The sequence below is a fragment of the Phyllobates terribilis genome, unplaced genomic scaffold, assembly GCF_046119375.1.
Source record: "Phyllobates terribilis strain yellow unplaced genomic scaffold, ASM4611937v1 Scaffold_1__5_contigs__length_1240528914, whole genome shotgun sequence".
In the NCBI taxonomy this organism is placed as follows: domain Eukaryota; kingdom Metazoa; phylum Chordata; class Amphibia; order Anura; family Dendrobatidae; genus Phyllobates; species Phyllobates terribilis.
Window position 1 is genome coordinate 604,106,107 of NW_027362761.1, and position 69,693 is coordinate 604,175,799.

Here is a 69,693-nt window from a genome sequence, read left to right on the forward strand (position 1 = left end):
GCTCTAATCGTGTGTATAATCTTAGAAGAACAGGCTGGAGAAATGAAGGGCAATATAGGAACAGGATGGATAGTCAGTTCTACAGCAATCAGCCTTCTACATTGAAACTTAAGGTGATTAATCCTCCCGATACTGTTCTTACAGACTCTCAAATGGAGGTATTGAGTTTGGGCCTTACCTCCCCCCCCCCCCCCCCCGTTTCCCCCTTTGATCTTTTTGCAGTGGTGAAAGATCTTCACCTTTTTGCTCATAAACTCATTTTAAAGAAGCTTCATGAAAAATCTGAAAGAGGTATAAGATGGACTGAACAGGAGCTCAATGCAATTTCAATAGTCGAGGAACTTTAGTGAAGAAACAGATGATTCAGAGAAAAGGGGTAAGTATATCAGTCCCCAAAAAATTCCCCTCGCTCAATATTTATCAAAATATTGAGTTATTTGTAAAATTAGTGACTAAAGAACTGGAGAAAATTCCAAGTAGGATTTCTAATGACAACCTCTCTCCCGAACTCAGGAAAGCCCTTAAAGAAATTACACAAAATGATACTATAGCCATCAAAAAGGCAGACAAAGGGGGAAATGTGGTCGTATGACCAGTGTCTAAATATGAAAAAGAAGCTTTTAGACAGTTAAAAAATGCAGTATGCTACAAAAGACTAACGTTTAACCCCACTTCAGCTTCTAGGGATGAACTAGATGGCATCATAGAAAGGGCCCATGATAATGGAATCATTTCCAAAGTACTGAGAATCAACCTGATACCTGAATACCCTACGACGGCATGTATATATTTTCTACCTAAGATACATAAGAATCAAACTACACCACCAGGCAGACCCATCGTATCAGGTAATGGGAACCTCTGCGAAGGGATTAGCAAATATCTTCATTTTCATCTTAAACCATTGGTGTATGATCTGCCGTCTCATGTGAAGGAAACGGGGGATATTCTAAGAAAAGTTAATGGTATTCCTATGGATGATGACATGTGGTTGGTTACTATGGACGTAGAGTCTCTATATTCGTCTATAGTGCATACTGATGGAATTAGAGCAGTTGAGATGTTCTTAGCCATGACGGACTATGACGATCAGTTTACTCAGTTCCTACTATGTCTCCTTGATTTTGCTTTACAACAATTTTTTTTTATTTTTAAGGAGCCATTTTATCTGCAGAAACAGGGTACTGCAATGGGGGCTCCATTTGCTCCCTCATACGCTAATCTTTTTTTAGAGGCATGGGAAAAGAAAATTTTCTTTACAAACCCCATTGCCTTTATTGGGAAAGTTCTGTCATGGTCAAGGTACATCGACGATATCCTGATGATTTGGCAGGGGACTCTATCTGAGCTCTCAATGTTTGTGGATATTCTTAATGACAATAAACTAAATATTAAATTGACATACCGCTAAAGCCAGAGATCAATAGACTTTCTTGATACCTTGATTTATAAGGGGGATGATGGATGCCTGCAGACCAACATGTTCTGGAAAGAAACGGCAGTGAACTCTATTCTACATGCTTCATCCTCTCATCCAAAACCACTCATTAATGGTATACCAACAGGACAATTTTTAAGAGCGCGAAGAATATGTTCCACTGATCAAGCCTTCTATTCCCAAGCCAAAGAAATCTCAATGATATTCTATGAAAGAGGGTTCTCCAAACACAGCATAAAGAGGGGCTATAAAAAAGCCCTGCTAAATAAAAGAACGGACCTTTTGAGATCAAGAGCCAAATCGCCACAAGAGTCTAAGGTGAGATTTATCTCAACCTATCAAGAGAAATGGTGGGATTTTTAAAAATGCTTGGCAAAAATATTGGCAGATTTTGAGAGTTGATGATACCCTTGCGAAATACACCTTTGATCATCCCTCTATAACGTATAGAAGGGCTACTAATCTGAAAGATCAGCTTACACATAGCTACCATGCAGGGCCTAGGCCTGATACATCCTTTGGTTCAAAAGGCCCATCATGGGGCTTCTATCCGTGTAACAAATGCATTGCCTGTCCTAATATGGTAAAGGCTGTGGAATTTAATTCAAGTGGTGGAAAACGTAGGTTTAAGATTACTCCACATATCACGTGTGACACCTATGGAGTAGTCTACCTCGCTCAATGTCCATGCCAAAAAATGTATGTGGGCCTAACCTCCAGACCTCTAAAAATTAGAGTGCGGGTGTCACACTGTCACAGAATACTGGAGGTAGGGGGCCTAAGCTGACCCTAAGCTGGGGCCCTGACTAATCCCTCATCCTGGAGGTACTGTTAAAGGTACAGAGGTCCAGGCCGCCAGCGTAACCCCTACCTCCTGAGGATCCCTGCACCACAGTAATCTAGTCCTGAGAAGGACCCCGATCACAACAATAGGGAACCAGCAATAATATGCCCACACACAGTATTTAGACGAACGAGACAGTACAAGGGAAAAACCAAAAACCACCTTGCATACAACTTCAACAAAACTACAACAGAGGGAACACCAACGGGAAAGGAGATAAATGATAAAGCGAGGAAAGGGAAATAACACTTTCAAATACACTTATCTCAGCAACTCCAAACACCACGATCCGCTCTGTAAGTCTGAATGAAAAGCTTTCACCGACACCTCACAAACAGACCTGCAGGAATATAAAGGAGTCTCACTAACGAAGCATTGATTGCAGCTGGGCGAGGCTGGACCTCAGCTAGCCCAGAGAGAGAGAGAATTAACTCCTTCACTGCCGAGAAAACACAAAGCACCAACAAGTCAGCTGCGAGAAGTCAGGCTGTGTACTCGTGACGATCTTCGTGGCAACACACCCGTGACAGTACCCCCCCTTCTACGAGGGGCCTCCGGACCCTCAGGGCCAGGTTTATCCGGGTGAGTCGTGTGGAAGGCCCGAACTAATCGGTCTGCGTTAATATCCGACGCAGGAACCCACATCCTCTCCTCAGGACCATACCCCTTCCAATGAACCAAGTACTGAAGGGACCGGCGATTAAAGCGTGAATCAATGACCCTCGATACCTGGAACTCCAAGTTACCATTGACAACCACAGGAGGGGGAGGTAAAGGTGACGGTACCACCGGCGCCACATACCTCTTAAGCAATGATCTGTGAAACACGTTGTGAATTTTAAACGTAGGGGGGAGGTCAAGACGGAATGCCACCGGATTAATAACAGAACTGATTCTGTACGGCCCGATGAACCTGGGACCCAGTTTCCAGGAGGGAACCTTAAGTTTAATATTCCTGGTAGACAACCATACCTGATCGTTCACACTTAGGTCCGGACCAGACACTCTCCTCCTATCAGCCATACGTTTGTATCGGTTCCCCATAGTATTCAGATTCTTCAGCACCCCTCTCCATACTGAAGCGAGAGATGAGGAAAATCGTTCCTCCTCCGGAACCCCCGAAGAGCCCCCCCTACTGAAAGTACAAAACTGGGGGTGAAAACCATATGCCCCAAAAAACGGGGACTTACCAGTGGACTCGCTTCGCCTATTATTGAGAGCAAACTCTGCCAGAGGTAGGAAAGAAGCCCAGTCCTCCTGGTTCTCTGACACAAAACACCGAAGATATGTCTCCAAGCTCTGGTTCATACGTTCCGTCTGACCATTGGTCTGAGGATGAAAAGCCGACGAGAATGACAAATGCATCCCCCGCCGTGCACAAAACGCCTTCCAGAACTTGGACACAAACTGAGACCCCCGATCAGACACCACCTCGGAGGGTACCCCGTGAAGCCTCACAATCTCCCCAATGAACACCTGCGCAAGAGTTTTAGCATTAGGGAGAGCCGGAAGAGCGATAAAATGTGCCATCTTGCTGAACCTGTCCACTACAACGAGTATGACCGTTTTACCCGAAGACGGAGGGAGGTCCGTAATAAAGTCCATAGACAGATGAGTCCAAGGACGCTCCGGGATCTTCAAAGGTAAGAGGGCCCCAGACGGACGGGTATGTGAGGTCTTAGAGCGCGCACAAACCCCACAGGACGCGACAAAAGTTACCACCTCTTTATGTAAGTTAGGCCACCAAAACCGACGCGAGAGGAGATCCACAGTTGCTTTACTCCCCGGGTGTCCTGCAAAAACTGAGTTATGGTGTGCCTCGATCACCTTTTGTCGCAACTGATCTGGAACGAACAGTCTCCCCGGAGGTCCAACAGGGGCGTCCCCCTGAGCCTCCAATATCTCCTCCTCCAGCTCAGAGCATACTGCCGAAACCACCACCCCCTCCTGAAGAACAGGAATCGGGTCGTCCGTATTCCCGGCCCCAGGGAAACTACGAGATAAGGCATCCGCCTTTACATTTTTAGACCCAGGACGATATGTAACGACGAAATTAAACCTGGTAAAAAACAATGACCACCTAGCTTGTCTGGGATTCAGACGTTTAGCGGACTCCAGATATAGCAGGTTCTTGTGATCGGTGATGACGGTGACCGGATGAATTGCCCCCTCCAAAAAATGGCGCCACTCCTCAAAAGCTAACTTAATGGCCAGGAGTTCCCTATTGCCGACATCGTAATTCCTCTCAGCGGACGACAATTTTTTAGAGAAAAAGGCGCACGGATGCCACTTACCAGGGGACGAACCCTGTGACAATACTGCTCCCACCCCTACCTCGGAAGCGTCTACCTCTACAAAGAATGGCTGAGACGCATCAGGTTGAATGAGTATGGGTGCCGAGGCAAAACATTTTTTCAAGGAGGAGAATGCTTGACAAGCCTTGTCAGACCACCTAGAAAAATCCGTCCCCTTTTTAGTCATGTCTGTGAGAGGCTTAACCACGGACGAGAAATTACGAATGAACTTCCGGTAATAGTTAGCAAACCCCAGGAAACGTTGTAGTGCCTTAAGATTCTCCGGCCGATCCCACTCAAGAACTGCCCGCACTTTCCCAGGGTCCATACGAAAACCGGACGCAGAAACCAGGAAGCCTAAAAACTGGAGTTCCTGTACGGCGAACACACACTTTTCCCACTTGGCATACAGTTTATTATCCCGCAAGATCTGTAACACCTGTCTAACGTGCTCCTGATGAGACACCAGATCCGGCGAGTAAATTAAGATATCATCCAGATATATGACAACAAACTGTCCCACCAGGTGGCGAAAAATATCATTAACAAAGTGTTGAAACACCGCCGGGGCATTAGTCAGACCGAATGGCATGACAAGGTTCTCATAATGCCCCTCCGGAGTGTTAAAAGCCGTCTTCCACTCATCCCCCTCCTTCATCCTAATCAAATTGTACGCCCCCCTGAGATCCAACTTAGAGAACCATTTGGCGCCCACGATCTGATTAAAGAGATCGGGAATAAGTGGGAGCGGATACGGATCTCGGACCGTAATCCGATTAAGTTCACGGAAATCCAGGCAAGGGCGTAGGCCTCCATCTTTCTTCTTAACAAAGAAGAACCCCGCGGCCACCGGTGAAGATGAAGGTCTAATATGCCCCTTAGCCAGACTTTCAGAAATATAATCCTTCATGGCCTGCCTCTCAGGACCAGAAAGGTTATACAACCTAGCTTTAGGTAACTTGGCCTCAGGGAGCAGTTTTACAGAACAGTCATACTCGCGATGAGGAGGTAGTTCCTGACACCCATTCTCCGAGAATACATCCTCAAAGTCTGCCAGAAATGGAGGTAAGACCCAAGGAGTAACCGCACCGATGACCGTGTTCATGCAGTTTTTATTACAGAATTTACTCCATTGGCTTATCTCTCTGGTTTGCCAATTAATAACAGGGTTATGCTTAGCTAACCAAGGAAGGCCCAACACTATAGGAGTGGGAAGACCCTCCAACACGTAGCAAGACAACAGTTCTTTATGTATTGCCCCCACTTGAAGTTTTACGCCATGCACAGCTTGCAAAAAACTTCCCTGACCGAGAGGTCTGGCATCGATCGAGAATATGGGGATGGGTTTAGCCAACTCACTCAATCGCATACCTTGAACCCGGGCAAACCGAGCATCAACCAGATTAGCCCCGGCCCCACTATCCAGAAGAACAGATATCCTCTCAGTTCTCGTACCCACCACCACCTCCGCCGGTACGAGAAACTGAGACGAACCTAGGGACGAAATACCTACTCCCAGATTGCCGTCCACCACACAACCTGGGATCAACAGTTTTTTCGACGACTCTTTACTCAGCAAGGGGCGGGATGGACACCCCCCAATAAAATGTCCCTTTTTCCCGCAGAGGAAACACCTTCCTGTCTTATGGCGCACCACCGGTCCCCTTCCCCGAAATGATGTCCCTCCTAATTGCATAGGCTCCTCCGGACTGACCAGGGGAACCACCATATGAGGGGACCTTGTAAGAGGTGGAGACATTACAGGGGGTAGAGTTATCCCGCACCTCTCCCGAAGCCGTCTGTCAACGCGAATAGCAAGGGCCATAGCGGCTTCCAGTGACGCGGGAGAGTCATACTGTGCCAACACATCCTGTAATTTGTCGGATAAACCATGACAAAACTGGCTCCTAAGAGCCGGGTCATTCCACTGGGTGTCCGTGGCCCACCTACGGAACTCCGAACAGAATTCCTCCGCCGGACGATCTCCCTGCTGAATCCTACGTAACTTAGACTCAGCAAGGGAGATCCGATCTGGGTCATCATACACGAGTCCCAAAGCAGCGAAAAACCTATCCACTGACTGGAGAACTGGGGAGCTAGGGGGAAGAGAGAACGCCCAAGATTGTGGGTCCCCTTGTAGGAGCGAGATGACAATTCCCACCCTTTGTTCTTCACTGCCCGATGACCGAGGCCGCAGCCGAAAGTACAATTTGCATGCCTCCCGGAAAACAAAAAACTTGTCCCGCCCCCCAGTGAACCTGTCAGGGAGAGCTACTTTAGGTTCTGGTCCGGCTTGCTCCAGAGGATGCAAAACCTTGGACCTAACGTCCGCCAGCCCCATGGACAAACTCTGCAACTGCTGAGCTAGACCGGCTACTGGATCCATGGTAGCTGGAGAAAAACTAAGATGGTCGGTGAAAATGTCACACTGTCACAGAATACTGGAGGTAGGGGGCCTAAGCTGACCCTAAGCTGGGGCCCTGACTAATCCCTCATCCTGGAGGTACTGTTAAAGGTACAGAGGTCCAGGCCGCCAGCGTAACCCCTACCTCCTGAGGATCCCTGCACCACAGTAATCTAGTCCTGAGAAGGACCCCGATCACAACAATAGGGAACCAGCAATAATATGCCCACACACAGTATTTAGACGAACGAGACAGTACAAGGGAAAAACCAAAAACCACCTTGCATACAACTTCAACAAAACTACAACAGAGGGAACACCAACGGGAAAGGAGATAAATGATAAAGCGAGGAAAGGGAAATAACACTTTCAAATACACTTATCTCAGCAACTCCAAACACCACGATCCGCTCTGTAAGTCTGAATGAAAAGCTTTCACCGACACCTCACAAACAGACCTGCAGGAATATAAAGGAGTCTCACTAACGAAGCATTGATTGCAGCTGGGCGAGGCTGGACCTCAGCTAGCCCAGAGAGAGAGAGAATTAACTCCTTCACTGCCGAGAAAACACAAAGCACCAACAAGTCAGCTGCGAGAAGTCAGGCTGTGTACTCGTGACGATCTTCGTGGCAACACACCCGTGACAGCGGGAACATGTTAGGGATATCCTCAATGCCAGTGAGGTCGAAGACATCCGATCATTGAAACCAATTCCGGGGCACTTCAGACAAGCCGATGGATGCAATGCCGGACTTTTGAACGCCCATGGTATTGACAAAGTACCAATATCCAGTAGAGGTGGTAATTGGAAGAAAAATCTAGCCCAGTTAGAGGCCAGATGGATTTTTAGTATTAATTCAGTACAGCCTTTGGGCTTAAATGAAGTTTTGAGCTTTGTCCCCTTTTTGTAATATTTGTATTGTTGATATTCGGGTTTTATGTTTTTTTTTATTTTTGTTTTTAATCCCTGCTTCTCTTAGTTTTTTGTAGAGGTATGAAGGTAGATACTTACGGGACATCTTGGGTTTTCGATGGTGACGGGGTGGCTGGTGAGGACGGTCTTCATCCTACAAGAGTGGCCTGGAATAAAATAATATTTGTGGATTACTTGGGACTTTATTTATATCATTTTTCTTTTATTAATCATGGAATGTACTGTGGTATATCATGTAATTATGCGCAATATCTGTTATATATGCTGATAGATATAAAATATATATTATTTATATTGGCACGATGTACTTTGTGGATTTATGTATGTATTGTCCTTATTTGTATATTTTTTTAAGCACTCAGTTTATATATGATTTCGTCTCTGTGCTGCTTTATTCCCTCTCTAAGATCCCCCTGATGAATTAATGTGTATATTTCTTGAATTTTTCTTTTTATACATATATATTTATATCTAATGGGTGTTCCCTCTCTTGTACTGTGCTGGAGCTCGCCGCTGTTATTCTTAGTGCACTGTGCCTGTATGTCTCCGGTCTTGACGCGTCAGACTGGGCGTTCATAGACGTGGAGTAGTTCTTGGAGACTGTTGCCATGGACGGGCGTCCCCGCTGCCAGCACGCCGCGCCCTGGTCCTGATGCTTCGGATTATGGGCATGTGTGGGCGGCCTGGAATGACATCTGGTGGTGACGCGGTTTCTGGATCTCCGGCACCGCGATCCAATACAAACATGCCCTTAATTTATGTGCATGTGTATATATAGTACCCCCTCCTACCTCACAGTTTATACTTATCCCCCGTGAAAGAGACTACGTGCGAAACGTGCGCGTTGGGGCTGCTACATCTTACCAGGTCATGTCTTATGTGTTTCTATGTTTGATTACTTATATCTGAAAATGTCTACTTATGCTGTGACCTGACACTTATGCACCATGAATTAGGAACTAGAACTGTGCACTATTAATTATTACTATCTAGTGTCACCTCACTACTTACAATTAGAGACTAATACATTTAGCTGATGTAATTGTACTTTACCAGTACGTCCATCATAACGGCACGACAGGAGTTAAATCCTCTGTTCCTCTAGGGACAGGAAACACATGAGAGGTTAAAAGCCACCCCACCCCCCCCCCCTCAGTGTTTTTCCTCTTCCTAGCAGGACAGGACACTATGGAGAGGTTCTCTCTGAAGCTTAAAGATACCTGAGAGCCAGGGGGATCAGGGGGGTCTGAACTCTCCCCTTCCTTCAGTCCAGAGGCTCCATGCTGATACCCCACTGAGCGGGGGTCCCTCAGCCAGAAACCGCCATCATGCCGCTGTATCCCCCGAACAGGGGGCTGAGCGTTGTGCTGCCCGCCGGCGTTGTCCTGACGGGCCGGAGGCTGCGTGCGCTCCACGGAGGAGGGCTGTATACTTGGGCCTAGACTTCCGGCCAGGAGATGCAGGGGGGCGGAGTCAGGTAAGTGGACATCCGCTTTAGGCCGGCGTGCATTCCAGGGTGGAACGCACGCCACGTGGGCCTGTCCTTCCGGAGCGAGGCGGGAGGCGGGACTTCCGGCGGGCAGACCGCACAGGTGCCCTGAGACAGTGGTGGGCCTTCAGGGCACGTTCTGAATGGCGACAGAATTAAGGATGCATCCCTTCAGAAGCAGCGGTTGTCGTTGGGGGCGTGGCCTACTCACCTGGATCAGGTAAGACCCTATAAAAGGGTACACCTCAGGCACACACACTCTGACACCATGGAATCCAATCCTACATGGTCAGAAGCCCCTTCAGAGTCCCTGGGCAGTGTGAGTACAGTCTTGTCTTGATAATTGAACCCTGTAATCCAGGACAGGTCTTTTATTAGCAAATCTCCTTTCAATCCGGAGGACATCAAACTTTGGGAGGAAATCCCTAAGGTAGATGTCCCAATAGCGAAAGTGGCTAAAAAAACGTCCATCCCCTTTGAAGATTCATCTTGCCTCAATTTTGCAATGGATAGGAAGGCGGAGAGCATGCTCAAGAGGAGTTGGGAAGTCTCAGCAGCCATAATTAAATCTAATATCGCTGCCACTTCAGTGGCAAGATCCATGTGCCTTTGGTTGGATGAGCTGTCAGATCAAATTAGGTCTGACTCCCCTGTAGAAATGCTATCAGACTCTTCCTATGTTAAAGCTGGCGACGCAATTCATGGCTGATGCCTCGGCCGAATCGGTCAGATTCTCAGCTAGATGTAGTGTACTATCTAATACCGCTAGACGGGCAATATGGCTAAAAACATGGTCGAGTGATAGCCACTCAAAAAATAAGCTATGTTCAATTCCTTTTTCAGGTACCCGCGTCTTTGGTCCAGTGGTGGACGAGATCCTAGAGAGAGCGTCCGACAAGAAAAAAAGAGTTTCCCGAGGATAGGGTTAAGAGATACCGGCCCTTTCGTGGAACCCGTTGCTCCCTTAAACGTGATTACAGGGGTAAGGGTAAGACAGGCAGATGGTCTTACAGGAAGGGAGGAAAGGACAGAGCAGATCAGTTCTCCTCTGGGGCCCCAGCTAGACTATGACGCCATTGGAGTGGGGGGCAGGCTTCATTTCTTTCGGGACAAGTGGGCGTCCATTACAAAAAATTAATGGATCCTGCGTTCCTTAGGGGAAGTTAACAAAATTGACTTTTCCCATACTCCCCCTCGTCGTTTCCAAATCACTCGTCCTCGCTCCCCCGTAGATCTCAGAAGTTTATGGCAGGATATATTAGTGCTTCAATCCCTACATGTGATAAAACAGGTTCCCCCTTCAGAGCAGGGTTTAGGCCATTATTCCTCCCTCTTCTCGGTGTTAAAACCCTCAGGCAAACGCCGTACCGTTATAAACCTCAAGCCCCTAAACCAGTGGGTGGAATACAAAAGGTTCAAAATGGAGACTATAAAAACCAGCATTCCATTGATAGAGAAGGAATCGGTAATGTGCACCCTAGACCTCAAGGATGCATATTACCATGTTCCAATTCACCCAAGTCACCAGCAATACCTACGGTTCGCTCTAGAGCAAGAGGACACAGTGCACCACTTTCAATTCACTTGCCTACCATTCGGTCTGTCCTCGGCCCCCCGAATATTTACAAAGGTTATGACAGAAGTAGCTGCCTTCTTAAGAACACAGGGGATTGTAATCATCCCTTACCTGGACGATATACTGTTGGTGGCCGAGTCAGAGTCTCTTCTCAGTCAACAAGATCACACGATCAAAACCCTGGAATATTTGGGAAAAGTCAAGCCTCCAACCAAGTACCACAAAGGTATTCTTAGGGGTACTTTTAGATTCCAGTCTTCAGAAGTCCTCCTTGACTCAGGAGAAAAGGGAAAAAATAAAACTGGAGATTTACAACTTCTAGAAGCGAAAGACCACCTCAATCAGGATCGATTTCTGCAATGGTCTTGAACGGGCCTGTGCCCATTTCACGCTGGTAATGCATGAAGTCATTAAGCCTAAGATCCGCATGGCATATCTGTCAGTTTGGAACAGACGACCGTCAGGATTAGACAAAAAAATGAGACTGTCAAGGCAGCTAAAAAACTCCCTTTCCTGGTGGACAGACCCTTCAAACTTAGAAAACTCAGTAGACTGGATCCTTCTTCCTTCAATCCAAATCCATACGGATGCCAGCCAAAAGGGCTGGGGAGCAAGCATAGGAAGCAGATATCTACAAGGGATGTGGCCCAAAGAGATACAGCACAGGTCGTCAAATTTCAGGGAGCTAATGGCAGTCTGGGCAACTCTTCAAAGATGTCAACATTTGCTCTGAGGTCCAAGAGGAAAATGGTTACAATCCTTGGCGGCAAGAATTTTCCACTGGGCGGAGAGAAATGTTCTTTCAATATCGGCTATTCATCTAAGGGGGTCCGAAAACATGATAGCAGATTTTGTCAGCAGAGCAAGAGTTATTCCCTCAGACTGGGAACTAAATCCAAATGTTTTTCATCAAATCATTCAACGATGGGGCACCCCTTTCATAGACCTGTTCGCAACCATAAAAAACAGGAAGCTGGAGCGCTTTTTCTCCTTGGACCCGGCCGACAGCCCAGAAGGAATAGATGCCCTTTCTCAATCATGGGGAACAAAACTGGTGTACTCCTTTCCTCCAGTCCCTCTCATCTCAAGAGTACTAAGGAAAATCCAAAAGGAGAGGGGAGCTCTTATCCTGATAGCGCCTTACTGTCCCAAAAAAGGCTGGTTTCCTCTGCTACACCGGATGTCGGTGGATCTCCCATTCAGACTCCCAGCCAGGGAAGATCTTCTATCGCAGGATCCCTTATTACATCCGAACATCCAATTCCTCCAGCTGACAGCATGGAACCTGAGAGCCAGATCCTAGCATCTAAGGGCCTTTCTCATTGAGTGATTACAACTCTCCAAGCCTGTAGGAAACCAGTAACGTCAGCCATCTATTCTAGAATCTGGAGACAGTTCTGTGGCTTTGCAGGTGAGTCTGTGGGAAATTCTTCTCGCCCCAATATTCCAAAGATACTGGATTTCCTCCAACAGGGGTTTGATAAGGGTCTGAGACCAACAACGTTAAAGGATCATATCTCTGCCCTAAGAACTTTCTTGGACTACTCCTTGATAGACCACCCATGGATATCAACGTTCATAAAAGCAACTTCTCGTTTGAGACCTACGATAAGGAGTCTGGTACCGCCGTGGGATCTGAACGTTGTGTTGAGAGCTTTATGTAAGTCTCCCTTTGAACCCCTGGAAGAAACATCAGTAGACCTGCTTTCTATGAAATCAGCCTTTCTTGTGGCAGTTACTACAGCGAAGCGGGTAGATGAGATCCAGGCTCTCTCAGTTCTGGACCCATACCTTAAGATCCTGGAGGACACATTGGTTCTTAAACTGGATCCCTCCTTTCATCCTAAGGTGGTGTCCAGTACTAACCTGAATCAAGAAATAATACTGCCATATTTCTGCCAGTTTCCCAAAAATGAAAAGGAAAAATCCTTCCATACCTTGGATGTCAGGAGGGCAGTTATTCGGTATATAGAAGTCACAGCCCCCTGGAGGAAGGAATCAAACCTGTTTCTTCAATTCTCGGGTGTGAATAAAGGCAAGAAAGCTTCTAAGCCGACTCAAGCAAGGTGGCTAACAAGGACTATCACCCTCGCATATGAATCAGAGGGGAAGGATCCACCAATTTCCCTTACAGCTCATTCCACTCAAGCAATCTCCGCTTCTTGAGCGGAGAAAGCGGGAGCATCAGTAGGCCAAATTTGCCAGGCAGCAACCTGGTCTAATATATCCACATTTAGTAAACATTATAAATTAGATGTATTGTCCAGTCAACAATTAGCCTATGGCCGTAAAGTCCTTCAGGCAGTAGTTCCACCCTAAATGTTCCATTTTTGATTTGGTATGTGTCCTGTCGTGCCGTTATGATAGAAATACTGGTAAAATAGGAATTATTCCTACCGTTAATTACGTTTCCAGGAGTCCATCATAACGGCACCATATTTCCCTCCCCTGCTCTTGATACTAATGTGAATGTAACATTGGCATATGTACAGTGATGGCCAAAAGTATTGGCACCCCTGCAATTCTGTCAGATAATACTCAGTTTCTTCCTGAAAATGATTGCAATCACAAATTCTTTGGTATTATTATCTTCATTTAATTTGCTTGCATGGAAAAAACACAAAAGAGAATGAAGCAAAAATCAAATCATTGATCATTTCACACAAGACTCAAAAATGGGCCAGACAAAAGTATTGGCACCCTCAGCCTACTACTTGGTTGCACAACCTTTAGCCAAAATAACTGCGAACAACCGCTTCCGGTAACCATCAATGAGTTTCTTACAATGCTCTGCTGGAATTGTAGACCATTCTTCTTTGGCAAACTGCTCCAGGTCCCTGATATTTGAAGGGTGCCTTCTCCAAACTGCCATTTTGAGATCTCTCCACAGGTGTTCTATGGGATTCAGGTCTGGACTCATTGCTGGACACCTTAGAAGTCTCCAGTGCTTTCTCTCAAACCATTTTATAGTGCTTTTGGAAGTGTGTTTTAGGTCATTGTCCTGTTGGAAGACCCATGACCTCTGAGGGAGACCCAGCTTTCTCACACTGGGCCCTACATTATGCTGCAAAATTTGTTGGTAGTCTTCAGACTTCAGAATGCCATGCACACGGTCAAGCAGTCCAGTGCCAGAGGCAGCAAAGCAACCCCAAAACATCAGGGAACCTCCGCCATGTTTGACTGTAGGGACCGTGTTCTTTTTTTAGAATGCCTCTTTTTTTCCTGTACACTCTATGTTGATGCTTTTTGCCAAAAAGCTCTACTTTTGTCTCATCCGACCAGAGAACATTCTTCCAAAACGTTTTAGGCTTTCTCAGGTAAGTTTTGGCAAACTCCAACCTGGCTTTTTTATGTCTCGGGGTAAGAAGTGGGGTCTTCCTGGGTATCCTACCATACAGTCCCTTTTCATTCAGATGCCGACGGATAGTACGGGTTGACACTGTTGTACCCTCGGACTGCAGGGCAGCTTGAACTTGTTTGGATGTTAGTCGAAGTTCTTTATCCACCATCTGCACAATCTTGCATTGAAATCTCTTGTCAATTTTTCTTTTCCGTCCACATCTAGGGAGGTTAGCCACAGTGCCATGGGTTTTAAACTTCTTGATGACACTGCGCACGGAAGACACAGGAACATTCAGGTCTTTGGAGATGGACTTGTAGCCTTGAGATTGCTCATGCTTCCTCACAATTTGGTTTCTCAAGTCCTCAGACAGTTCTTTGATCTTCTTTCTTTTCTCCATGCTCAATGTGGTACACACAAGGACACAGGTTGAGTCAACTTTAATCCATGTTAACTGGCTGCAAGTGTGATTTAGTTATTGCCAACACCTGTTAGGTGCCACAGGTAAGTTACAGGTGCTGTTAATTACATGAATTAGAGAAGCATCACATGATTTTTCAAACAGTGCCAATACTTTTGTCCACCCCCTTTTTTAGGTTTGGTGTGGAATTGTATCCAATTTGGCTTTACGACAATTCTTTTTGTGTTTTTTCATTGAAGACAAAGTAAATGAAGAGAATAATACCAAAGAATTTGTGATTGCAATCATTTTCAGGAAGAAACTGAGTATTATCTGACAGAATTGCAGGGGTGCCAATACTTTTGGCCACCACTGTATATAATAAAATAGAGTTGCATCCATCCTTCTTTAATGATTAGTACAAACACTGAGGGTCTGATTGGGGGGGGGGGGGGCTTTTAACCTCTCATGTGTTTCCTGTCCCTAGAGGAACAGAGGACTTAACTCCTGTCGCGCCGTTATGATGGACTCGTGGAAACGTAATTAACGGTAGGAATAATTCAAATTTTTTCACTAAGCACTTTATCTAGTGATATTTTTGCATATAGCATTTTTCTAATATTTTTATTTTTTTCTCCCCCCCCCCCCCCCCCATGACGGCACCACGGAGAGAGGCGATCCGCCCTTCAAGGACAGGAAACCTAGAGATAAAAAGAGCGTTACCTCTCTCCCACAGTTGGTTTCCTGTCCTTGATGGGGACCTACTCTGTTCTAAGAAGATCATGGAATGACATACCAGGCCCGGCCAGACCAGCTCAGGCAGCGGAGGTTCCCCGTCAGTGTCATGAAGCGCCACCACTGACGTCAGTGGGCCTCCAAAGTGGCAGGGAGACAAGGTGCAGAAGAAGGCTGGAGCCGCTGCGTTCCCCGGTGTTGTCGGGTGCCCAGGGCGCTGAGTAGGCCTGGGACTTCCGGGTCCCATTGCGCAAAAGCGAGCAGCGGTGCACCACTGGGGTGTCGGCGTGACTGGGTGCGCACACCGGATGTGACGTGTACCGTGGTGCATCTCTGGGAGCGGCGCGTCTGAACGCGCGCGGAATCCCTGGACACATTGCGCCCAGCCTGGAAAAAAGCGCCCCCCACAAGGGAGAGGTGGGCGCCCATATTCCCCAAGGGGGGGGGGGGGTGCGGCACACAAAGGCCCTACGGCTGGCTGATGAGAAATTCAAGCCAGGTGAGGAGGGGTGGAGCCCTATAGGGGTTTAAATACTGGGGTTAAGCACCGGGAAAGTGCTTCCTTAGCACACTCTCGTACTAGCTATGAGCGAGCAGAAGCTACAGGAGGTGCAGTCCCTGTACCCCCACTCACCACCACCGCCGCAACAAGGGAAGCGTGCAAAAGGACCAGGACCCCTTCAGTGACCCTTCTCACCAGCACGGCCAAGGGAACGGTGGAAGCGGGCGTTCCGATAGGTCTTCGCAACGCAGCAAGGACTCCAGTGGGGCGTCAACCTCGAGGAAAAACCCATCTACAGGAACGGGTTCCTCTTCAAATCCGGTACTCCCTCTTACACCAGGATGGTAAGTGATCTTCGTGAAAGCTCACTTTATAATTTGGGCCCCCTTCTTTTTCTTCTCTCATCAGGGAAGGAAGCATACGGGCAAGTCCAAACACCGCACCTGTGCGCTTTGCGCAGAGGATCTGCCCACCACGTGGGAGAAAAGACTATGTAGCTCTTGTATTGAACAGACAATTTGCGAGGAGACCCCTAAGTTCGCCTCAGAGCTCAGATCCTTTATTAAATCCCAGGTAGAAAATACCTTCAAGTTCCTGCAATAGGGGGGAAGAAACGGGAGAAAACCAGGAATCTGTCCCCGGTATCAGGATCTAGCAGTTCGGACGGGGAGGGGGTAGACTCAGATTCGTTTTTCTTATCTTCGTCCTCATCATCTTCCGGGGGTGGAGGGGGACGTAGCTGTTTCCCTATAGAGGGTACGGACAATTTAATTAAAGCAGTTAGGTCCACCATGGGGTTGGTAGATCCTCGCCCCAAGAGATCGGTCCAGGACATGATGTTCAGTGGCCTGGAACAAAAGAAAAGATCTTTCCCTCTCAATGATAAAGTCCACTCCCTGATTAAAAGAGAATGGAAAAAGCTGGAAAGAAAGGGCCTGTTGTCCCACAAGAGGAAATACCCCTTTGAGGACCCGGTATGTTCATTCTGGGGAAAAGCGCCAAAATTAGTTGTGGCAATAGCTAAAGCCTCTAAAAAATTTTCCCTGCCGTTTGAGGACATGGGGGTACTAAAGGACCCAATGGATAAAAAAGAGGATACCTTCCTAAAAGGGGCTTGGGAGGCCGCAGGGGGAGGGTTAAAACCAACCAGAGGCACAACTTAAAAACAAAACATCCAGGGATAACATACTAGACTCCATCCCAGTAATAAAGTGCGCAGCAGCATTTTTGGCTGATGCGTCAGCCGACTCGGTTAGGCTGGCAGCCAGAGCTGCGGCCTTCTCTAATGCAGCCAGATGGGCCCTCTGGCTTAAATGCTGGCCGAGTGACCACCAAACAAAATCAAAACTGTGTTCCATTCCTTGAGAGGGTGAGTTCCTCTTTTGGACCTACTCTTGATGATATCCTGGACAAGGCTGGGGATAACAAGAAACGTTTCCCTGTCCTATCTAGTACTTCATACAGGAAGTCCTTTCGGAGCAGAAAATTTATACGCAGGAAACACCCCAAAGACCAGGAGAGGTGGGAGGATAGGAAAAAAAAACTAAAGGATTTATATTTAACAGACCCCCCAGTGACAATAGAAAACCCGCCCAATGAGGGTCAGCCCCAGGTGGGGGGGGGGGGCTTATTCATTTCCTCCCAGTCTGGAAAAAGATATCAAACAGCTCCTGGATTTTAGACCTGATAAAAACAGGTCTAAAATTTCAGTTTCACTCCATTCCTGGACGGAACTTTGTCATAACACCCAAGAGGTCATCAGAAGTAGAACAACCAGCACTAGAACAAAAAATTCTAGGTCTAATAGAAAGAGCAGTCCTTCAAGAAGTCCCTGCCCAGGAGAAAGGCGAAGGATTCTACTTCCCTCTGTTCCTAAGAAAAAAAACGGATGGGACTTTCAGGACAATTGTAAACCTGAAAAAATTGAACAAATTTCTGAAGGTTCAAACCTTCAAGATGGAGTCAATAAATTGTCAGTAAAACGGTTGATCCCAGACTGTTTTATGGCTGTCCTGGATCCGAAAGACGCCTACACAGAAATTACCAGAAATTCCTAAGGGTAGCAATATCGATAAAGGGAATAGTCAAACACTACCAGTATACGGCTCTCCCATGCGGTCTAGCTATAGCCCCAAGGGTTTTCACAAAGATAGTGGCGGAGGTAATGGCCCATCTAAGGGAGCAAAACATTCTGATTACCCCATACCTGGATGATTTGCTGATAATAAGCAACTCTTTCAATCATTGCAAGGACTAACTGGCAAGGGACATGGATTCCTTGACGAATTTAGGCTGGCTTCTGAACCTAAAAAAGTCCAAGCTGGAGCCGGACCAAGTGCAAGAGTATCTAGGCATTTTATTAGATTCGAGGAATCAGTAGTGCCGTCTCCCGGCAGGAAAAATTCAGAAAATTATAGCTTGGATATCTCAAGTAAAGGACCACTCCTCTATGACTCTGCGAAAAGCAATGTCCCTTCTAGGTTCCATGACTGCCTGTATTCTGGGGGTCCATTGGGCACAGGTACATACCAGGGACTTAAAATGGGAAATCTTGAGGGCAGAAAAATTGCTAAAAGGGCACTTAGAAGGTCAGCTAACCTGAGGTGTTCCATGGACGATCTCAGTCTCGCAGGTCCTGACTACAGATGCAAGCCCCAGGGGGTGGGGGGCTCACCTAAAAGACCAAATAGCTCAAGGGGTCTGGACAAAGGACTTAAAAGGCGTATCCTCTAACATGAAGGAACTTCTAGTAATACACTTTGCCCTCTCAAAATTTCTAAACACTCTACAGGGACACCATGTAAGAGTGTTCTCGGACAACAGGGTAGTAGTAGCATACTTAAATGACCAGGGGGGGACCCGGTCCCATTCTCTACTACAAGTAACAAAATCCATCCTCCAGTTAGCCGAGAACAATTTGGGGTCACTGTCTGCACTACACATAAAAGGAACAGAAAATCTCACAGCAGACTTCCTGAGCCGAACCCAGCTGAGACAGGGCGAATGGGAGCTGAATCAGTTAGTGTTCAATCAACTCACGGAAATGTGGGCATACCCTTCCACTGACCTATTCGCCACCTGGCAGAACAAAAAAGTAGACATATTCTGCTCGATAAACCCCAAGGGGAACCTAGAAGCACTAGATGCATTTGCAATCCCATGGAACCACCAGCTAGCCTATGCCTTTCCCCTGATCGCACTGATTCCGGCAGTTCCGAGGAAAGTCAGGGAAGACAGGGCAAACGTAATTTTGAAAGCCCCCTTCTGGCCAAAGAGACCCTGGTTTTCCTAGCTGAGGATAATGTCCAACTCCGACCCCTGGGTTCTTCCGGAAATTCCGGATCTCCTTCTCCAGGGACCAGTCCTCCATCCTCAGGTAGCAAATCTACACATGACAGCCTGGATTTTGAGATGGCTCTCTTAAGGGATTGAGGTTTTTCCCCAAATTTGATCTCCACTCTACTACAGAGTAGGAAACCCGTAACCACCAAACTTTATGGTAAAACCTGGAAAAAATTCCTTTCATATTCAGGTTGTAAGGTACAAGGGGAGGTCCCCATTACTTCCATCTTAGAGTTCCTACAAAGGGGGTTAGAACGGGGACTGGTCACAAGCACACTGAAAGTTCAAGTTGTGGCATTAGGAGCCCTATACAACTGCAACCTGGCCAGAAATAGGTGGATATCTAGATTCATCAAGGCATCATCCAGGTCTAGGCCCATCCCCTCCCGGAATACTCCTCCTTGGGACTTAAACTAGTCCTTACAGCCCTAACCAAACATCCCTTTGAACCTTTAGCGGATGCATCTATAAAAACCCTATCTCTTTAGACATCACTCTTAGTAGCTCTCACATCGGCACGAAGAGTTAGCGACTTACAAGCTCTATCAGCAGAGCCCCCCTTCACGCAAATCCTAGAGGACAGGGTGACACTTCGGACTGACCCAGCATACATTCCTAAGGTGGTATCACACTTTCATAGATCGCAGGAGGTCACCCTCCCTTCCTTTTGCCCTAGTCCTAAGAACAGGGAGGAAAAAGACCTACACACTTTAGACATCAGAAGATGCATTATCCAATACTCATAGGCCACACGGGAGTGTAGTAAGGATAGGTCTCTCTTTGTGTGCTTCCAGGGACCTCGGAAGGGACAAAAAGCTTCCAAGGGCACACTGGCAAGATGGATAAGAGACGCCATCTCCCTGGCATACTCGTCAAGAGGGGAAACCGGGACGGAGAATCTAAAAGTTCACTCGACAAGGGCAGTAGCAGCCTCCTGGGCGGAAAAAGCCGGCGCTTCAATAAAACAGATATGTAGAGCTGCAACCTGGTCTTCCCCCTCTACATTCTTTAAACACTACCGACTAGTTCTAACCTCTTCTTCAGACCTTACTTTTAGTAGAAGGGTACTGGAAGCGGTGGTTCCTCCCTAAAAGCCACTTCTCTGCAATTCTCTCCGTGGTGCCGTTATGGGGGAAGGAGAAAGACGTAGTTACTTACCGGTAATGGGATTTCTCAGAGCCCATGACGGCACCCGTACTTTCCCTCCCTTCACGCATGGGTGTACACACTTATTTGTTACTTATATGTAGTCACGAGGTGTGCCTGGTAAGCTCCTTAAAAATGTTACATTTTGTGTTACTAACCTGGAGGTCCTCTCTTTGCTCTGTAAACAACTGATGCGGAAGAGAGGTAACCGCCCTTTTTACCTGTAGGGTTTCTGTCCTTGAAGGGCGGATCCGCTCTCTACGTGGTGCCGTCATGGGCTCTGAGAAATCCCGTTACCGGTAAGACACTACGTCTTTTATTTACAAAAAAAAATTTTCTATTGAATAATTGGTGTGTCAATATATTTATTTTCTTATACAGTTATATGAAAAAGTTTGGGCACCCCTATTAATCTTAAGCTTAATGTTTTTTAAAAATTGGTGTTTTTGCAACAGCTATTTCAGTTTGATATATGTAATAACTGTTGGACACAGTAATGTTTCTGCCTTGAAATGAGGTTTATTGTACTAACAGAAAATGTGCAATCTGCATTCAAACAAAATTTGACAGGTGCATAAGTATGGGCACCTCACCAGAAAAGTGACATTAATATTTAGTAGATCCTCCTTTTGCAAAAATAACAACCTTTAGTCGCTTCCTCTAGCTTTTAATGAGTTCCTGGATCCTGGATGAAGGTATTTTTGACCATTCCTCTTTGCAAAACAATTCCAGTTCAGTTAAGTTTGATGGTCGTCGAGCATGGACAGCCCTCTTCAATTGATCCCACAGATGTATGTTCAATGATATTCAGGTCTGGGGACTGGGATGGCCATTCCAGAACATTGTAATTGTTTCTCTGCATGAATGCCTGAGTAGATTTGCAGCGGTGTTTTGGATCATTGTCTTGCTGAAAGATCCATCCCCTGTGTAACCTCAACTTTGTCACTGATTCTTGAACATTATTGTCAAGAATCTGCTGATACTGAGTGGAATCCATGCGTCCCTCAAGTTTAACAAGATTCCCGGTGCCGGCATTGGCCACACAGCCCCAAAGCATGATGGAACCTCCACCAAATTTTACTGTGGGTAACAAGTGTTTTTCTTGGAATGCTGTGTTTTTTTGCCGCCATGCATAACGCCTTTTAGTATGACCAAACAACTCAATCTTGGTTTCATCAGTCCACAGAACCTTCTTCCAAAAAGAAATTGGCTTCTCCAAATGTGCTTCTGCATACCTTAGCCGACTCTGTTTGTGGCGTGCTTGCAGAAACGGCTTCTTTCGCATCACTCTCCCATACAGCTTCTCCTTGTGCAAAGTGCATTGTATAGTTGACCGATGCACAGTGACACCATCTGTAGCAAGTTGATGCTGCAGCTCTCTGGAGGTGGTCTGAGGATTGTCCTTGACTGATCTCACCATTCTTCTTCTCTGCCTTTCTGATGTTTTTCTTGGCCTGCCACTTCTGGCCTTAACAAGAACTGTCCCTGTGTTCTTCCATTTCCTTACTATGTTTCTCACAGTGGAAACTCACAGGTTAAATCTCTGAGACCGCTTTTTGTATCCTTCCCCTGAACAACTATGTTGAATAATCTTTGTTTTCAGATCATTTGACAGTTGTTTTGAGGAGCCCATGATGCCACTCTTCAGAGGAGATTCAAACAGGAGAACAACTTGCAAGTGGCCACTTTAAGTAGCTTTTCTCATGATTGCATTCACCTGGCTATGAAGTTCAAAGCTCAATGAGGTTACAAAACCAAAAAAGTGCTTTAGTAAGTCAGTAAAAAGTAGGTAGGAGTATTTAAAACAAGAAAATGATAAGGGTGCCCATACTTATGCACCTGTCAAGTTTTGTTTGAATGCAGATTGCACATTTTCTGTTAGTACAATAAACCTCATTTCAAGGCAGAAACATTACTGTGTCCAACAGTTATTACATATATCAAACTGAAATAGCTGTTGCAAACACACCAATTTTTAAAAAACATTAAGCTTAAGATTAATAGGGGTGCCCAAACTTTTTCATATAACTGTATATGATCTTTATCTACTTACTATGGAGTATACGCTCCCTCTAGTGTGTTTTTCCTTGATATGATTAAATTAAATGGTTAAATGGTTTTAATGATGGCTAATAAAGGTAATTATTTCTGATTATTGATGGTTATGCTTCCATTTTCTATGCAGGTTTTTGTTGGAGTAACGAAGTGCCCTTTATTCTAAATATTGTCTAAGATAGGTTTATCTGTCACCTACCAAGTTGGTTAATGAACGTCCCTAAAAGCCAGTACCTGAGATTATACTGTAACTGCAGTAACACACATGACTATGACAATGAAGCAAAAAGATTGACCGCCAAGTTTATCACTAAGGGTTACAACAGTGATCTTCTAGAAAAACACACAGGCTATTATTAAAAAAAACTCACAAAGACCTATTGCAGGAATCAAAACCACAAAACACTAACAAGGTGGGTGATGTGGACGAACCAATCATCACCCAATTCAACTCAAATACTAATTTTTTTTTTTTTAAAAAATCGTAAATAAATACTGGGGCATCCTAAAGGAAAATAAAATCATTGGGGATAAGTTACCCACTCATCCCCGGTTCATATTTAGAGAGGCCTGCAATATTGGGAATCTCATTGCCCCCTCAGTCCAGGAATCACGGACAGTTGGAAATACCAGCCTCTTCTCCGCACTCACTCAGGCTTTTTTACTTGCAAAAAAATGCCGGGTATGCAAGACGTTAGACACAAAAAAACACTTGAGTTTCAATAAAGGAAACACGGATATTAAAATTATAGATCACATAACCTGCAGTACAAAGGGTGTAATCTACTGTTTAAAATGCCCATGCACCAAGTTATATGTAGGACACACGAAACGCCCTTTATACAAATGTATTGGTGAACATTTGCGGAACATAAAAAATAAGTTTTGTGGCCATCCTCTCTCAAAACACTACACAGAAAAACATGGGGGATTGGTGGTTGGTACAGAATTATGGGGAATTCAAAAAGTTCATAGTCACTGGTGTGGAGGAGACTTCATAGAGCAGATGTCACGCGCTGAAAGCAAGTGGATCTTTGACTTAGATAAAGTTAAACCAAAAGGACTGAATAACGAAGCTGAACTTTTTGCCTTCCAATGATTGACACCACTCGAGCTTGCATTTAATGATCTAACTACCATACTTGGACCATCCCTGAAGAAGGAAACCGTAGTTTTCCGAAACGTGTAGGATTTTTGGTCCAAGCAGCTATCCGTACTACTCTGAGAGTGTGACGTCACGAACAATTTGACTCACTGCGGGTCTCTGGCAGCTTTCCTCCCAAGGCGGATCTACTTCGAAAGCGCGCGCTAATGGCCGGAGCACCACTCAAACAGTTTGAAGCTACATGCTCAACTTGGTCATCCGGACCTTGGACTAGCAGCATGAGGTACATCTCATATTCACCGCTCTGCAAGCGAAATTAACTCTTTGAGAGGCACTCTTTGTGAGGTGTGATTCAACAGTCTGAGCTAATTACCACTCTTGCATGTAGCTATCTTTTATAACATCTACTTAGTGTCCTCTGAGGATCCATTACTGATTCACTAACTCTATGCACATTCACATTTATGCATATTGGCACAAGTAGATATAACAACTAAACGACTCCTTAATTAGCACTGCTGGTCCTATTAACAGCAAATCATATGTATTAATATTTATTTTTCTTACACTAGTCATATGGTGGCTTTGTGACATTATTTGCAGCTAATGGGCACCTGTTAATATTCGCGCCGCTGTCAATCTCTCCTTTGGAAAAAAAAAATGTTAATGTTTACACACAAATTTCATGAGATATGGGATGGATTCTTACTTGGGGTGAATGTCACCCCCATGGCCATCCCACTCAAGTGTATAAAAAAAGTGATATTTTTTAAGCACAAGATAAAATAAAAGTTATATGTTTGAGGTTTATTTTCTTTAGGAACTTCAGGAATTCATAGTTTCTAAATCTAATAGACATGAATATGATCTGTTAATCTTTAGACATCAGTAATCAGACTGAAATCAATGTGATAAAGGAATCATTCAGAGCTAATCCTGCATGTAAGCAAATATCAACATGCAGCATTTCAATGCAAGTTAGGTCAATGCACGTTAGCATCTCCATAGCTGGTAGCTACAACCTCACACCCAATGTATTCAACCCTTTATTGTCTATTCACATGCAATTACAGGAATGTTAACTGACCATACACTGAGATTGGGAAGTGAACAGAAACTACATGACTGGTAGGATGGAAGGCACAGGTAGTTTATATGTAATTACCAGAGTGTTCACTAACTGCAGACTGAGATTAGGGGGAGTGTGAAGAAAGGATAGAAACAAAAGTGTCTGAATTCCACCTGAACACAGTCAATAATGTTCCACAATATACAGGGTAGGCCATTTATATGGATACACCTAAATAAAATGGGAATGGTTGGTGATATCAACTTCCTGTTTGTGGCACATTACTATATGGGAGGGGGAAAACTTTTCCAGATGGGTGGTGGCCATTTTGAAGTCGGCCATTTTGGAACCAACTTAATTGTTTTCAATGGGAAGAGGGTCATGTGACACATCAAACTTATTGAGAATTTCATAAGAAAAACAATGGTGTGCTTGGTTTTAACGTAACTTTATTCTTTCATGAGTTATTTACAAGTTTCTCTTTGTTTACAGCCATTGACATGTCGCAGAGGTTAACACGTGAGGAGCGTATAGAAATTGTGTTGATGTCTGGTGAACGCAGTACCCGGGTCATTGCAGCAGATTTCAATGCAAGACACCGTACGAGACCACCCATCTCCCATGATACAGTTAGCAAACTGCTTGCCAAATTTTGTGAAACAGGTTCAGTGTTGGATTTGCCAAAATGTGGACGCAAGAAAACTGTCACTAATGAAGAAACATCAGTGGCTGTCCTAGCTTCATTCAGCAAGAGCCCACAGCGTAGCACTCGCCGCATGTCACTGGAGAGTGGCATCAGTCGAACATCCCTTCGGCGGATATTAGCTACTCACAAATGCCACCCTTACAAAATCCAGCTGCTGCAGCATCTCAGCGAGGATGACCCAGATCGGCGCACTGAATTTGCAGAATGGGCAAAACAAAAATTGGAACAGAACCCTCAGTTTACACAGAACATTATGATCAGTGATGAGGCAAACTTTTTTGTGAATGGAGAAGTTACCAAACAAAACCACCACTATTGGTCTGACACTAACCCACAGTGGATAGATCCCTCCAAGACTGTTGGAACACAAAAACTGATTGTACGGTGTGGTATATGGGGTACAAAGATAGTGGGGAAAAAAGGGAGCATGGACCGCACCTCCAAAAATCATACATTTGATCTAATGCCTCTTCGGCAAAAATATATATAACTGAACATGAGGTTCTTAGTTTAACATTCTGATCAGACTGTATGAAGCCCACTGACACATCACGGCAAACCTCGTAGTGGGTCCTAACATTTCCTACCTGAACGGGAGCGGAGCCGTGCGCCAACCACCGCTACAGCGACAATGCACGAGCAGGGCGGGCGGCCTGGTGCCTCACAGCACCCATGCTGCAAGACCGAGTCCCCATGACTACAGGCCACGCCGCCCCACAGGCACAAAACCACAGAAACAATGGCCGATACACTGCACCAACACCACAAGAAAGGAGCATTGTGACTCACCTTCCTTAAGCTCTCATGTGAGAGCAAAAATAGGCTAGACTCTCTTTGCAGTCTCCTGCTAATTAAAATCACCTGTGCCAAATGGGAGGAGTGCTGGTCCAAGAAAGAAAAAAGAATATTGAATGCAAAAAAAGGGAGCATGGACCGCACCTCCAAAAATCAAACATCCTTTTTTTTGCATTGCATATTCTTTCCCTTTTCTTGGACCAGCACTCCTCCCATTTGGCACAGGTGATTTTAATTAGCAGGAGACTGCAAAGAGGGTCTAGCCTATTTTTGTTCTCATTTGAGAGCTTGAGGAAGGTGAGTCACAATGCTCCTTTCTTGTGGTGTTGGTGCAGTGTGTCGGCCATTGTTGCTGTGGTCTTGTGCTTGTGGGGCGGCGTGGCCTGGAGTCATGGGGACTCGGTCTTGCAGCATGGGTGCTGTGAGGCACCAGGCCGCCCGCCCTGCTGGTGCATTGTCACTGTGGCGGTGGTTGGCGCACGACTCGGCTCCCGCTCAGGTAGGAAATGTTAGGACCCACTACGAGGTTTGCCGTGACGTGGCAATGGGCTTCATACAGTCTGATCAGAATGTTAAACTAAGAACCTCATGTTCAGTTATATATATTTTTGCTGAGAGGCATTAGATCAAATGTATGATTTTTGGAGGTGCGGTTCATGCTCCTTTTTTTTGCATTACAAAGATAGTGGGGCCATTCTTCATCAATGGAAACCTCAATGCCACTGGATATGTGAAATTGCTACATGATGATGTGTTGCTCTCTTTATGCACTGAAGATGGCACGTTCCCTGAGTTTTTCCAACAAGATGGTGCACCACCACATTATGGGTGTCAGGTCCGAGCATTCCTACATGAACAGTTTCCTGGAAAGTGGATTGGTTGTTGTGGGCCAGTTGAATGGCCACCAAGGTCTCCTGATCTGACCCCCTTAAACTTTTATCTTTGGGGTCGTCTGAAGGCAATTGTCTATGCTGTGAAGATACGAGATGTGCAGTATCTGAAACAATGGATACTGGAAGCCTGTGCTAGCATTTCTTCTGCAGTGTTGCTATCAGTGTATCAAGAGTGGGAGAAGAGGGTTGCATTGACAATCCAACACAATGGGCAGCATTTTGAACACATTTTATAAGAGGTCATAAACTTGTAAATAACTCATGAAAGAATAAAGTGACGTTAAAACTAAGCACACCATTGTTTTTCTTATAAAATTTTCAATATGTTTGATGTCACATGACCCTCTTCCCATTGAAAAAAATAAAGTTGAATCCAAAATGGCCGACTTCAAAATGACCGCCATGGTCACCACCCATCTGGAAAAGCTTCCCCCCTCCCATATACTAATGTGCCACAAACAGGGAGATGATATCACCAACCATTCCCATTTTATTTAGGTGTATCCATATAAATGGCCCACCCTGTAGATCAATGTATCAGCATTTCACTATTTGGTCACATGAATTAATAAAATGGAGATATTTCTGAATCATGCTCATAGATTTCTTTAAGCCCCATGTAAATGAAATTTTTGCAATAAATCTGCCACATCTGAATATTTTTTTACTCAAGTCATATATCGTCATGACATCTTATTTTTAACGGAGCCATTATCAATATGATAAATTCTGACAGATCCTAATGTCTTACAATGGAAGTTGTCAGATTTCTATCTTAGTTGTGATGTTTTATCTTTTTGAAGCAGTGATATATTATTGAAGCATCCTAACCACTGTAGCCCAGACATTATGGAAAACCACTTTCAGAGCTCCCTATGATCCATTACTAGTGATACTGCTATTATCTGTTCAAAGTCTTCTAAGCAGCCAGTGATGGCGATATTTCATCTTCTTCTCTGTGTTAGAATCTTAGTGACGTCCTTCACATGTACAGGTATGAGCTGGAACTGAATAATGACATCACCTAATCCCCGAAACAGATATCCAGGATTAACCGAAAGTAACTAATGGCAAAGCAATTGACTTCCAGCATTCAGGCGCCGGTGATGTGGAAATCAATCTGCTAGGACTAGTTTACACACTTTAGTAATGGCAATAATTCAACGCTTCTTCTTATTCGGATATAGTTCCTGGTCATGAATGGGGAGCACATTTCATCAGGACAGGTGGTGATTATTTGATTTTCCAATGAAGTTAAAATCATAGTCAGAGATTCGTAGATTTAATGGGTAATAACTAGGAAGAGGATTTTCAAAAACTGGGACAAGTCTAGGGTTATGTTTAGACACTTAGCTCCACCTTTGACTTCAGTCTATAGGAACATTATTAAAATACAAATTCACTGAATGCCCAATAAAGTATAAAAAAACTTGTGAATTGACTCTCAACCAATCAGAGAACTCATAGACTTGTGTGTCTCATTTACACCCCTTATATAAACCAGTCCTTGTATACTCTGGTCAGTGATTTTCTCTGCTTTCAGAGACCACGTCTACCTTGAGGACACTTTGACTTGGCTTTTTTCTTTTCCCTTACAACTTCTAAGGGAAACAATGGCCTTCAGCGTACAAAATGTGGATCTTATCCAGGAAAGACTTGTTTGCATTGCTTCCCAATGTACAGTAGAGATAGATCTACAGGAGAACTTCCATGTGTTACAGAAGCTTGGGAATGGGGGCTATGGCTCTGTGCTCATGGTACAGGACAAGAAAACAGGTCAGCGTGGTCAATTATCTATCACTATAGATATGGAATTATGTTAAGATCATTACAAGATGGTATATCCATGGTTTAGATATAATGGAGGAGTTTTATATATTGTCCATGCATTTAGGTACATGGAAAAATGGGGTAAATCGTCCCAAATTTATCAGAAATGTGTATTTGACTTAACAAAATCTTACTTATATCTCATATTAGAATCATAGTTGAAGAATCAATGAGTAAGAGGACATGTTCACAATAATTTTGGTAGTTTTATTTAGACTAATGAGAAAAACACTATAAAGACCTATATGTGATACAAGGAATTCTGTTTCGTTTATCAATAGATCAAAAAATGGCATTGAAGGTTCTGAACAAGAATAAAACAACTGAATTTGCCTTTCTCATGGAGTTCAGCATGTCCTTCTTCCTCTCCTTCCATCCCAACATCATCGGAACTTATGGCATTGCCTTCAAGACATGTGACCACTTTGCCTTTCCTTTGGAGCTGGCGATGGGTGACCTGTCTTCTTTCATTACACCTCATGTAAGTTGAAGTCCCTGAATTACCCAGAAAACTACAATCCTAATATTCTTCGTTCCTGTAATATTGTCGTGTTGACTTTATTTATTTCTCTATTCCAGAATGGACTCCCAGAAGACACAGTAAAGAGATGTGCAGTGCAGCTCTCCAGTGCCCTGGAATTCATAGACAGTAAAGGGTTGGTGCATCTGGATATCAAGCCCAGAAATATCTTGGTGTTTGAGAAGGATTGCCACTGTATCAAAATTACAGACTTCGGCCTCTCATGTGTCAAAGGGTCAATGATGAAAAAACGGTTTGGCACCATCTCATATATGGCTCCGGAGATGACACAACTTCCTGACATGGACACTTTGCGAGTGGACTACGCCTTGGATGTATGGGCCTTAAGGATTGTTCTCTACCGCTTGCTCACCGGAGACTTGCCCTGGCAGTCCGCAGTTTCCACAGACAATGGTTACTGTAGTTTTGTTGAATGGCAAAAATTTGAGAGTGTTGGGCCACCGTCACCATGGAGCAGATTTCCACGTGGAGTACTAAAGATGTTCAGTGGACTTTTAGCCATAGATTGTAATAAGAGAAGTAAATCGACTGATGTATTGACCTTCTTGGGTGAATGTTGGAAATAAATCTCACAATAAACCAATTTTTTTTAACTGCTCTATATATTGTATTATTGCAATCCTCAAAATGTGTAAATGTATTGTTTTACTATTATGCTTTGTCAACTACAAAATAGCACAATTCACAGTGAATTTCAGGAATGAGAAAGTGACTTTTTTCTCATCCCATGTAGATTCAGATTGTCTTTTCCTTTGATTTGCAGTACAAATATTTCTACAAAAAATGGGCTTTATTTGAATCTGCTCCAATAAGGAAAAATTATCCATAGCATGCACGTACGCCTTTCCTTAATTTGCAGTATTGATCTATGAGTTTAATAATTTCACAATTTCATGTGTGGATGTCCTAACTTTAACTTTTTTTATATACATATAGTAAAGCATTAAACAAATCCTCTAAAACTCTGCATATTTCAACTGCAATATAAGCTAACAAACACAATCTAACATCTTTGTACAAAAAAATATTAATGTTGGTTGAAAAATGTAGTTAGATATGCGATGGATATTTACTTGGGGTGAATGTTACCCCCCATGGCCATCCCACTCAAGTGTATAAAAAGTGATATTTTAAAACACAAAATAAAACAAAAGTTATATGTTTGAGGTTTATTTTCTTTAGGAATTCACAGTTTTTCCATCTAATGGAAATTAATATGCTCTATTACTCTTTAGACATCAGTAATCTTATTTATTTATTTTACTCACTTATATAGCGCCATTAATTCCACAGCGCTTCACAGACAATATTGACACTGTCCCCCATTGGGGCTCACAATCTAAATTCCCTATCAGTATGTCTTAGGAGTGTGGGAAGAAAACAGAGAAGCCAGAAGAAACCCATGCAAACACGGGGAGAACATACAAACTCTTTGCAGATGTTGTCCTTGGTGGGTTTTGAACCCAGGACCCCAGCGCTGCAAGGCTGCAGTGCTATCCACAGAGCCACTGTGCTTCCCTATTTACTTGGGGTGAATGTCACCCCCATGGCCTTCCCACTCAAGTGTATATAAAGTGATATTTTTAAAACACAAGATGAAATAAAAGTTATATGTTTGATGTTTATTTTCTTTAGGAACTTCAGGAATTCATAGTTTCTAAATCTAATAGGCATGAATATGCTTTGTTAATCTTTAGACATCAGTAATCAGACTGAAATCAATGTGATAAAGGAATCATTCAGAGCTAATCCTGCATGTAAGCAAATATCAACATGCAGCATTTCAATGCAAGTTAGGTCAATGCACGTTAGCATCTCCATAGCTGGTAGCTACAACCTCACACCCAATGTATTCAACCCTCTATTGTCTATTCACATGCAATTACAGGAGTGTCAACTGACCATACACTGAAATTGGGAAGTGAACAGAAACTAAATGACTGGTAAGGTGCAAGGCACAGGTACTTTAAATGTCTTTACCAGAGTGTCCACTAACTGTAGACAAGTCTACAAGAACATTATTGAAATGCAAATTCACTGAAAGTTCAATAAAGAATACAAAACTTGTGAATTGACTCTCAACCAATTAGACAACTCATAGACTTGTGTGCCTCATTTTCACCCCTTATATAAACCAATCCTTGTATTCTCTGGTCAGTGATTTTCTCTGCTTTCAGGGACGACTTCTACCTTGAGGACACTTTGACTTGGCCTTTTTCTTTTCCCTTACAACTTCTAAGGGAAACAATGGCCTTCAGCGTACAAAATGTGGATCTTATCCAGGAAAGACTTGTTTGCATTGCTTCCCAATGTACAGTAGAGATAGATCTACAGGAGAACTTCCATGTGTTACAGAAGCTTGGGAATGGGGGCTATGGCTCTGTGCTCATGGTACAGGACAAGAAAACAGGTCAGTGTGGTCAATTATCTATCACTATAGATATGGAATTATGTTAAGATCATTACAAGATGGTATATCCATGGTTTAGATATAATGGAGGAGTTTTATATATTGTCCATGCATTTAGGTACATGGAAAAATGGGGTAAATCGTCCCAAATTTATCAGAAATGTGTATTTGACTTAACAAAATCTTACTTCTATCTCATATTAGAATCATAGTTGAAGAATCAATGAGTAAGAGGACATGTTCACAATAATTTTGGTAGTTTTATTTAGACTAATGAGAAAAACACTATAAAGACCTATATGTGATACAAGGAATTCTGTTTCTTTTATCAATAGATCAAAAAATGGCATTGAAGGTTCTGAACAAGAATAAAACAACTGAATTTGCCTTTCTCATGGAGTTCAGCATGTCCTTCTTCCTCTCCTTCCATCCCAACATCATCGGAACTTATGGCATTGCCTTCAAGACATGTGACCACTTTGCCTTTCCTTTGGAGCTGGCGATGGGTGACCTGTCTTCTCTCATTACACCTCATGTAAGTTGAAGTCCCTGAATTACCCAGAAAACTACAATCCTAATATTCTTCGTTCCTGTAATATTGTCGTGTTGACTTTATTTATTTCTCTATTCCAGAATGGACTCCCAGAAGACACAGTAAAGAGATGTGCAGTGCAGCTCTCCAGTGCCCTGGAATTCATAGACAGTAAAGGGTTGGTGCATCTGGATATCAAGCCCAGAAATATCTTGGTGTTTGATAAGGATTGCCACTGTATCAAAATTACAGACTTCGGCCTCTCATGTGTCAAAGGGTCAATGATGAAAAAACGGTTTGGCACCATCTCATATATGGCTCCGGAGATGACACAACTTCCTGACATGGACGCTTTGCGAGTGGACTACGCCTTGGATGTATGGGCCTTAGGGATTGTTCTCTACCGCTTGCTCACCGGAGACTTGCCCTGGCAGTCCGCAGTTTCCACAGACAATGGTTACTGTAGTTTTGTTGAATGGCAAAAATTTGAGAGTGTTGGGCCACCGTCACCATGGAGCAGATTTCCACGTGGAGTACTAAAGATGTTCAGTGGACTTTTAGCCATAGATTGTAATAAGAGAAGTAAATCGACTGATGTATTGACCTTCTTGGGTGAATGTTGGAAATAAATCTCACAATAAACCAATTTTTTTTAACTACTCTATATATTGTATTATTGCAATCCTCAAAATGTGTAAATGTATTGTTTTACTATTATGCTTTGTCAACTACAAAATAGCACAATTCACAGTGAATTTCAGGAATGAGAAAGTGACTTTTTTCTCATCCCATGTAGATTCAGATTGTCTTTTCCTTTGATTTGCAGTACAAATATTTCTACAAAAAATGGGCTTTATTTGAATCTGCTCCAATAAGGAAAAATTATCCATAGCATGCACGTACGCCTTTCCTTAATTTGCAGTATTGATCTATGAGTTTAATAATTTCACAATTTCATGTGTGGATGTCCTAACTTTAACTTTTTTTATATACATATAGTAAAGCATTAAACAAATCCTCTAAAACTCTGCATATTTCAACTGCAATATAAGCTAACAAACACAATCTAACATCTTTATACAAAAAAATATTAATGTTGGTTGAAAAATGTAGTTAGATATGCGATGGATATTTACTTGGGGTGAATGTTACCCCCCATGGCCATCCCACTCAAGTGTATAAAAAGTGATATTTTAAAACACAAAATAAAACAAAAGTTATATGTTTGAGGTTTATTTTCTTTAGGAATTCACAGTTTTTCCATCTAATGGAAATTAATATGCTCTGTTACTCTTTAGACATCAGTAATCTTATTTATTTATTTTACTCACTTATATAGCGCCATTAATTCCACAGCGCTTCACAGACAATATTGACACTGTCCCCCATTGGGGCTCACAATCTAAATTCCCTATCAGTATGTCTTAGGAGTGTGGGAAGAAAACAGAGAAGCCGGAAGAAACCCATGCAAACACGGGGAGAACATACAAACTCTTTGCAGATGTTGTCCTTGGTGGGTTTTGAACCCAGGACCCCAGCGCTGCGAGGCTGCAGTGCTATCCACAGAGCCACTGTGCTTCCCTATTTACTTGGGGTGAATGTCACCCCCATGGCCTTCCCACTCAAGTGTATATAAAGTGATATTTTTAAAACACAAGATGAAATAAAAGTTATATGTTTGATGTTTATTTTCTTTAGGAACTTCAGGAATTCATAGTTTCTAAATCTAATAGGCATGAATATGCTTTGTTAATCTTTAGACATCAGTAATCAGACTGAAATCAATGTGATAAAGGAATCATTCAGAGCTAATCCTGCAAGTAAGCAAATATCAACATGCAGCATTTCAATGCAAGTTAGGTCAATGCACGTTAGCATCTCCATAGCTGGTAGCTACAACCTCACACCCAATGTATTCAACCCTCTATTGTCTATTCACATGCAATTACAGGAGTGTCAACTGACCATACACTGAAATTGGGAAGTGAACAGAAACTAAATGACTGGTAAGGTGCAAGGCACAGGTACTTTAAATGTCTTTACCAGAGTGTCCACTAACTGTAGACAAGTCTACAAGAACATTATTGAAATGCAAATTCACTGAAAGTTCAATAAAGAATACAAAACTTGTGAATTGACTCTCAACCAATTAGACAACTCATAGACTTGTGTGCCTCATTTTCACCCCTTATATAAACCAATCCTTGTATTCTCTGGTCAGTGATTTTCTCTGCTTTCAGGGACGACTTCTACCTTGAGGACACTTTGACTTGGCTTTTTTCTTTTCCCTTACAACTTCTAAGGGAAACAATGGCCTTCAGCGTACAAAATGTGGATCTTATCCAGGAAAGACTTGTTTGCATTGCTTCCCAATGTACAGTAGAGATAGATCTACAGGAGAACTTCCATGTGTTACAGAAGCTTGGGAATGGGGGCTATGGCTCTGTGCTCATGGTACAGGACAAGAAAACAGGTCAGTGTGGTCAATTATCTATCACTATAGATATGGAATTATGTTAAGATCATTACAAGATGGTATATCCATGGTTTAGATATAATGGAGGAGTTTTATATATTGTCCATGCATTTAGGTACATGGAAAAATGGGGTAAATCGTCCCAAATTTATCAGAAATGTGTATTTGACTTAACAAAATCTTACTTCTATCTCATATTAGAATCATAGTTGAAGAATCAATGAGTAAGAGGACATGTTCACAATAATTTTGGTAGTTTTATTTAGACTAATGAGAAAAACACTACAAAGACCTATATGTGATACAAGGAATTCTGTTTCTTTTATCAATAGATCAAAAAATGGCATTGAAGGTTCTGAACAAGAATAAAACAACTGAATTTGCCTTTCTCATGGAGTTCAGCATGTCCTTCTTCCTCTCCTTCCATCCCAACATCATCGGAACTTATGGCATTGCCTTCAAGACATGTGACCACTTTGCCTTTCCTTTGGAGCTGGCGATGGGTGACCTGTCTTCTTTCATTACACCTCATGTAAGTTGAAGTCCCTGAATTACCCAGAAAACTACAATCCTAATATTCTTCGTTCCTGTAATATTGTCGTGTTGACTTTATTTATTTCTCTATTCCAGAATGGACTCCCAGAAGACACAGTAAAGAGATGTGCAGTGCAGCTCTCCAGTGCCCTGGAATTCATAGACAGTAAAGGGTTGGTGCATCTGGATATCAAGCCCAGAAATATCTTGGTGTTTGATAAGGATTGCCACTGTATCAAAATTAGAGACTTCGGCCTCTCATGTGTCAAAGGGTCAATGATGAAAAAACGGTTTGGCACCATCTCATATATGGCTCCGGAGATGACACAACTTCCTGACATGGACGCTTTGCGAGTGGACTACGCCTTGGATGTATGGGCCTTAGGGATTGTTCTCTACCGCTTGCTCACCGGAGACTTGCCCTGGCAGTCCGCAGTTTCCACAGACAATGGTTACTGTAGTTTTGTTGAATGGCAAAAATTTGAGAGTGTTGGGCCACCGTCACCATGGAGCAGATTTCCACGTGGAGTACTAAAGATGTTCAGTGGACTTTTAGCCATAGATTGTAATAAGAGAAGTAAATCGACTGATGTATTGACCTTCTTGGGTGAATGTTGGAAATAAATCTCACAATAAACCAATTTTTTTTAACTACTCTATATATTGTATTATTGCAATCCTCAAAATGTGTAAATGTATTGTTTTACTATTATGCTTTGTCAACTACAAAATAGCACAATTCACAGTGAATTTCAGGAATGAGAAAGTGACTTTTTTCTCATCCCATGTAGATTCAGATTGTCTTTTCCTTTGATTTGCAGTACAAATATTTTTACAAAAAATGGGCTTTATTTGAATCTGCTCCAATAAGGAAAAATTATCCATAGCATGCACGTACGCCTTTCCTTAATTTGCAGTATTGATCTATGAGTTTAATAATTTCACAATTTCATGTGTGGATGTCCTAACTTTAACTTTTTTTATATACATATAGTAAAGCATTAAACAAATCCTCTAAAACTCTGCATATTTCAACTGCAATATAAGCTAACAAACACAATCTAACATCTTTATACAAAAAAATATTAATGTTGGTTGAAAAATGTAGTTAGATATGCGATGGATATTTACTTGGGGTGAATGTTACCCCCCATGGCCATCCCACTCAAGTGTATAAAAAGTGATATTTTAAAACACAAAATAAAACAAAAGTTATATGTTTGAGGTTTATTTTCTTTAGGAATTCACAGTTTTTCCATCTAATGGAAATTAATATGCTCTGTTACTCTTTAGACATCAGTAATCTTATTTATTTATTTTACTCACTTATATAGCGCCATTAATTCCACAGCGCTTCACAGACAATATTGACACTGTCCCCCATTGGGGCTCACAATCTAAATTCCCTATCAGTATGTCTTAGGAGTGTGGGAAGAAAACAGAGAAGCCGGAAGAAACCCATGCAAACACGGGGAGAACATACAAACTCTTTGCAGATGTTGTCCTTGGTGGGTTTTGAACCCAGGACCCCAGCGCTGCGAGGCTGCAGTGCTATCCACAGAGCCACTGTGCTTCCCTATTTACTTGGGGTGAATGTCACCCCCATGGCCTTCCCACTCAAGTGTATATAAAGTGATATTTTTAAAACACAAGATGAAATAAAAGTTATATGTTTGATGTTTATTTTCTTTAGGAACTTCAGGAATTCATAGTTTCTAAATCTAATAGGCATGAATATGCTTTGTTAATCTTTAGACATCAGTAATCAGACTGAAATCAATGTGATAAAGGAATCATTCAGAGCTAATCCTGCATGTAAGCAAATATCAACATGCAGCATTTCAATGCAAGTTAGGTCAATGCACGTTAGCATCTCCATAGCTGGTAGCTACAACCTCACACCCAATGTATTCAACCCTCTATTGTCTATTCACATGCAATTACAGGAGTGTCAACTGACCATACACTGAAATTGGGAAGTGAACAGAAACTAAATGACTGGTAAGGTGCAAGGCACAGGTACTTTAAATGTCTTTACCAGAGTGTCCACTAACTGTAGACAAGTCTACAAGAACATTATTGAAATGCAAATTCACTGAAAGTTCAATAAAGAATACAAAACTTGTGAATTGACTCTCAACCAATTAGACAACTCATAGACTTGTGTGCCTCATTTTCACCCCTTATATAAACCAATCCTTGTATTCTCTGGTCAGTGATTTTCTCTGCTTTCAGGGACGACTTCTACCTTGAGGACACTTTGACTTGGCCTTTTTCTTTTCCCTTACAACTTCTAAGGGAAACAATGGCCTTCAGCGTACAAAATGTGGATCTTATCCAGGAAAGACTTGTTTGCATTGCTTCCCAATGTACAGTAGAGATAGATCTACAGGAGAACTTCCATGTGTTACAGAAGCTTGGGAATGGGGGCTATGGCTCTGTGCTCATGGTACAGGACAAGAAAACAGGTCAGTGTGGTCAATTATCTATCACTATAGATATGGAATTATGTTAAGATCATTACAAGATGGTATATCCATGGTTTAGATATAATGGAGGAGTTTTATATATTGTCCATGCATTTAGGTACATGGAAAAATGGGGTAAATCGTCCCAAATTTATCAGAAATGTGTATTTGACTTAACAAAATCTTACTTCTATCTCATATTAGAATCATAGTTGAAGAATCAATGAGTAAGAGGACATGTTCACAATAATTTTGGTAGTTTTATTTAGACTAATGAGAAAAACACTATAAAGACCTATATGTGATACAAGGAATTCTGTTTCTTTTATCAATAGATCAAAAAATGGCATTGAAGGTTCTGAACAAGAATAAAACAACTGAATTTGCCTTTCTCATGGAGTTCAGCATGTCCTTCTTCCTCTCCTTCCATCCCAACATCATCGGAACTTATGGCATTGCCTTCAAGACATGTGACCACTTTGCCTTTCCTTTGGAGCTGGCGATGGGTGACCTGTCTTCTCTCATTACACCTCATGTAAGTTGAAGTCCCTGAATTACCCAGAAAACTACAATCCTAATATTCTTCGTTCCTGTAATATTGTCGTGTTGACTTTATTTATTTCTCTATTCCAGAATGGACTCCCAGAAGACACAGTAAAGAGATGTGCAGTGCAGCTCTCCAGTGCCCTGGAATTCATAGACAGTAAAGGGTTGGTGCATCTGGATATCAAGCCCAGAAATATCTTGGTGTTTGATAAGGATTGCCACTGTATCAAAATTAGAGACTTCGGCCTCTCATGTGTCAAAGGGTCAATGATGAAAAAACGGTTTGGCACCATCTCATATATGGCTCCGGAGATGACACAACTTCCTCACATGGACGCTTTGCGAGTGGACTACGCCTTGGATGTATGGGCCTTAGGGATTGTTCTCTACCGCTTGCTCACCGGAGACTTGCCCTGGCAGTCCGCAGTTTCCACAGACAATGGTTACTGTAGTTTTGTTGAATGGCAAAAATTTGAGAGTGTTGGGCCACCGTCACCATGGAGCAGATTTCCACGTGGAGTACTAAAGATGTTCAGTGGACTTTTAGCCATAGATTGTAATAAGAGAAGTAAATCGACTGATGTATTGACCTTCTTGGGTGAATGTTGGAAATAAATCTCACAATAAACCAATTTTTTTTAACTACTCTATATATTGTATTATTGCAATCCTCAAAATGTGTAAATGTATTGTTTTACTATTATGCTTTGTCAACTACAAAATAGCACAATTCACAGTGAATTTCAGGAATGAGAAAGTGACTTTTTTCTCATCCCATGTAGATTCAGATTGTCTTTTCCTTTGATTTGCAGTACAAATATTTCTACAAAAAATGGGCTTTATTTGAATCTGCTCCAATAAGGAAAAATTATCCATAGCATGCACGTACGCCTTTCCTTAATTTGCAGTATTGATCTATGAGTTTAATAATTTCACAATTTCATGTGTGGATGTCCTAACTTTAACTTTTTTTATATACATATAGTAAAGCATTAAACAAATCCTCTAAAACTCTGCATATTTCAACTGCAATATAAGCTAACAAACACAATCTAACATCTTTATACAAAAAAATATTAATGTTGGTTGAAAAATGTAGTTAGATATGCGATGGATATTTACTTGGGGTGAATGTTACCCCCCATGGCCATCCCACTCAAGTGTATAAAAAGTGATATTTTAAAACACAAAATAAAACAAAAGTTATATGTTTGAGGTTTATTTTCTTTAGGAATTCACAGTTTTTCCATCTAATGGAAATTAATATGCTCTGTTACTCTTTAGACATCAGTAATCTTATTTATTTATTTTACTCACTTATATAGCGCCATTAATTCCACAGCGCTTCACAGACAATATTGACACTGTCCCCCATTGGGGCTCACAATCTAAATTCCCTATCAGTATGTCTTAGGAGTGTGGGAAGAAAACAGAGAAGCCGGAAGAAACCCATGCAAACACGGGGAGAACATACAAACTCTTTGCAGATGTTGTCCTTGGTGGGTTTTGAACCCAGGACCCCAGCGCTGCGAGGCTGCAGTGCTATCCACAGAGCCACTGTGCTTCCCTATTTACTTGGGGTGAATGTCACCCCCATGGCCTTCCCACTCAAGTGTATATAAAGTGATATTTTTAAAACACAAGATGAAATAAAAGTTATATGTTTGATGTTTATTTTCTTTAGGAACTTCAGGAATTCATAGTTTCTAAATCTAATAGGCATGAATATGCTTTGTTAATCTTTAGACATCAGTAATCAGACTGAAATCAATGTGATAAAGGAATCATTCAGAGCTAATCCTGCATGTAAGCAAATATCAACATGCAGCATTTCAATGCAAGTTAGGTCAATGCACGTTAGCATCTCCATAGCTGGTAGCTACAACCTCACACCCAATGTATTCAACCCTCTATTGTCTATTCACATGCAATTACAGGAGTGTCAACTGACCATACACTGAAATTGGGAAGTGAACAGAAACTAAATGACTGGTAAGGTGCAAGGCACAGGTACTTTAAATGTCTTTACCAGAGTGTCCACTAACTGTAGACAAGTCTACAAGAACATTATTGAAATGCAAATTCACTGAAAGTTCAATAAAGAATACAAAACTTGTGAATTGACTCTCAACCAATTAGACAACTCATAGACTTGTGTGCCTCATTTTCACCCCTTATATAAACCAATCCTTGTATTCTCTGGTCAGTGATTTTCTCTGCTTTCAGGGACGACTTCTACCTTGAGGACACTTTGACTTGGCCTTTTTCTTTTCCCTTACAACTTCTAAGGGAAACAATGGCCTTCAGCGTACAAAATGTGGATCTTATCCAGGAAAGACTTGTTTGCATTGCTTCCCAATGTACAGTAGAGATAGATCTACAGTAGAACTTCCATGTGTTACAGAAGCTTGGGAATGGGGGCTATGGCTCTGTGCTCATGGTACAGGACAAGAAAACAGGTCAGTGTGGTCAATTATCTATCACTATAGATATGGAATTATGTTAAGATCATTACAAGATGGTATATCCATGGTTTAGATATAATGGAGGAGTTTTATATATTGTCCATGCATTTAGGTACATGGAAAAATGGGGTAAATCGTCCCAAATTTATCAGAAATGTGTATTTGACTTAACAAAATCTTACTTCTATCTCATATTAGAATCATAGTTGAAGAATCAATGAGTAAGAGGACATGTTCACAATAATTTTGGTAGTTTTATTTAGACTAATGAGAAAAACACTATAAAGACCTATATGTGATACAAGGAATTCTGTTTCTTTTATCAATAGATCAAAAAATGGCATTGAAGGTTCTGAACAAGAATAAAACAACTGAATTTGCCTTTCTCATGGAGTTCAGCATGTCCTTCTTCCTCTCCTTCCATCCCAACATCATCGGAACTTATGGCATTGCCTTCAAGACATGTGACCACTTTGCCTTTCCTTTGGAGCTGGCGATGGGTGACCTGTCTTCTCTCATTACACCTCATGTAAGTTGAAGTCCCTGAATTACCCAGAAAACTACAATCCTAATATTCTTCGTTCCTGTAATATTGTCGTGTTGACTTTATTTATTTCTCTATTCCAGAATGGACTCCCAGAAGACACAGTAAAGAGATGTGCAGTGCAGCTCTCCAGTGCCCTGGAATTCATAGACAGTAAAGGGTTGGTGCATCTGGATATCAAGCCCAGAAATATCTTGGTGTTTGATAAGGATTGCCACTGTATCAAAATTAGAGACTTCGGCCTCTCATGTGTCAAAGGGTCAATGATGAAAAAACGGTTTGGCACCATCTCATATATGGCTCCGGAGATGACACAACTTCCTCACATGGACGCTTTGCGAGTGGACTACGCCTTGGATGTATGGGCCTTAGGGATTGTTCTCTACCGCTTGCTCACCGGAGACTTGCCCTGGCAGTCCGCAGTTTCCACAGACAATGGTTACTGTAGTTTTGTTGAATGGCAAAAATTTGAGAGTGTTGGGCCACCGTCACCATGGAGCAGATTTCCACGTGGAGTACTAAAGATGTTCAGTGGACTTTTAGCCATAGATTGTAATAAGAGAAGTAAATCGACTGATGTATTGACCTTCTTGGGTGAATGTTGGAAATAAATCTCACAATAAACCAATTTTTTTTAACTACTCTATATATTGTATTATTGCAATCCTCAAAATGTGTAAATGTATTGTTTTACTATTATGCTTTGTCAACTACAAAATAGCACAATTCACAGTGAATTTCAGGAATGAGAAAGTGACTTTTTTCTCATCCCATGTAGATTCAGATTGTCTTTTCCTTTGATTTGCAGTACAAATATTTCTACAAAAAATGGGCTTTATTTGAATCTGCTCCAATAAGGAAAAATTATCCATAGCATGCACGTACGCCTTTCCTTAATTTGCAGTATTGATCTATGAGTTTAATAATTTCACAATTTCATGTGTGGATGTCCTAACTTTAACTTTTTTTATATACATATAGTAAAGCATTAAACAAATCCTCTAAAACTCTGCATATTTCAACTGCAATATAAGCTAACAAACACAATCTAACATCTTTATACAAAAAAATATTAATGTTGGTTGAAAAATGTAGTTAGATATGCGATGGATATTTACTTGGGGTGAATGTTACCCCCCATGGCCATCCCACTCAAGTGTATAAAAAGTGATATTTTAAAACACAAAATAAAACAAAAGTTATATGTTTGAGGTTTATTTTCTTTAGGAATTCACAGTTTTTCCATCTAATGGAAATTAATATGCTCTGTTACTCTTTAGACATCAGTAATCTTATTTATTTATTTTACTCACTTATATAGCGCCATTAATTCCACAGCGCTTCACAGACAATATTGACACTGTCCCCCATTGGGGCTCACAATCTAAATTCCCTATCAGTATGTCTTAGGAGTGTGGGAAGAAAACAGAGAAGCCGGAAGAAACCCATGCAAACACGGGGAGAACATACAAACTCTTTGCAGATGTTGTCCTTGGTGGGTTTTGAACCCAGGACCCCAGCGCTGCGAGGCTGCAGTGCTATCCACAGAGCCACTGTGCTTCCCTATTTACTTGGGGTGAATGTCACCCCCATGGCCTTCCCACTCAAGTGTATATAAAGTGATATTTTTAAAACACAAGATGAAATAAAAGTTATATGTTTGATGTTTATTTTCTTTAGGAACTTCAGGAATTCATAGTTTCTAAATCTAATAGGCATGAATATGCTTTGTTAATCTTTAGACATCAGTAATCAGACTGAAATCAATGTGATAAAGGAATCATTCAGAGCTAATCCTGCATGTAAGCAAATATCAACATGCAGCATTTCAATGCAAGTTAGGTCAATGCACGTTAGCATCTCCATAGCTGGTAGCTACAACCTCACACCCAATGTATTCAACCCTCTATTGTCTATTCACATGCAATTACAGGAGTGTCAACTGACCATACACTGAAATTGGGAAGTGAACAGAAACTAAATGACTGGTAAGGTGCAAGGCACAGGTACTTTAAATGTCTTTACCAGAGTGTCCACTAACTGTAGACAAGTCTACAAGAACATTATTGAAATGCAAATTCACTGAAAGTTCAATAAAGAATACAAAACTTGTGAATTGACTCTCAACCAATTAGACAACTCATAGACTTGTGTGCCTCATTTTCACCCCTTATATAAACCAATCCTTGTATTCTCTGGTCAGTGATTTTCTCTGCTTTCAGGGACGACTTCTACCTTGAGGACACTTTGACTTGGCCTTTTTCTTTTCCCTTACAACTTCTAAGGGAAACAATGGCCTTCAGCGTACAAAATGTGGATCTTATCCAGGAAAGACTTGTTTGCATTGCTTCCCAATGTACAGTAGAGATAGATCTACAGGAGAACTTCCATGTGTTACAGAAGCTTGGGAATGGGGGCTATGGCTCTGTGCTCATGGTACAGGACAAGAAAACAGGTCAGTGTGGTCAATTATCTATCACTATAGATATGGAATTATGTTAAGATCATTACAAGATGGTATATCCATGGTTTAGATATAATGGAGGAGTTTTATATATTGTCCATGCATTTAGGTACATGGAAAAATGGGGTAAATCGTCCCAAATTTATCAGAAATGTGTATTTGACTTAACAACATCTTACTTCTATCTCATATTAGAATCATAGTTGAAGAATCAATGAGTAAGAGGACATGTTCACAATAATTTTGGTAGTTTTATTTAGACTAATGAGAAAAACACTATAAAGACCTATATGTGATACAAGGAATTCTGTTTCTTTTATCAATAGATCAAAAAATGGCATTGAAGGTTCTGAACAAGAATAAAACAACTGAATTTGCCTTTCTCATGGAGTTCAGCATGTCCTTCTTCCTCTCCTTCCATCCCAACATCATCGGAACTTATGGCATTGCCTTCAAGACATGTGACCACTTTGCCTTTCCTTTGGAGCTGGCGATGGGTGACCTGTCTTCTCTCATTACACCTCATGTAAGTTGAAGTCCCTGAATTACCCAGAAAACTACAATCCTAATATTCTTCGTTCCTGTAATATTGTCGTGTTGACTTTATTTATTTCTCTATTCCAGAATGGACTCCCAGAAGACACAGTAAAGAGATGTGCAGTGCAGCTCTCCAGTGCCCTGGAATTCATAGACAGTAAAGGGTTGGTGCATCTGGATATCAAGCCCAGAAATATCTTGGTGTTTGATAAGGATTGCCACTGTATCAAAATTACAGACTTCGGCCTCTCATGTGTCAAAGGGTCAATGATGAAAAAACGGTTTGGCACCATCTCATATATGGCTCCGGAGAGGACACAACTTCCTGACATGGACGCTTTGCGAGTGGACTACGCCTTGGATGTATGGGCCTTAGGGATTGTTCTCTACCGCTTGCTCACCGGAGACTTGCCCTGGCAGTCCGCAGTTTCCACAGACAATGGTTACTGTAGTTTTGTTGAATGGCAAAAATTTGAGAGTGTTGGGCCACCGTCACCATGGAGCAGATTTCCACGTGGAGTACTAAAGATGTTCAGTGGACTTTTAGCCATAGATTGTAATAAGAGAAGTAAATCGACTGATGTATTGACCTTCTTGGGTGAATGTTGGAAATAAATCTCACAATAAACCAATTTTTTTTAACTGCTCTATATATTGTATTATTGCAATCCTCAAAATGTGTAAATGTATTGTTTTACTATTATGCTTTGTCAACTACAAAATAGCACAATTCACAGTGAATTTCAGGAATGAGAAAGTGACTTTTTTCTCATCCCATGTAGATTCAGATTGTCTTTTCCTTTGATTTGCAGTACAAATATTTCTACAAAAAATGGGCTTTATTTGAATCTGCTCCAATAAGGAAAAATTATCCATAGCATGCACGTACGCCTTTCCTTAATTTGCAGTATTGATCTATGAGTTTAATAATTTCACAATTTCATGTGTGGATGTCCTAACTTTAACTTTTTTTATATACATATAGTAAAGCATTAAACAAATCCTCTAAAACTCTGCATATTTCAACTGCAATATAAGCTAACAAACACAATCTAACATCTTTATACAAAAAAATATTAATGTTGGTTGAAAAATGTAGTTAGATATGCGATGGATATTTACTTGGGGTGAATGTTACCCCCCATGGCCATCCCACTCAAGTGTATAAAAAGTGATATTTTAAAACACAAAATAAAACAAAAGTTATATGTTTGAGGTTTATTTTCTTTAGGAATTCACAGTTTTTCCATCTAATGGAAATTAATATGCTCTGTTACTCTTTAGACATCAGTAATCTTATTTATTTATTTTACTCACTTATATAGCGCCATTAATTCCACAGCGCTTCACAGACAATATTGACACTGTCCCCCATTGGGGCTCACAATCTAAATTCCCTATCAGTATGTCTTAGGAGTGTGGGAAGAAAACAGAGAAGCCGGAAGAAACCCATGCAAACACGGGGAGAACATACAAACTCTTTGCAGATGTTGTCCTTGGTGGGTTTTGAACCCAGGACCCCAGCGCTGCGAGGCTGCAGTGCTATCCACAGAGCCACTGTGCTTCCCTATTTACTTGGGGTGAATGTCACCCCCATGGCCTTCCCACTCAAGTGTATATAAAGTGATATTTTTAAAACACAAGATGAAATAAAAGTTATATGTTTGATGTTTATTTTCTTTAGGAACTTCAGGAATTCATAGTTTCTAAATCTAATAGGCATGAATATGCTTTGTTAATCTTTAGACATCAGTAATCAGACTGAAATCAATGTGATAAAGGAATCATTCAGAGCTAATCCTGCATGTAAGCAAATATCAACATGCAGCATTTCAATGCAAGTTAGGTCAATGCACGTTAGCATCTCCATAGCTGGTAGCTACAACCTCACACCCAATGTATTCAACCCTCTATTGTCTATTCACATGCAATTACAGGAGTGTCAACTGACCATACACTGAAATTGGGAAGTGAACAGAAACTAAATGACTGGTAAGGTGCAAGGCACAGGTACTTTAAATGTCTTTACCAGAGTGTCCACTAACTGTAGACAAGTCTACAAGAACATTATTGAAATGCAAATTCACTGAAAGTTCAATAAAGAATACAAAACTTGTGAATTGACTCTCAACCAATTAGACAACTCATAGACTTGTGTGCCTCATTTTCACCCCTTATATAAACCAATCCTTGTATTCTCTGGTCAGTGATTTTCTCTGCTTTCAGGGACGACTTCTACCTTGAGGACACTTTGACTTGGCCTTTTTCTTTTCCCTTACAACTTCTAAGGGAAACAATGGCCTTCAGCGTACAAAATGTGGATCTTATCCAGGAAAGACTTGTTTGCATTGCTTCCCAATGTACAGTAGAGATAGATCTACAGGAGAACTTCCATGTGTTACAGAAGCTTGGGAATGGGGGCTATGGCTCTGTGCTCATGGTACAGGACAAGAAAACAGGTCAGTGTGGTCAATTATCTATCACTATAGATATGGAATTATGTTAAGATCATTACAAGATGGTATATCCATGGTTTAGATATAATGGAGGAGTTTTATATATTGTCCATGCATTTAGGTACATGGAAAAATGGGGTAAATCGTCCCAAATTTATCAGAAATGTGTATTTGACTTAACAACATCTTACTTCTATCTCATATTAGAATCATAGTTGAAGAATCAATGAGTAAGAGGACATGTTCACAATAATTTTGGTAGTTTTATTTAGACTAATGAGAAAAACACTATAAAGACCTATATGTGATACAAGGAATTCTGTTTCTTTTATCAATAGATCAAAAAATGGCATTGAAGGTTCTGAACAAGAATAAAACAACTGAATTTGCCTTTCTCATGGAGTTCAGCATGTCCTTCTTCCTCTCCTTCCATCCCAACATCATCGGAACTTATGGCATTGCCTTCAAGACATGTGACCACTTTGCCTTTCCTTTGGAGCTGGCGATGGGTGACCTGTCTTCTCTCATTACACCTCATGTAAGTTGAAGTCCCTGAATTACCCAGAAAACTACAATCCTAATATTCTTCGTTCCAGTAATATTGTCGTGTTGACTTTATTTATTTCTCTATTCCAGAATGGACTCCCAGAAGACACAGTAAAGAGATGTGCAGTGCAGCTCTCCAGTGCCCTGGAATTCATAGACAGTAAAGGGTTGGTGCATCTGGATATCAAGCCCAGAAATATCTTGGTGTTTGATAAGGATTGCCACTGTATCAAAATTACAGACTTCGGCCTCTCATGTGTCAAAGGGTCAATGATGAAAAAACGGTTTGGCACCATCTCATATATGGCTCCGGAGATGACACAACTTCCTGACATGGACGCTTTGCGAGTGGACTACGCCTTGGATGTATGGGCCTTAGGGATTGTTCTCTACCGCTTGCTCACCGGAGACTTGCCCTGGCAGTCCGCAGTTTCCACAGACAATGGTTACTGTAGTTTTGTTGAATGGCAAAAATTTGAGAGTGTTGGGCCACCGTCACCATGGAGCAGATTTCCACGTGGAGTACTAAAGATGTTCAGTGGACTTTTAGCCATAGATTGTAATAAGAGAAGTAAATCGACTGATGTATTGACCTTCTTGGGTGAATGTTGGAAATAAATCTCACAATAAACCAATTTTTTTTAACTACTCTATATATTGTATTATTGCAATCCTCAAAATGTGTAAATGTATTGTTTTACTATTATGCTTTGTCAACTACAAAATAGCACAATTCACAGTGAATTTCAGGAATGAGAAAGTGACTTTTTTCTCATCCCATGTAGATTCAGATTGTCTTTTCCTTTGATTTGCAGTACAAATATTTCTACAAAAAATGGGCTTTATTTGAATCTGCTCCAATAAGGAAAAATTATCCATAGCATGCACGTACGCCTTTCCTTAATTTGCAGTATTGATCTATGAGTTTAATAATTTCACAATTTCATGTGTGGATGTCCTAACTTTAACTTTTTTTATATACATATAGTAAAGCATTAAACAAATCCTCTAAAACTCTGCATATTTCAACTGCAATATAAGCTAACAAACACAATCTAACATCTTTATACAAAAAAATATTAATGTTGGTTGAAAAATGTAGTTAGATATGCGATGGATATTTACTTGGGGTGAATGTTACCCCCCATGGCCATCCCACTCAAGTGTATAAAAAGTGATATTTTAAAACACAAAATAAAACAAAAGTTATATGTTTGAGGTTTATTTTCTTTAGGAATTCACAGTTTTTCCATCTAATGGAAATTAATATGCTCTGTTACTCTTTAGACATCAGTAATCTTATTTATTTATTTTACTCACTTATATAGCGCCATTAATTCCACAGCGCTTCACAGACAATATTGACACTGTCCCCCATTGGGGCTCACAATCTAAATTCCCTATCAGTATGTCTTAGGAGTGTGGGAAGAAAACAGAGAAGCCGGAAGAAACCCATGCAAACACGGGGAGAAAATACAAACTCTTTGCAGATGTTGTCCTTGGTGGGTTTTGAACCCAGGACCCCAGCGCTGCGAGGCTGCAGTGCTATCCACAGAGCCACTGTGCTTCCCTATTTACTTGGGGTGAATGTCACCCCCATGGCCTTCCCACTCAAGTGTATATAAAGTGATATTTTTAAAACACAAGATGAAATAAAAGTTATATGTTTGATGTTTATTTTCTTTAGGAACTTCAGGAATTCATAGTTTCTAAATCTAATAGGCATGAATATGCTTTGTTAATCTTTAGACATCAGTAATCAGACTGAAATCAATGTGATAAAGGAATCATTCAGAGCTAATCCTGCATGTAAGCAAATATCAACATGCAGCATTTCAATGCAAGTTAGGTCAATGCACGTTAGCATCTCCATAGCTGGTAGCTACAACCTCACACCCAATGTATTCAACCCTCTATTGTCTATTCACATGCAATTACAGGAGTGTCAACTGACCATACACTGAAATTGGGAAGTGAACAGAAACTAAATGACTGGTAAGGTGCAAGGCACAGGTACTTTAAATGTCTTTACCAGAGTGTCCACTAACTGTAGACAAGTCTACAAGAACATTATTGAAATGCAAATTCACTGAAAGTTCAATAAAGAATACAAAACTTGTGAATTGACTCTCAACCAATTAGACAACTCATAGACTTGTGTGCCTCATTTTCACCCCTTATATAAACCAATCCTTGTATTCTCTGGTCAGTGATTTTCTCTGCTTTCAGGGACGACTTCTACCTTGAGGACACTTTGACTTGGCCTTTTTCTTTTCCCTTACAACTTCTAAGGGAAACAATGGCCTTCAGCGTACAAAATGTGGATCTTATCCAGGAAAGACTTGTTTGCATTGCTTCCCAATGTACAGTAGAGATAGATCTACAGGAGAACTTCCATGTGTTACAGAAGCTTGGGAATGGGGGCTATGGCTCTGTGCTCATGGTACAGGACAAGAAAACAGGTCAGTGTGGTCAATTATCTATCACTATAGATATGGAATTATGTTAAGATCATTACAAGATGGTATATCCATGGTTTAGATATAATGGAGGAGTTTTATATATTGTCCATGCATTTAGGTACATGGAAAAATGGGGTAAATCGTCCCAAATTTATCAGAAATGTGTATTTGACTTAACAAAATCTTACTTCTATCTCATATTAGAATCATAGTTGAAGAATCAATGAGTAAGAGGACATGTTCACAATAATTTTGGTAGTTTTATTTAGACTAATGAGAAAAACACTATAAAGACCTATATGTGATACAAGGAATTCTGTTTCTTTTATCAATAGATCAAAAAATGGCATTGAAGGTTCTGAACAAGAATAAAACAACTGAATTTGCCTTTCTCATGGAGTTCAGCATGTCCTTCTTCCTCTCCTTCCATCCCAACATCATCGGAACTTATGGCATTGCCTTCAAGACATGTGACCACTTTGCCTTTCCTTTGGAGCTGGCGATGGGTGACCTGTCTTCTCTCATTACACCTCATGTAAGTTGAAGTCCCTGAATTACCCAGAAAACTACAATCCTAATATTCTTCGTTCCTGTAATATTGTCGTGTTGACTTTATTTATTTCTCTATTCCAGAATGGACTCCCAGAAGACACAGTAAAGAGATGTGCAGTGCAGCTCTCCAGTGCCCTGGAATTCATAGACAGTAAAGGGTTGGTGCATCTGGATATCAAGCCCAGAAATATCTTGGTGTTTGATAAGGATTGCCACTGTATCAAAATTACAGACTTCGGCCTCTCATGTGTCAAAGGGTCAATGATGAAAAAACGGTTTGGCACCATCTCATATATGGCTCCGGAGAGGACACAACTTCCTGACATGGACGCTTTGCGAGTGGACTACGCCTTGGATGTATGGGCCTTAGGGATTGTTCTCTACCGCTTGCTCACCGGAGACTTGCCCTGGCAGTCCGCAGTTTCCACAGACAATGGTTACTGTAGTTTTGTTGAATGGCAAAAATTTGAGAGTGTTGGGCCACCGTCACCATGGAGCAGATTTCCACGTGGAGTACTAAAGATGTTCAGTGGACTTTTAGCCATAGATTGTAATAAGAGAAGTAAATCGACTGATGTATTGACCTTCTTGGGTGAATGTTGGAAATAAATCTCACAATAAACCAATTTTTTTTAACTGCTCTATATATTGTATTATTGCAATCCTCAAAATGTGTAAATGTATTGTTTTACTATTATGCTTTGTCAACTACAAAATAGCACAATTCACAGTGAATTTCAGGAATGAGAAAGTGACTTTTTTCTCATCCCATGTAGATTCAGATTGTCTTTTCCTTTGATTTGCAGTACAAATATTTCTACAAAAAATGGGCTTTATTTGAATCTGCTCCAATAAGGAAAAATTATCCATAGCATGCACGTACGCCTTTCCTTAATTTGCAGTATTGATCTATGAGTTTAATAATTTCACAATTTCATGTGTGGATGTCCTAACTTTAACTTTTTTTATATACATATAGTAAAGCATTAAACAAATCCTCTAAAACTCTGCATATTTCAACTGCAATATAAGCTAACAAACACAATCTAACATCTTTATACAAAAAAATATTAATGTTGGTTGAAAAATGTAGTTAGATATGCGATGGATATTTACTTGGGGTGAATGTTACCCCCCATGGCCATCCCACTCAAGTGTATAAAAAGTGATATTTTAAAACACAAAATAAAACAAAAGTTATATGTTTGAGGTTTATTTTCTTTAGGAATTCACAGTTTTTCCATCTAATGGAAATTAATATGCTCTGTTACTCTTTAGACATCAGTAATCTTATTTATTTATTTTACTCACTTATATAGCGCCATTAATTCCACAGCGCTTCACAGACAATATTGACACTGTCCCCCATTGGGGCTCACAATCTAAATTCCCTATCAGTATGTCTTAGGAGTGTGGGAAGAAAACAGAGAAGCCATGCAAACACGGGGAGAAAATACAAACTCTTTGCAGATGTTGTCCTTGGTGGGTTTTGAACCCAGGACCCCAGCGCTGTGAGGCTGCAGTGCTATCCACAGAGCCACTGTGCTTCCCTATTAACTTGGTGTGAATGTCACCCCCATGGCTTTCCCACTCAAGTGTATATAAAGTGATATTTTTAAAACACAAGATGAAATAAAAGTTATATGTTTGATGTTTATTTTCTTTAGGAACTTCAGGAATTCATAGTTTCTAAATCTAATAGGCATGAATATGCTTTGTTAATCTTTAGACATCAGTAATCAGACTGAAATCAATGTGATAAAGGAATCATTCAGAGCTAATCCTGCATGTAAGCAAATATCAACATGCAGCATTTCAATGCAAGTTAGGTCAATGCACGTTAGCATCTCCATAGCTGGTAGCTACAACCTCACACCCAATGTATTCAACCCTCTATTGTCTATTCACATGCAATTACAGGAGTGTCAACTGACCATACACTGAAATTGGGAAGTGAACAGAAACTAAATGACTGGTAAGGTGCAAGGCACAGGTACTTTAAATGTCTTTACCAGAGTGTCCACTAACTGTAGACAAGTCTACAAGAACATTATTGAAATGCAAATTCACTGAAAGTTCAATAAAGAATACAAAACTTGTGAATTGACTCTCAACCAATTAGACAACTCATAGACTTGTGTGCCTCATTTTCACCCCTTATATAAACCAATCCTTGTATTCTCTGGTCAGTGATTTTCTCTGCTTTCAGGGACGACTTCTACCTTGAGGACACTTTGACTTGGCCTTTTTCTTTTCCCTTACAACTTCTAAGGGAAACAATGGCCTTCAGCGTACAAAATGTGGATCTTATCCAGGAAAGACTTGTTTGCATTGCTTCCCAATGTACAGTAGAGATAGATCTACAGGAGAACTTCCATGTGTTACAGAAGCTTGGGAATGGGGGCTATGGCTCTGTGCTCATGGTACAGGACAAGAAAACAGGTCAGTGTGGTCAATTATCTATCACTATAGATATGGAATTATGTTAAGATCATTACAAGATGGTATATCCATGGTTTAGATATAATGGAGGAGTTTTATATATTGTCCATGCATTTAGGTACATGGAAAAATGGGGTAAATCGTCCCAAATTTATCAGAAATGTGTATTTGACTTAACAACATCTTACTTCTATCTCATATTAGAATCATAGTTGAAGAATCAATGAGTAAGAGGACATGTTCACAATAATTTTGGTAGTTTTATTTAGACTAATGAGAAAAACACTATAAAGACCTATATGTGATACAAGGAATTCTGTTTCTTTTATCAATAGATCAAAAAATGGCATTGAAGGTTCTGAACAAGAATAAAACAACTGAATTTGCCTTTCTCATGGAGTTCAGCATGTCCTTCTTCCTCTCCTTCCATCCCAACATCATCGGAACTTATGGCATTGCCTTCAAGACATGTGACCACTTTGCCTTTCCTTTGGAGCTGGCGATGGGTGACCTGTCTTCTCTCATTACACCTCATGTAAGTTGAAGTCCCTGAATTACCCAGAAAACTACAATCCTAATATTCTTCGTTCCAGTAATATTGTCGTGTTGACTTTATTTATTTCTCTATTCCAGAATGGACTCCCAGAAGACACAGTAAAGAGATGTGCAGTGCAGCTCTCCAGTGCCCTGGAATTCATAGACAGTAAAGGGTTGGTGCATCTGGATATCAAGCCCAGAAATATCTTGGTGTTTGATAAGGATTGCCACTGTATCAAAATTACAGACTTCGGCCTCTCATGTGTCAAAGGGTCAATGATGAAAAAACGGTTTGGCACCATCTCATATATGGCTCCGGAGATGACACAACTTCCTGACATGGACGCTTTGCGAGTGGACTACGCCTTGGATGTATGGGCCTTAGGGATTGTTCTCTACCGCTTGCTCACTGGAGACTTGCCCTGGCAGTCCGCAGTTTCCACAGACAATGGTTACTGTAGTTTTGTTGAATGGCAAAAATTTGAGAGTGTTGGGCCACCGTCACCATGGAGCAGATTTCCACGTGGAGTACTAAAGATGTTCAGTGGACTTTTAGCCATAGATTGTAATAAGAGAAGTAAATCGACTGATGTATTGACCTTCTTGGGTGAATGTTGGAAAGAATAAATCTCACAATAAACCCATTTTTTTAACTGCTCTATATACACTGTGTGCAGAATTATTAGGCAAGTTGTATTTTACAGGATTATTTTTATTATTGATCAACAACTATGTTCTCAATCAACCCAAAAGCCTCAAATATCCAAGCTTAATATTTTTGGAAGTTGGAGTGGGTTTTTTTTAGATTTGGCTATCTTAGGAGGATATCTGTTTGTGCAGGTAACTATTACTGTGCAGAATTATTAGGCAACTTAATAAAAACCAAATATAATCCCATCTCACTTGTTTATTTTCACCAGGTAAACCAATATCAGTGCACAAAATTTAGAAATAAACATTTCTGACATGCAAAAACAAAAACCAAAAAAATTAGTGATCAGTATAGCCACCTTTCTTTATGATGACATTCAGCAGCCTTCCATCCATAGAATCTGTCAGTTGCTTGATCTGTTTTCGATCAACATTGCGTGCAGCAGCCACCACAGCCTCCCAGACACTGTTCCCAGAGGTGTACTGTTTTCCCTCCCTGTAGATCTCACATTTTATGATGGACCACAGGTTCTCTATGGGGTTCAGATCAGGTGAACAAGGGGGCCATGTCATTATTTTTTCTTCTTTTAGACCTTTACTGGCCAGCCACGCTGTGGAGTAGTTGGATGCATGTGATGGAGCATTGTCCTGCATGAAAATCATGTTTTTCCTGAACGACACCGACTTCTTCCTGTACCACTGCTTGAAGAAGTTGTCTTCCAGAAACTGGCAGTAGGTCTGGGAGTTGAGGTTGACTTTTCAGCCTAAGCCTTTACTTTTGAAGCCCTACGGCTTCAGGCCTCTACTTTTGAAGCCCTGCAGCTGCAGGCCTCTACGGCTTCAGGCCTCTACTTTTGCAGCCCTAGGGCTGCAAAATGCAAATCTAACTGAAGCCCTCCGGCTTCAAAGGTTCTCTCTGTGCAGCCGTAGGGCTGCACAATGCATCTCTATGGGACATCTGTGTATGACCGATATTTCTTTTCCTCAAACACAAATATTGAGGCACCTGAATGTTTTGGGGGCAGGTCAGATGCAAGTTGAGTTACTTGACCCACTGCTGTTTTGGGGGGCCTTAAGGGGACTGGAACTTTTTTTTTTACTTATTACACTAGTTATTTATAGTGATCATTTCTGGGCTATATTCACATCTTGGGGTCCATTTGAGAAGACACATTTTTTGGGGTGCAGCCACCTCAAGTAATAAATACTGCCTCCCACAGCCTCTAAAATACTGAAACCTGTTGTTTTTATGTTCCCCAAGTGATTATCTGGCACATTTTTGGGGGTACATTTGAGGAGACACATTTTGGGGTGCATCCCCCAAAGTGCTAAATACTACCTTCAACAGCCCCTAAAATGTTGAATCCTGTCTTTTATGTCCCCCAAGTGATTGTTTCTGCGCTACAGTCACATTTTTGGGTCCATTTGAGAAGACACATTTTTGGGGTGCAGCCGCCTCAAGTAAAAAGTACTGCCTCCCACAGCCCTTAAAGTACTAAATCCTGTTTTTTTATGTCCCCCAAGTGATTATTTCTAGAAATCTAACACATTTTGGCGTACATTTGAGAAGACACATTTTTGGGGTGCTGCCACCTCAAGTACTAAATACTGCCTCCCATGTCACCATTTCTGTATTTTTCATGCACTCCAGGTATAGGCTTACAATAACTGATATGAAAAACTGACCAAAAAAACTGACATGTGAACTCAGCCTTACAGTGTATTTTCACTTATATCCTGTATATCGTTGTATATTCTAGAGTTAATAGCATGTACTGTGGAAATAAATCTGCTATGGTGTATTTTTAAAAATAAACATTAGATGGCAGTATCGTCTGCTCTCAGTGCTGGGGGAGGGGGGCTACGATTGATTGATCTATAGAATCTAAATAGTTATATACATCCTGCCGAAGATTCATAAAACTTTGGTGAACCCTCCGGGACGTCCCATTATCTCAGGCAGTGATTCAATTTTCAGTCGAATAGATATATTTTTGGATAGAGTTCTAGGTCCATTGGCTAGAAACACTGCTTCTTTTTTACAAGATACAAATGATTTCTTATGCAAGTTACAGGAGGTTCCAATGATTAATGAACCTATATTGTTGGTATCATTTGATGTGGTTTCATTATATACCTCAATTAAACACGAGAGGGGTCTTATCGCTGTAAGAAGGTAACTTGATTTTACAAACTTTAAGCCTGAAAGTATTGTTTTTTTCATGGAGTTATTGGAGATGGTACTTACTAATAACTATTTTATGTTTGGTGATGAGTATTACATGCAACGACGCGGGACCGCGATGGGTGCCAATATGGCACCCGCTTATGCAAATTTAATGATGGCCATGTTGGAGGAGGAGCTTGTCTATGTGGCTCCACTTTTCTCACTGGTGTTGAGATGGTGGTGCTACATAGACGACATGTTCCTCCTGTGGAAAGGCACTGAGCAAGAGTTGTTGAATTTTTTTGACTTTATCAATACTATTGACAGTGATATCAAGTTTTCATTGGTCTACTCCGCACAGGAAATCCAGTTTTTGGATGTTCTTGTTAGTTATAGGGAAGGTAGATTTTGTGCTACTCTATTCGAAACCGAAGGATAAAAACAACATTCTAAAATTTTAAAGTAATCATCCTAGAAAGATGGTAAACTCTCTTCCATTTAGTCAGTTTTTGCGAACTAAAAGAATTGTAAGTGATGATGATAATTTACAACAAAATCTTGAAAAAATGAGGATGAAATTTTTGGTCAGGGATTATCCGAAACATTTACTTGATAAGGGGTTTTAATATGGTAAATAGTCTTGAACGTGAATCTCTTTTAAAATCTAAGAGGAGGACAGATAAGGTGTCTAATAGAATACCAGTTATTACCACATTTTGTGAGGAGAGTGACTCTATCGCTAGAATAATTAGGAAACACTGGAGCATGTTGGGTAAATGCATACCGGAAGTCCCACAATTTCAGAATCCTCCATTGTTCTCGTATAAACGAGCAAGAAATTTGAAAGATAAATTGGTGAGAGCTGATGTGGGACCTCAAAAAGGTATGAAGCAAATAACATTAACGGGTAATAAAAGAACAGGATCCTACCCTTGCTTGAATTGTTTAAACTGTCCAAATTTGATTAAGGGGAGTTTTTTTCTACATCCAATTACAAATGAGAAATTTGTTATCAAACATTATTTGACATACGACTCGGAATACGTCATATATCTTCTATACTGTCCTTGTAAATTGAAGTATGTGGGGGAGACAACATGGGATTTGAAAACCCGTTTGAACCACCAGAGATATACTATACGCAAAAAGAGATTGGATTTGCCAGTCTCTAAACATTTTACTGAAGCCGGACACAATGAAAAACAATTACAATTTAGGATCATTGATCATGTGCCTCCCCTGAGGAGGGGAGGTGATCGGGTTAAAATGCTTAAGATTAAAGAATTACAATGGATAAGGAAATTAGACACATTACGTCCTAAAGGACTAAATTTTAATTTCAAAAATTGAATTGGCAGCTCTTTGATGTATCTCTGATGCCCCATTTGGATTTGAATCGTTGTGTGATATGGTATATGGCCTTTGATTTTGTGGAGTTTTAACTAATAGTGACGTTTTTATCTCTTATAGATCTTTGGAGAAAGTGAACTATATTATCTACAGGTTTCACCTCTACATCATCATGTGACAGTGTGATCTACACGTGTGATAATAATTTTTTTGCATGTCAATATATATTGTTGCTAATTTTTGGATCAACATTGAGTATCATATATATGAGTCTTTATTATACATTCTCTTTATAATGTATATAGCCAATACGGTTCATTCATTAAAGGGCTTGGTTGAAACTTGGTATGTGTGTATATATCTTGTAGATTGTGAGCCCTCGCGGGCAGGGTCCTCGCTCCTCCTGTACCAGTCGCTGTCACATTGTGTTCAAGATTATTGTAATTGTTCTTGTATTATACCCCTTTTTCACATGTAAAGCGCCATGGAATAAATGGCGCTATAATAATAAATAATAATAACATGGGAATGGATGCATGGGGCATGGTGGGTTGAGTAACTTGCCCCTAACCGGGTGAGAGGCTCCCCCTATTGCTCTGATATTGGGTTTACCAACCCCAGCTAATGGGGGGTGTTACCCGATAGTATCCTTATATGTCCCTATTATAAAAAAGAGAAAATATATAATATCGCACTATTACCTGTTTTTGGCCCTTTTTGTCCGTTATTGTTGCTATGTGCTAAGTATTTTTAGGTTTCAGACTTTAATTATTGCATAATACTTGATAACAGCCTAAATATATATGACTCTTGTGGGCATACCTTAACAAAAATGGTGCTGATGCAAACACATTTATATAGTTACTTGCACAATGGATAGTGGGTATATGTACCACATCAAAGATGGCGTCTATAGCACTTCCGCCCTTAGTACGTCATATCCGCCAGTCATGTCATTGGAGCATGCTCAGTGTCGATTTTCGGTATGCCACAGTTTGGTCTCCTCCCCCTTTCTAGCAGCAAACTTGACATGCGTTTTTTAACACTGGAGATGCCGCTTTTCGGCGTTGTTCACATGTTGATGCGGTGAGTCAATCCTGATTCTTTTGATTCCATACACCTGTATCTATTAAGTAATTTATTATAGATTGAGCTATATCATGTAAACAAACAATGTGTATGTATTTTCAGGAATCAAAAAAAGCTTTATATAATGTGATCTATGTATATGTACTGTATGTTTTTATGCACTTTTTAATGTAACAGTCCTTTAAATGGATGACCTGATATATACCTCACCTGTATACTCTGCACTTTGCTTGAAAAAGGCTGTATTCAGCCGAAACGTTGCCACAGCTCTTGCTGAGCTAATAAATCATCTATTTATGGAGTGCTGTTTCTACTATTTTTTCATACTTACACATATATATATATATATATCAGATGGGGCAATGCTGGCACTGTTGACAGTTGTGCCTATCAGGCAGGCATGGTGGCAGCCTGTACCCTGTGACCCCTGCAGGCCTGTACGCTGCACAGGTTACTAAAGAGATCGGTACTTGCTGTCAGGTGTCACAATGGAGCCGGTCATGTCAGGGATTGCTAGTTATGCAATTCCCTAGTACAGAGGGAATGTGACAGGAGTCGGTGCAGAGATGAAGGCAGGCGGCGGCAAAGGAGATGGGGGTGATCCGCTTGACATGTCCCGGGCCGGTAACGGTGAGGTCCTGGGCCGGTACAGGTGAGATCACGGCGCTGCGCCCGCCAGTGGCGCAGTGGGATTTGCACTCGGTCGCTATCCGCCCACTGCTGTGAGGCTCGGGCTCAGCTCAGCACCCAGAGCGGAGGCCGCAGCCTGCGCCTCTCCATGCTGCCTCCCTCTCTCCTTCCCTCCCCCGCTTGTTGTTGTGCAGTCGGAAATAAGACTCACCTGCCGGAGAAGCAGCAGCGGTGCCTGAGAGCAGAGGAGCGTCTTTCGGCCTCGAACAAAGTCTCGTAATTCTCTTTTTATAGGGGTTTATGAATGAGATGTCACTAAGGGGGAGAATGCCGGGCGGCCGGGGAGAGTCAGCCTGGGACTGAGCTTGTAACACCCCCCTCTCGCTGTTGCTTTTACGTCCAACAGCTGGTATATAAAAACATAGTAGGTATATACTAACATGCGTGTATTCAAATGCAACGCTGTATCAAAATTTCAAAGCAATCAGTGAAGAACGTTTGGAGATTTAAGATTTTGAACAAACGAACATTTACATTTTTATTTATGTAAATAGATTTGACTTATTTAGCATGTCCTGTTCACATCAGCCTCCCTCCTTTGTGGATGGATTTATTTTATTTTCCCTTATATATTTTGCATCATTTGATCTTATACATTTTTCATTTTGTTTTTAATAGTGATCTCTGGATTTTGCTCTGAACCAGTGGGTCTTCTTTCCCGTGGATCGCTTGAAAGAACCTTCACACCATGTTTAAACACATCCAAGCATTGACAGTTATATACTCTTGTGGATTGCGTCCTTTGTGCTCCCATTGTTTGTTTTGTCTTCAAATTTCATATTTACTGTGTGGTTCGAATTTTGTATACCATACTTACGCTATATCCATACGTGGAGGATGTGGTGCGCGTGCGTGGTGCGGCGCCTGGTGTCCTGTGTGTGCCCGGCTGTCTTCAGGCTGGTCTGCGCATGTCCGGGAGTCTTGAACTCCCGCACATGCGCGGTTGGCTTGATGGCCGGGGCGGGCTCTGGTGACGCAGTGTTTTGCACTGCGCATGCGCTGGTTACACATCCCCCCATCCAGCCATGAGTTCGGGCACATGGCGCACTTCCGGTCGCGGCTGGACATGTGACCGGATATATGGCATATTTAAACAGGCCCTATTGAATACGGTAATGTACCTGATGACGCAGTGTTTTTCACTGCGCATGCGCTGGTTACACATCCCCCCCATCCAGCCATGTGTTCGGCCGCTTGACACACTTCCGGTCGCGGCTGGACATGTCACCTGGCCCTTGAGAAAGCACATCAAACACACGTGAAATGCGAGTCGGGCTCTGGGCTACTGTCCTCCACCCACATCTCTCTAACTTGGTCTGCACCCCACTGGTAAGAATCTGACTTATTTTCCCTGGCCTTACTCTCTTTTTAGCTTCTGCTACCACTGGGCAGATAACCGTATACACCCTAAGTTACTATTAGAGTTCATCCTTATTTGTTTGGGATTACTGGCCACTGGGCAAATTTCAATATGTACCACTAGGCCACTTCTAGGGTGGACTCTACTCTATCCTATTAACGTATGCTATTTATTATGATGAGGTTGGGTGTTTATGCAGCAGGGTTAGACCTTACTCTGTCTGTCCTGTCATACCATGTTTTTTCTGTTATTATGATTAATAAATATTTGTATTTGAAATCACTATTTACTCTGTTTTCCTCCTATTATTCATTTCTATCTGATGGAGTTGTTGCTGTTTCGGGTGATTGACGATAACCATTTGGTGTGGTGGTTCACCCTTCTATTTTAGTATGTAGTTGACAATTCTATTATTTGTAATAGATACATATTGGCCTATTTTTACTAATTCTTGATTCCTTTACATATTTTTGTGGACTTACTACTATCTTGCCGCTACCACTAGTGATGAGCGATCATGCTCGTCACTACTCATTACTCGCCAGAGCATCATAGTGCTCGAGATGCTCGTTACTCGGCAAGTATTTTTTGAATGTTTGGGTGGGAGCTCGAGTCCCTGCCCCACATGTATGGCACATATTAGGTAGCCAATCAACATGCAGGGATTGCCTGACAGTCACTGTAATGCCACAGTCATATTAGTTGTGGTCATTACGGTGATTGGCTGGCCGCATAACGTCATCGGCTCTATATAAGACCTGGTGAGCCTATGATCGTCACAGTCCACCGGTCAAACAGGCAGAGTAGGGAGAGATGCTGCTGAATGAGGGAGAGAACTGGCAATTAAACAGTGATTACACACCACTATTATTAATTTCATCTACACTAACAGTCCTTGTAAGGGCTCATTCTGATAAATATAAATCCTGCTGATAGCACTAGTTAGGCAGGCAGAGTTTGTGGAGACCTAGCATAGTACAGAATAGGGTCCATTGCATGTTGTTTCTGCTTCTGTTACTCATATCCATAGCCCCAGATATCAGGGCTAATAATATTCTTTTTGCTCTTAATCCTGATAATTTTGGTGAAACACAATACAATTTTCGGCCTTATAAACTATGTAACACCATTTTTACTGCTCCCTTTGCTTGTTAACAGCCAGACTTGTTTGATTTTAATAGCATTGCTGTATTGTGCAAGCAGAGACACTTGTCCATCATCTCATGGGGTCATATATTACTGCAGTATTAATCCAGAATTTTTTTGGAAGCTGACAAATATTATACTCCATGTAAAGTGTGGCAGTTGTGCGTTGAAAACATACCTAGATTTGGCCGCTGACCAATAGCATCACTATACCGCCACTGCATAAAAACGTGGTCATCAAACGTGATCAAATATTACTGCGGTAATAATCCTGACATTTTTTGCAAGCTGCAAAATATTATACTCCATTTAAAGTCTGCCAGTTGTGCGTTCAAAACATATCCAGACTTGGTGGCTAACCAATAGCATCGCTATACCGGAACTATATAAAAAATTGGTCATCAGACATGATCAAATATTACTGCGGTTATAATCCAGACATTTTTTTCCATCTGGGAAGAAGCACTTGCGAAACGGCGACGTCAGGATACATTCTTCTCCACGTGGATCATCTCTATTCATGTAAGCACTTATGTCTTTTCATGGTATCATGTAAAGTCTCTCACTTATGGTTACTTCCATGTGACAATTAGCTCAATAGTTTCTATCCGGTCAAACAGTCTATAGATTACTTTTGCCTTTCTATTTACATACATATCCCCCTATTTGGTTTTCCGGGCGGCAGGGCTGTTAAGGGTTGAATTTATTCTGTGTCTATACAGGTAATTCTATAATGATAGATCGCTCTTTTGTCTGCACTGAAGCACTTTAATTTCCCCCATGGTTTATAAACCTGATTGTGGAGAATTACATATATCGTGGACAGATTTTGTTATTTTGGTTAAGACAAATACATCACCTACCACCCTCTTCTCTGGTCCTTACTTAATTGTTTGTTGCCTCGTTTATGTATGTGCCGTACTTGATTGAACAATATGTTCTTTTTTCTACTGTTATGAATTGTTGATCCACATGTGAAAATTTATCTTGGTTCTCTGCTTATTTTACGTATTTATTTTTTAAACGGTTGTTCAATAAAATGTATTTTTAATCTGGAGCATATATCTCTTTGTTTTCCCGGACCAGTACCAGAGCCTAGGGACGTGTTTGTTTCCATTTAAAATGGACAAGGCACATGGTAAGGGACGGGGAAGTGGACGTGATGCTGATGGTGCACGCAGAGGCCGAAGAGGTGGGCAAAATGAAACTGTGCCTGCTGAGGGAGCACAACAAACACCCACATCACCTACCTTCCTGTCCCACTTTTTAGGGGGCTGCGGAACACCACTCTTGAAGCCAGACAAGTGTGAAAAGGTTGTTGGTTGGATAGCAGATAATGCTTCCACAGTCAGCTTGCCATAACCACCACCCTGTCTTCCACACGGTCCAGTCTCAGTAGCCGTGAGTCCGGACCACATATTCCTCACCCTGATCTTCCTTCATCCCACCATGTCGAGTGACCAGAGACAAATGATCCCACACTAGGACACTATGAAGAGCTGTTCACATTTCCATTTATAGATTCTGGCCTCTTGCCCTGTCCGCTTCAAGCGGGGCATGAGGAGATCACATGTAGCGATGCCCAAATATCTGAGCAGCCACAGTCACACAAAGTCGACGGTGGGAAAGTGCAATTACTGTTGCAAGAGGTGGATGATCATGATGAGACACAATTGCCAGAAAATCAGGAGGAGGACCAGGATGAGTACGTGGAAGACAAGGTGGTGAACGATGAAGTCACGGACCCAACCTAGGAAGGTGACATGCATAGCGAGGACAGCAGCGCAGAGGAGGAGGAGCCGTAGCACAATAACAGGCAAGAAGAAGCAGTGGTGTGGCCACAGACACAAGGCGGGAAACAGTTCCCCAAAACACCAATAAGAGGGAAGTTGCCAGTCCAACTGCTAGGTCTTCCCGAGTCTGGCTCTTTTTTTAAGACTGTCCAGTTAACTAAAAAAAGGCTATTTGCAACATCTGCTATGCCAGCATCAGCAGGGGCAGCAAAACTACCAGCCTGACCATCACCAGCATGCTCAGGCACATGAGAGCAAAGAACCTGTCTAGTTGGGCCGAACACCAGGGTCCAGAAACAGTGTCTGCGGGTGACACCACTGCCTCTTCCCCTGTTGTGAGTGGAAGCCAATACCCTGTCCATGACGCAGGCGAAGATGCCTCCAACCCTGCACCTGTTGTTGCACATTTGCAACCACCACCACGTTCTTGTCCCAGCACAGCGTTCAATTGTCCCTACCCAAGCCCTTGGAACGTAAGCGCAAATACACAGCCAACCACCCACAGGCCACAATGCTAAACTGCCACATTTCTATACTGCTTACACTGGAAATGTTGCCTTTTATGCTTATGGAGATGGAAGCTTTACGCTACCTCATGGCGGCGGCAGTCCCTCGGTGCTCGGTCCCAAGCCGCCACTATTTCTCCCGATGTGCCATCCCTGCCTTACACAAGCACATGTCCCAGAACTTTACCCGTGCCCTCACAAATGCAGTTACTGGGAAGGTCCATCTAACCACGGACACATGGACAAGTGCTTGTGGCCAAGGACGGTACATTTCATTGACGGCACACTGGGTCAATATATTGGAAGCCAAGACCCAGTCAGACCCTGGGACAGAACACGTCTTCCCAACAAGGAGGATTGCGGGCCCTGGGTCAGTCAGGGTTGCCCCCACATTCTACAGCTCCTGCACCTCCTCCTCCTTCTCTTATTCAGCCTCCATCTCCAAAACGACATCAGTCGCAAGATGGAAGAACTGCCTCAGCCAAGCGGTAATAGACTCAGCTGAAGCTAATCTGCTTAGGTGACAAACCGCACACCGCTGCAGAGTTGTTGAAAGCTGTAACAGAGCAGGCAGATCTGTGGATCTCACCGCTGAACCTACATCCAGGCATGGTCGTGTGTGACAATGGTCAGAACCTTATGGCGGCTCTGAAGCTTGGCAACCTTGCACACGTACCATGCCTGGCCCATGAGCTCAACTTAGTGGTTCAGCGGTTTCTCAAAAACTACCCTGATTTGCCTGAGCTGCTTGTGAAGGTATGCCGCGTGTGTGCCCATTTCAGAAAGTCAGCTACAGCTTCCATCGTCCTGGCAGTACTTCAGCAGCGTTTGCAGATTCCAGATTGGTTTGCAATGTCAAGCGCATTGGAACTCAATGTTGCATATATTGGGAAGGATTTGTGAGCAGCAGAGGGCAGTTGTTGAGTACCAGCTTCAACACGCACATCGATATTCCGATCAGCCTTCGCACATAAAAGCTGATGAGTGGGCATGGATGTCTGACATCTGTGCCATTCTCCAAAACTTTGAGGACTCGACCAAGATGGTGAGCGGTGCCATAATTAGCGTCACCATCCCGCTTCGCTGCCTACTGAAACTCTCGCTGCTCACAATTAAAGAGGAGGCTTTGCAGACGGAGAATGAAGAGTTGGAGCAAGGAACTGTACAGGGTGATACTACACAGCCCAGTCTCATCTCATCTCAACGCGGATAGGGTGATAATGAGGAGGAGGAGCCAGAACAGGAGCTGGTTTCCTGTACTACAGATGGTACCATCCACACCACATTCATACCGTCTGTTCAACGGGGATGGCCTGAAGAGGGGGAGGATGAGGAGGAGGACCAGGAGGAGAATGAGAAGAACATGGACAGTCATCCTCTTGGTGGGGACAGGGAAGTCTTGGCTGTTGTCAGTCTGGCACACATGGCTGAGTTTATGTTCCGCTGCCTTTCCCGTGACCCACGCGTTGTACGCATTTTGGGCAACAGTAATTACTGGTTGGTCACACTTCTAGACCCACGCTACAAGGAGAACTTTCTATCTCTCCTCCCCGTTGCAGAGAGGTCTAATAAAATGTTGCAGTACCAGAAGGCCCTTGTTGAAGAATTATTAAAAAAAATTCCCATCTGACAACGCTTGTGGCAGAGGTCAGTTTCTTGGACAACCAAGTAGTACCGGCAAGGGAGGCACAAACCAGATGCAGCAGGGGCTGGGGAACACTGTCAAAGGCCTGGGACAGTTTTCTCAGACCCTCCCAGCACCCAGAACCTAATGCGTGGGGTACTCTGACAAGGATGGAATAGTTTTGGAACATGCTGAAGGAGTACCTTAGCGACTGTACCAGCGTCCTCCGTAATTCCTCTGTCCCTTACAACTATTGGGTATCCAAGCTGGACACGTGGCATGAACTCTACTGTATCTCTACGCCTTGGAGGTTCTGGCCTGCCCTACCGCTAGCGTTTTGTCAGCATCCACCTGTCAACTGAAAATGATAACAGGCTGACTCTTATTAACCCTAGAACGCATGACTATAAAAATCTACTTTTTCACATACCTGGGGACTTTTAGGCCCGTGTGCAAATAACATGGAATAACTCAAACAAAAATGACAAACAACTATATACCTGAGGAATACATAGAGTTTCAAAATTCTAACTAAAGTAATCTTGCAGAAAATAGAAAACAATTAACAGGGCGGGCCTGCGAGGCCCTAGGTATGCGTTCTAGGGTTAAAATGAACAAGGGCTGGATTGGGTCAGCCTTCTCATCACCACCGGATGATAGCAGCAGAACATAAACTCAAATCCAGTGTTTTTTTTTGGGGGGTAGGCGTCTATTCCCATGCACCCCTTCACACCCAGACATGGTATACGCTTCAGGATTTCGTCTATTTTATGTCATCCTCCTCCTTCTCCTTATCCTCCACCACCATATCACCAAGGTGACCATTATGCTACACTCACAAAAAAATTCTTAAAGGGTGTTTATGATGCCCGTAGGAACTATTTTTAGAGGCCTACCGGTAAATGCATTTCAGCCCATAAGTGCATGGGCATTACCAGTCTAGGAGACCCACTCCTTAATAATGAGGAAAAAAATTTTGACTGAGGCCCTCCACTACATCTCTTCAAAGGAGTATTGGAGTGCGTCCTCATTTTTGTCAACCCTTGAACTTATTTCATACCCAATAACTATATAGGAGACCCACGCCTTAATAATTTTTAAAACAGCTTTTCTGAGGCCCTTCACTATTTCTCTTCAAATTGGTATTGAAGTGCGTCTTAATTTTTGCTAGCCTTTGCACTTACTGTATACGCAAAAACAGAATAGGAGACCCACTCCTTAATTTTTAAAACTATTTTTCTGAGGCCTTTCACTACCGTCTCTTTAAATTGGTATTGGAGTGGGTCCTAATTTTTCACAGCCCTTGCACTTACTGCATACGCAATAACAGTATAGGAGACCCACTTCCTAATAATTGGAAGGCCAATTCAAATTGATCCTATATTTTACAATATTAACTCGCTTATCTGAAATTCATGTACGAGTGAGCTATTGCAGTATGGATTGCGCATTACACGGATCCAGCCAGGAATTATTGCCTTATATCCCTTGCTGCTACAACCCAAAAAAAAAAAAGAAAAAAAAGTCTATTCTATTCCCTATTAATACCGCTTTTAGCAGCATTTAGAATAGGGACAGGTGCTAGGTATCATAATCTGGAAATTAGTGTTCATTCTGGTTGCATACATCTCTGTAACAGTCCATAACTTGATTGCTTTTTTCAAAAAATCATTCACAGATTCATATTTTTTAACATAGTCTGTACTCAGAAATTCATCAAAGCAGGCAGGGTTGCTTGCATTCCTTCATAGTTTGGTGCTGCCACGTACCCCCCAAAAAAACCTTTGGGGCCGGTTAAAATCTATTTTTTATTCTACAATATTCCCTCTCTTATCTGCAATTCATGTACGAATGAGCTATCACACTATGGATAGCGTATTACATGCAATGCAGACAGGGATTATTGCCTTATACTCTTGCTGCTGCAAGCAAACAAAAAAAAATTATATTCCCTATTAATAAAGCTGTAAGCTGCATTTAAAATAGGGATAGGTACTAGGTATTATCAGCTGGAAATGAGTGTTCATTCTGGTCACATACGTATCTTCCACAGTGCATAACTTGATTGATTTTTTCTATGCACTCATTGACCGACTCATAATTTTTAACGGTGATCCGTAATTAGAAATTCATCAAAGCAGGCAGGGTTGCTTGTGTTCCTCCACAATTTGGTGCTGCAACGTACCAAAATCTAATCTTCGGAACAGGTTAAAATCTATTTTTAATTTTACAGTATTCCCTCTCTTATCTGCAATTCGTGCACGGGTGAGCTATGGCACTATGGATAGCGTATTACACAAATCCAGCCCGGGATTATTGCCTTATGCTTTTGCAAATAAAAATCTATTTTATTCTCTATTCATTCAGCTGTTAGCTGCATTTAGAATAGCGACAGGTGCTAGGTGGTAACATCTGCTGGAAATGACTGTTCATTCTTGTTGCATACATCTCTTCCACAGCCCATAACTAGATTGATTCTTCCATACACTCATTGACTAATGTATAATTTTTACGGTGATCTGTACTCAGAAATTAAAGTTGACAGAAATTCATCGAAGTCGGCAGAAATGTTCCAAATTTGACAAAAATTAATCAAACTTAACAAAATTTACTGATTTAATGTGTCCATTTGCAGTTTCTCTGTAGCTTTGGTATGTAAGAGGTAGTAGGAGACTTGACACTACTGGAGCTGGAATTACCACTTCAGAACTCTCAGTGTTTTGTTTCCATCCATTTCTGGGTGCTTCTTGAAGTATTGTCACGGGTGTGTCAGATGTGACAGTCGCCCTGCAGTTGGTTGCAGAAGATCTCTTCGTTTGGCATTGCAGACATCTTCCAAGATCTGTCTCTTGCTAGGACCCAGCGGCTACGTCCCTTCTGCTCTGATTGACACCCTAGTCTGGGTGTATAAATGGTTTCACTTTGCAGCAGGGAGGCGTCAGTGATACTCACATGTTTCCTTGTGAATGCTTAGAGCTCTTATACTGCTAACTTCCTCTGTGGTACTAGGAAGACATTGGAGTTATCTCTCTGAAGTTGGCTAAAGCTAAGCTACTTTCCCTTGTTTGTCTCCCTTGTTGTCTTTAGTGGTTAGTGAGGATCGACTAGTGCTCATACCCCCCTTCCCTATCCAGGGCTTGGCGCTAGGGAAATTTGTGTTGCACTTAGTCTTTCCCACACCTTGCGTGACAAGTATGTTTGGGTCATTGTCCTGCTGGAAGACCCATTGACCTAAGATGCAAACCCAGCTTTCTGACACTGGGCACTACAGTGCAACCCAAAATCCATTGGAACTCTTCACATTTCATGATGCCCTGCACACAGTCAAGGCAACCTGTGCTAAAGGCAGCAATACAACCCCTGAATATCTTTGAACCTCCACAATATTTGACTAAGTACTGTGTTCTTTTATTTGCAGGCCTCATTCCATTTACAGTAAACAGTTGAACAATGTGCTTTACCAAAAAGCTCTATCTTGGTCTCATCTGTCCCCAAGACGCCTGCTGGCTCTCTAAAAGTAGTGGAGGCCGCCTGCTGACATTCTATAAATTGTGAGGGCCGCCTGCTGGACATCCAAATTTCAAACTTTACAGAATATATACGAAAAAGAAAATTTGACCACTTCAGAGGGATGAAATATTGCAGTAGCTATATACAGCTATGCAAAGCATAGCTTGCTGATGGCCCTCTAACAATAGTGAGGGCCCACTGCTGGCCCTCTAACAATAGTAAAGGCCGCCTGACAGCCTTATAAAAATAGGCTTTGTGACTTTCACAGTCCCTCCTTCATAAATGAAACAGGATGTGTCTGATCATGTCTCACACACCACATGGCCAGATAAAGTATTAAAATGTTAAAATTACATTTAATGTATTTTTCGCCATGCAAAGCAAAGTGCAAAAATAC

At 41.8% G+C, this 69,693-nt stretch overlaps 9 protein-coding genes across 9 annotated transcripts; all 9 read left to right on the forward strand.

Annotated features, from left to right (window-relative positions):
* Positions 1 to 16,748: 16,748 nt before the first annotated feature.
* Positions 16,749 to 30,005, forward strand: LOC141151297 (serine/threonine-protein kinase SBK1-like). Its single transcript, XM_073637048.1, has 5 exons — positions 16,749 to 16,931; positions 28,034 to 28,062; positions 28,612 to 28,844; positions 29,180 to 29,379; positions 29,478 to 30,005. The coding sequence occupies exons 1-5, from the start codon at positions 16,749 to 16,751 to the stop codon at positions 30,003 to 30,005; spliced, it is 1,173 nt and encodes a 390-aa protein (XP_073493149.1).
* A 495-nt stretch (positions 30,006 to 30,500) lies between these two features.
* On the forward strand, positions 30,501 to 33,010 carry LOC141151452 (serine/threonine-protein kinase SBK1-like). Its single transcript, XM_073637060.1, has 4 exons — positions 30,501 to 30,517; positions 31,617 to 31,849; positions 32,185 to 32,384; positions 32,483 to 33,010. Exons 1-4 carry the CDS (start codon positions 30,501 to 30,503, stop codon positions 33,008 to 33,010), a joined length of 978 nt encoding a protein of 325 aa, XP_073493161.1.
* Positions 33,011 to 34,691: 1,681 nt separating this feature from the next.
* Positions 34,692 to 36,015, forward strand: LOC141151609 (serine/threonine-protein kinase SBK1-like). Its single transcript, XM_073637069.1, has 3 exons — positions 34,692 to 34,854; positions 35,190 to 35,389; positions 35,488 to 36,015. The coding sequence occupies exons 1-3, from the start codon at positions 34,692 to 34,694 to the stop codon at positions 36,013 to 36,015; spliced, it is 891 nt and encodes a 296-aa protein (XP_073493170.1).
* Positions 36,016 to 36,510: 495 nt separating this feature from the next.
* On the forward strand, positions 36,511 to 39,020 carry LOC141151766 (serine/threonine-protein kinase SBK1-like). Its single transcript, XM_073637082.1, has 4 exons — positions 36,511 to 36,527; positions 37,627 to 37,859; positions 38,195 to 38,394; positions 38,493 to 39,020. The coding sequence occupies exons 1-4, from the start codon at positions 36,511 to 36,513 to the stop codon at positions 39,018 to 39,020; spliced, it is 978 nt and encodes a 325-aa protein (XP_073493183.1).
* A 495-nt stretch (positions 39,021 to 39,515) lies between these two features.
* On the forward strand, positions 39,516 to 42,025 carry LOC141151924 (serine/threonine-protein kinase SBK1-like). Its single transcript, XM_073637096.1, has 4 exons — positions 39,516 to 39,532; positions 40,632 to 40,765; positions 41,200 to 41,399; positions 41,498 to 42,025. Exons 1-4 carry the CDS (start codon positions 39,516 to 39,518, stop codon positions 42,023 to 42,025), a joined length of 879 nt encoding a protein of 292 aa, XP_073493197.1.
* A 495-nt stretch (positions 42,026 to 42,520) lies between these two features.
* Positions 42,521 to 45,030, forward strand: LOC141152081 (serine/threonine-protein kinase SBK1-like). Its single transcript, XM_073637108.1, has 4 exons — positions 42,521 to 42,537; positions 43,637 to 43,869; positions 44,205 to 44,404; positions 44,503 to 45,030. The coding sequence occupies exons 1-4, from the start codon at positions 42,521 to 42,523 to the stop codon at positions 45,028 to 45,030; spliced, it is 978 nt and encodes a 325-aa protein (XP_073493209.1).
* Positions 45,031 to 45,525: 495 nt separating this feature from the next.
* On the forward strand, positions 45,526 to 48,035 carry LOC141152239 (serine/threonine-protein kinase SBK1-like). The gene is made up of 4 exons (XM_073637118.1): positions 45,526 to 45,542; positions 46,642 to 46,874; positions 47,210 to 47,409; positions 47,508 to 48,035. The coding sequence occupies exons 1-4, from the start codon at positions 45,526 to 45,528 to the stop codon at positions 48,033 to 48,035; spliced, it is 978 nt and encodes a 325-aa protein (XP_073493219.1).
* Positions 48,036 to 48,530: 495 nt separating this feature from the next.
* LOC141152392 (serine/threonine-protein kinase SBK1-like) lies at positions 48,531 to 51,040 on the forward strand. The gene is made up of 4 exons (XM_073637133.1): positions 48,531 to 48,547; positions 49,647 to 49,879; positions 50,215 to 50,414; positions 50,513 to 51,040. Exons 1-4 carry the CDS (start codon positions 48,531 to 48,533, stop codon positions 51,038 to 51,040), a joined length of 978 nt encoding a protein of 325 aa, XP_073493234.1.
* Positions 51,041 to 51,535: 495 nt separating this feature from the next.
* On the forward strand, positions 51,536 to 54,037 carry LOC141152545 (serine/threonine-protein kinase SBK1-like). Its single transcript, XM_073637149.1, has 4 exons — positions 51,536 to 51,552; positions 52,641 to 52,873; positions 53,209 to 53,408; positions 53,507 to 54,037. Exons 1-4 carry the CDS (start codon positions 51,536 to 51,538, stop codon positions 54,035 to 54,037), a joined length of 981 nt encoding a protein of 326 aa, XP_073493250.1.
* The last annotated feature ends 15,656 nt before the right edge of the window (positions 54,038 to 69,693 follow it).

Bases quoted from the DNA above. Each gene is read 5' to 3' on its own strand.
- LOC141151297 (XM_073637048.1), top strand. From the start codon at position 16,749: ATGGGGTTGGTAGATCCTCGCCCCAAGAGATCGGTCCAGGACATGATG. The intron at 16,932-28,033 runs GTATGTTCATTC...TCTCTGTGTTAG, and splicing joins AATACCCCTTTGAGGACCCG to AATCTTAGTGACGTCCTTCA. The intron at 28,063-28,611 runs GTATGAGCTGGA...CTCTGCTTTCAG, and splicing joins GACGTCCTTCACATGTACAG to AGACCACGTCTACCTTGAGG.
- LOC141151452 (XM_073637060.1), top strand. The intron at 31,850-32,184 runs GTCAGTGTGGTC...TTTTATCAATAG, and splicing joins GGTACAGGACAAGAAAACAG to ATCAAAAAATGGCATTGAAG. The intron at 32,385-32,482 runs GTAAGTTGAAGT...TCTCTATTCCAG, and splicing joins CTTCTCTCATTACACCTCAT to AATGGACTCCCAGAAGACAC.
- LOC141151609 (XM_073637069.1), top strand. From the start codon at position 34,692: ATGGCCTTCAGCGTACAAAATGTGGATCTTATCCAGGAAAGACTTGTT. The intron at 34,855-35,189 runs GTCAGTGTGGTC...TTTTATCAATAG, and splicing joins GGTACAGGACAAGAAAACAG to ATCAAAAAATGGCATTGAAG. The intron at 35,390-35,487 runs GTAAGTTGAAGT...TCTCTATTCCAG, and splicing joins CTTCTTTCATTACACCTCAT to AATGGACTCCCAGAAGACAC.
- LOC141151766 (XM_073637082.1), top strand. The intron at 37,860-38,194 runs GTCAGTGTGGTC...TTTTATCAATAG, and splicing joins GGTACAGGACAAGAAAACAG to ATCAAAAAATGGCATTGAAG. The intron at 38,395-38,492 runs GTAAGTTGAAGT...TCTCTATTCCAG, and splicing joins CTTCTCTCATTACACCTCAT to AATGGACTCCCAGAAGACAC.
- LOC141151924 (XM_073637096.1), top strand. The intron at 40,766-41,199 runs GTACAGTAGAGA...TTTTATCAATAG, and splicing joins TGTTTGCATTGCTTCCCAAT to ATCAAAAAATGGCATTGAAG. The intron at 41,400-41,497 runs GTAAGTTGAAGT...TCTCTATTCCAG, and splicing joins CTTCTCTCATTACACCTCAT to AATGGACTCCCAGAAGACAC.
- LOC141152081 (XM_073637108.1), top strand. The intron at 43,870-44,204 runs GTCAGTGTGGTC...TTTTATCAATAG, and splicing joins GGTACAGGACAAGAAAACAG to ATCAAAAAATGGCATTGAAG. The intron at 44,405-44,502 runs GTAAGTTGAAGT...TCTCTATTCCAG, and splicing joins CTTCTCTCATTACACCTCAT to AATGGACTCCCAGAAGACAC.
- LOC141152239 (XM_073637118.1), top strand. The intron at 46,875-47,209 runs GTCAGTGTGGTC...TTTTATCAATAG, and splicing joins GGTACAGGACAAGAAAACAG to ATCAAAAAATGGCATTGAAG. The intron at 47,410-47,507 runs GTAAGTTGAAGT...TCTCTATTCCAG, and splicing joins CTTCTCTCATTACACCTCAT to AATGGACTCCCAGAAGACAC.
- LOC141152392 (XM_073637133.1), top strand. The intron at 49,880-50,214 runs GTCAGTGTGGTC...TTTTATCAATAG, and splicing joins GGTACAGGACAAGAAAACAG to ATCAAAAAATGGCATTGAAG. The intron at 50,415-50,512 runs GTAAGTTGAAGT...TCTCTATTCCAG, and splicing joins CTTCTCTCATTACACCTCAT to AATGGACTCCCAGAAGACAC.
- LOC141152545 (XM_073637149.1), top strand. The intron at 52,874-53,208 runs GTCAGTGTGGTC...TTTTATCAATAG, and splicing joins GGTACAGGACAAGAAAACAG to ATCAAAAAATGGCATTGAAG. The intron at 53,409-53,506 runs GTAAGTTGAAGT...TCTCTATTCCAG, and splicing joins CTTCTCTCATTACACCTCAT to AATGGACTCCCAGAAGACAC.